This window comes from Enhydra lutris, unplaced genomic scaffold (assembly GCF_002288905.1).
Source record: "Enhydra lutris kenyoni isolate GAN:26980312 unplaced genomic scaffold, ASM228890v2 scaffoldscaffold3, whole genome shotgun sequence".
Lineage (NCBI taxonomy): Eukaryota > Metazoa > Chordata > Mammalia > Carnivora > Mustelidae > Enhydra > Enhydra lutris.
In genome coordinates, this window is record NW_019154087.1 from 22,664,962 (window position 1) to 22,736,708 (window position 71,747).

The window sequence follows — 71,747 nt, forward strand, 5'->3', positions numbered from 1 at the left end:
CTCCGGCCGAGCCCAAGCCTTAACATCTGTACGATGGGCCCTGCTGCGCCGCCTTTGAAGCGGGAGCGTAATTGCCAGCTTTGATGGCACCGACTTCACTGGTGGGTTGGGCTGCGCTGGGGCTCGCCTGGCCCGGCCCAGCCACAGCCCCCCACTGAAGCCTTAGATGTGGGAAGTCTCCAGTCTCCGGAGCCTCATGCCTGTGGTTTCTTGAAAAGAATCTTGATTTGACCCGTTTTATATCTATAGAGCAACTCTGTAAGCCCCGTGTCTCCCCTTCGGAGGTAAGACTTGGTCTGCCCCGATGGTCCTGCATCTTACAGAAGCAGCCACATTTGATCGGTCTTGTTTGACAGCAAAGACAAATTCTTGGCCAATTTTAGTACTAGTTATGCTATCAGGAGGATCAGTAAGAGGACACTGAAATAATGAAATAACAGTGGGAAGTTAGGAGGCTGTAGAAAGAAACGGCTTTATTAGGAGATGTTGAGATTCTTCCCAGGGAAGCACATGGCCACTCTGGACAGCCCAGTTTGTCTTAGTAATCATGTGAGTGTGCTCAGCTCCAGAAAGGGAGAGGGCAAGGCCCTGCGGGTGGGGTGGGCAGGGGAAGGCCAGGACGGCATAGGGGGCTGGAAGTGTGCGGTACTGCCCCAGACGGTGCGGCCTCCTTGAGCGGGGGCGGGGAGGTGGGCATGGTCCTCAGCCTGAGGCTGGGGCCGGGCTGGATCCTGGCAGAGGGACATCCCGTCTCCTTCAGCATGCAGTCCGTTCTTATCACCCCACTTGGCCCCAGCTGCTGGCGGCTCCTAGCCCAGGCCTGTAAGGCCGTTCCTCATCTGGAACAGCAGCGTGAGCCAAACCTTTGAAAATCTGTGCTGCAAAAGCACAAGTGAATAGGGGTCTGCGGGCTGCCTTCCCCGTGGGTCCAGGCTTTGCTCCTTTATCCTTGGAAAGGTAGGGTCCTTTTTGGCTCTTTGGTTCTCCTGTGTGCAGGCTCTGTACCCCGCTGAAATTTCAGACCCCACAGGGCTGTAGCAGGTGCTGGCCTGCTAAACGGGGAAAGGCTAGTTCGACAGGAGAATGGGAACTGGAATGGGCATTGCAGGCCTCCACAGTCACCAATATTCTGTGGCTGATTTGCTCCCGTTTTGTGTTTTTCAGTAGCAGCCTATGTACATAGATCATTTCTTCACGGTTTCCATCCGTCCTCTTGAGGGACGGTGTTGACAGTAGTTGCATTAATGATAAGAGCAGCTTCCAGGTCGCTGGAGTGCTGATGGCCCTAACACTGCTCAGCCCGCCAGGGGTTCCGTGCATTCCATGTCCCCGTGCACACAGGCACACGCATGTGGAACCAAAGCAAAGTCTCTGTTAAGTAAGACTTACCCTCTAACGTAGTCCAAGGACTTAGGGCTACCATAGGGCTAGCCATTTTAGCCATCACCCAGTCAACAAAGTGGACTGACTCTTAAGTGCAGAGATCTTAAGACATGTACTGTATACCACAGAGGCCAAAGGCCTGTGCACATACACACTAACAGCGTCTCATTTGTTCCTTCTTGAGGTGGAAAACGAAGCTCATTCCCAACGTGCAAGGCCAAGGCAGCGACCCCGGGACCTCTGCTGGAGATGGAAGCTTGTTGAAAACCCAGACTGTCTCCAGGGCTTGTCCAGTCGACCCCAGTGGAGAATTGACACCACCTTCACCCTGAGGTCAATGCTAGAGACGCTGTTCCATAAAGACAATCACTGCCAAACCCCCTTTCATCTTCTGCAAGAGCCAAGTTCCAAAATAAAGCGTAAAAGGTTTCCTAAACAAGAAGTACAGAGCCCCCGAGAATGCTAGCCGGGCCGAGCAGCTGCCCTCCCTCCTCTTCGCGTGCACTTCCCAGAGCGTCTTGCGTCCATACCTGTAAACCTTTTGGCAAGGACAGTAACTTGGCTACATCCGCCTGCCAGGAGCGACTGGAGCCGGCAGCCAGCACATCCATCACAGTGTCCCGGTGGGGGACTTTGTGGAAGAATTCCCTCTTTGTTTCCGTCTTCATTTCTTCCCCCCATCCTCCTTTCTCCTAAAGCTTTTATTTAACAGTGCAAAAGGATTCATTTTGTGTTTGCTTTTTTTTTTTAACTTGAATTTTTTTTTTAAATTTTCACTTTTTAGTTTAAACTTTCTTGTTGTATATTTTGCTAGCTATGAGCTTTTGAGTAAAATTCAAAGATCTGGAAAAGTCTGAAGTAAAAAATGAAAAGAAGCCGCCCTTTTCTGAGCGGTATCTTGTCAGACAAGTGGATTCTCTGTGAATTACTTGTAACAGTGGCCTCTCCGTCCTTGTAAGGTGTTTGATAGAGCTAAGTACACGGAACAGCCAAACCCACCCTGTCAGTAGCAGTGGGCAGTCCTAGTTCATTTTCTTTTTCTTCTGATCACCTTTGTTTAATGGTAAACCTTAACCGTTACTTTCAGCAGGCTGGTTTGCAGTGAATTTTCATTTCTTTCCTTTTCACCCCCTTGTTGTAAAAAGCCCAGCACTTGAATTGTTATTACTTTAAATGTTCTGTATTTGTATCTGTTTTTATTAGCCAATTAGTGGGATTTTATGCCAGTTGTTAAAATGAGCATTGATGTACCCATTTTTTTTTTTTTTTTAAATAACAAGGCACAGCCTTTGCCCCAAACTGCCATCTAACGTTTGTCATTCCAGTTTGAGTTAACGTGCTGAGCATTTTTTAAAAGAAGCTTTGTAATAAAACATTTTAAAACAACATGTCCTTTCCTTAAAGAGTGAAGTTCCTTGACACTCCAGAGCTGGTGGTGACGAACCGCATTTGCCGGCCAGGCCCAAGCTGGCTCTTCCACACCCGAGGGGTGCCGCCGCACAGCCTTCTCCCAGGGCAGGCCGGCCCCTGCTATGGGAGGGCACCTTCCCCTTTCCCCAGGACACGCAGTCCTCACAGGTATGGACCTAGAAGGGGGCCAGTGGAAAGATGACGGTCACCAGGATGCAGACAGGAGTGAGTTTCTTCTTCCCTGAACACCACAGACCAGCCTCATGGGCTCTAGCCGTCAGCAAGTGCACAGGTCATTTTCCATCATCAGAGCTCACCTGTTCTCAAAACAGGGCTCCCCCACAGCAAGGGGTCCTGTGCTGAAGGTAGGTTTTAACTCCCACTGATCTCCCAAAAGTCAACATTATCCCAGTTTTCAGTTTCTATTCCATAATTTTCTCTTAAGCTTTTATTAGGCTAGCATATGAATCAGCTGATTTAGCAAAAACTATATTTAAAGTTTAAAACCAGTATCTCATGGGTTGCCGTATCTTGAACTAGTTTGAGAACCACCGATACCCCGGTCTAACTTAAATCTCTTGCTGAAAGTGTCGTCGGTTTCCCTTTCCCAGGCTCTGGTACAGCTGGGGAACAGGTGGCAGCCACACTTGTACTAACCCTCCATGGACTGTACTTGAAGATTGCCATTAAATCACCCCTCCAATTTCTCTTCTCCAAGCTAAGTGATCCCAACTCCTTGAACCTTTCATCATCAGTCCTTTAATCATTTTCATTACTATCCTCTGGAACCTCTCCAATTCCTCATCATTTAGTCCTGAACTTGAACCAGGGGAAACTCCATTACGTTCAGGAGACCTACTTGTTAGAAAGGTTTCAGATTCAGATTTTGAAAATCATCTGACTCTTCTTAATAACACGAACCAAACAGTCTAATGCTGCCATTCAAGCTCTTTCTGGGAGTTAACTAGAAAATCTAAACAAAATGGTGTAGGAGGTGATGCTTAAGGGTTACTTTTGGGGAGGGGGGTGAGTAGAAAAAACTTATACCAACACAGTGATTGCCTCCCCCTGGATCTTAGAAGGAAACTAAATTAGTAATAGTCTCTTAAAAAAAAAAAAAAAAAATTGTTCACCAAGTATGAGCAAGGACGCGAAGCTGAAAACGGAACCCCCCCCACCGCCTCTCTCTCTGCCTACTTGTGATCTCTGTCAAATAAAATCTTAAAAACAAAAAAACAGTATGGGGCGCCTGGGTGGCTCAGTGGGTTAAGCCTCTGCCTACGGCTCAGGTCATGATCTCAGGGTCCTGGGATCGAGTCCCGCATCGGGCTCTCTGCTCAGCAGGGAGGCTGCTTCCCTCTCTCTCTCTGCCTGCCTCTCTGCCTACTTGTGATCTCTGTCAAATAAATAAATAAAATCTTAAAAAACAAAAACAAAAACAGTAAAAAATGCTGAAGAAATGGATCGTTTGGGGCTTTGAGTCATTCCTTCCACCAAGTTGGTTCCCTTCTAGTTTTCTACATTCCTTCTAGAATAACCTGTTTCTCCCAGATATCCTTGATGTCAGAGCTCGGTGCTCATTCCCGGCCCACTCTACCAAAACCCTGCTTTCTGCAGGCGGCTGGGCGGGCAGGGAGAGCTAGGCGTCTCCGAGGGGTACGGTCCAAGGGAAGGCATCCTGGGGGCAGCGGTGGGCAGAGGGACACACCACCGGTTCTGCCTCGTTTGATCTGGGAATGATCTGGCTCCGTTCCCTGCAAGCTCAGAGATGAACTTTGTGCCAAGAGGAGGAGGATGGGTCAGCCTCTCTGGAAACACTGCCTTCCTCTGAGGTCACAGCTGGCATGCTGGTCCTTACTAAGGGGTATTTTCCTCCTGGTTTTAGTGTGTGAAGTTGCTAAGGTTGCTGGCAACTACCTGTTGATCTGTTTGAAGGGGCCTTTGAACTGTTTCAGGACTACAGATGTCCCAAGTACAATAATTTTTTCCTCCACAGTTTGGTCTCAAGCTGCAACAACATGGAAACCTCTAATCAAGGGCCTGTGAGCAGTAACAAGATGCCTGTGTGGCTTTCCTTTTAAAGAAGAAAAATCTGGAGGGAGTAATGCATGGTTCTGACAGAAAAGAGAAACTTAAATGTTCCACATGACATAGTAGTTGTTCTACAAATTACATTTACCACTTTTGCCACAGGATATTATCTTCCATACATAAAAACCTGGGGAATGTCAAGAGCTGCCCTGTGAAACTTAATTTCAGAGTTCTTATAAAGGGTTAATATCCAAACTATATAAAGAACTCCTACAACTCCATGGGGGTGGGGGACCACTCTGATTAAAAAAACAGGCAGAGCATCTGAACAGGCATTTTCCAAAGAAGACAGACAAATGGCCAACAGGTCCATGACAAGATGCTCTCTATCATTAGTCATCAGGGAAATGCAAATCAAACCACAAAGATACCACCTCCCACCTGGTGGAATGGCTGGTAACAAAAAGACAAGAAATCACAGGTGGGAATGATGTGGAGCCCTTATGCACTGGTGATGGGAATGTAAACGGGGGCGGACACTGTGGAAAACCGTGTGGAAGTTCCTCAAAAAACTAAAAGAACTACCATATTGGACCCAGCAGTTCCATTTCTGGGTACTTATCCAAAGACAACCAAAACACTAATTCAAAAAAATACGGGCACCCCCATATTCATTGCAGCACTCTTTACAGTCACCAAGATATGAAAGCAACCAGAATATCCACCGATGGAGAAATGCATAAAGAAAATAGGGTATAACATACACAATGGAATACTATTCAACCCTAAGACAAAATGAAATCCTAACATTTCCAACAACATGGGTAGAACCTGTGAGGGCATTATGCTACCTGACATAAGTCCACCAGAGACAAATACTGCATGATCTCACTTAGATGTGGAATCTCAAAGAAAACCAAGAGCTTACAGATACAGAGGACAGATCAGGGGTTGCCTGAGGATGGGGAGGCGGGTAGATGGGGTGGTGGCAATAATGGGTGAAGAGTGTCAAAGGTACAAACTTCCAGTAATAAAATAAGGCTGGGACGGGGAGGACAGGGAGCCCGGGTGGCTCAGTCAGTAAAGCGTCTGGCTTGGGCTCGGGTCATGATCCCGGGGTCCTGAGATCGAGTCCCGCATTGGGCTCCCTGCTCAGCGGGGAGTCTGCTTCTCTCTCTCCCTCCACCTGCCGCTCTCCCTGCTTGTGCTAATAAATAAAATCTTTAAGTAAGTTCTGGGGATGCAATGTACAGCATGGTGACTGCAGTTAATAATACTGCAGTGCATATTTGAAAGTTGCTAAGAGAATCTTAAAAGTTCCCATGAAAGAAAACTTTTGCAACTATGGGGATGGTGATGTGAACTGGGCTTATGGTGATCACTTCACATTATCTACAAATATCAAATCACTATATTATACACACATCAATAATCTGTTATATGTTAATTATACTTCAAAAAACGCCAGCTAAGTTCTAGGTATACATACGTATGCAAAAATCTAAGCTGTTTTTTAGTAGAAACTGAATAGTTTGACTACAGCTGGGCATCTTTTTTTTTAATTTTATTTGACAGAAACACAGCAAGAGAGGGAACACAAACAGGGAAAGTGTGAGAGGGAGAAGCAGGCTTCCTGTGAGCAGGGAGCCCAACACGGGGCTCGATCCCAGAACCCTAGGATCATGACCCAAGCTGAAGGCAGACGCTTAATGACTGCGCCACCCAGGAGCCCCATACACATGAGCATCTTAATTGAAATAGAAAGATGTGATTCTAAATGTATTGTGGGCAAAAGAAGATCCTTGGCAGGTGGGCCACGGCTTAGCAGGTACCGTTTTTGGAAGCAGCGGTTCCAAACTTGCACAGTGCTCTACTGGGAAGACCTGCATGACCTCGCTCCGCAACCAGGAATTGCTGGAATGGAGAGCAGACAGGTGAGCGTGCAAGAGCTACTACTTGGAATAAACATTGCTGGCACGAATCAACCGAAGTGAACACTTTATGTGGTAGGTAATACAGAATTAATAACTTTTAGTCCGAGTTGAAGAACTCAAGTGAAAACTTGCTGTTGACGCACACTTGAGGAAATAATGCAAATGGTGGGTGTCATCAGTGGACCGTGGGCAGCAGTAATGACCTGGTGTGAAAAACCAATGACCGATGCGCCCATTGAAATACATTCTTTCCGAGCACCTGCCGATGGGCAAGACCCTAGAGAAAAGGTTTTCCACTAAGATTGTTCAGCATCTGCGAGTGTTCTCCTGTTCTCACGTACAAACATCCTCTCCCTGAGTGGTAATCTGGACTTTAAAAAACTTTAAAAGACTTTGAAAAAGTTCTTTTTTGCCCCTTCCGTTTGTTCTCAGATGTGAACACTCACAGATCTATGTGATCATTTACATCAATGTCTGGGTCACTCCTCGTAACCTTCTCCAAGGAGTTAACGAAGGGAAATGGAGGACATGGTGACTGTCAGGGGCCCCCTTAGGCAAAACACGGAGGTGGCAGCTCAAAGGTTGCCCTAAGGAGTGTTTTAACTGGAAAAGTCCCTGTTGACAACTGCCAAGTGTTCCGGTAGCTTGAGGAGGTCAGCTGGGACTGCACCCAAGGCAAGGAAACAGGGTCTTCCACTAGGACAGAGGGGGCCCGGTGGGGAAAGCCTGGGCTTGGAGTCCCACAGAGGGGAACAGCGTCCCCTCCCAGTGCTGCTGGGTACTGCGCACTTGACCCCTGCGAACATGCTTCCTCCTGGGCTGAACAGCGAGGTCACAGACCCCCACGGGCTACAGGGAACGGGAAATGAGCGCGCCACCTGGCCCGCACACAGGAAATGACTCACAAATGCATTTCCCTTTGAATGGGCTTAGAATTTATTAAACATATTTCGTCTGGTATGAAGCATGTTGCTCTCGGATCACCTGTAGCCATAGAGCATATGAGCATTAGGTCTTCTGCTCACGGAAGCAGTTGGTAAGCAGGACTAACCAATCTGTTTTGGACCAAAGATCAACAAAATATTTCTACCCAAAGGGCAGAATCTGGATCGTACTGGGTCATCTGCTCTGATGTGTTCATTCAATCTATCTCAATCTATCATAGCTGGAGATGTTACAGGCTATACTGAGTTTCTGCTCCCCATTAAATGTGCGGAGGAAATCGGTAGGGAATGTATTATTTGCCAGATGGAATGAGAATACTGCATCCAAGTAGCAGACTGACTCTCACAACTGTTTTTCCTTTGTGGTCACAGTGGAATTCGTAGATGAGTCACTTTTCTTTTCTCCATCTTCAGCTTGTCTCCGTATTTGAACTCATGGAATCATTGAATTATGTTCTATACTGTAATGATATTTTCTACCATAGAAGGCATGAAGCAGCCAAAGTAAAATGAAGTCCTACAAATTGAGCTGTTTGTTGTTACAGGTTTTTTTTTTCAGGTTTTATTTATTTGAGAGCAAGCGAGAGCGCGCGTGCGCATGAGCCAGTGGAAGGGCAGAGGGAGAAACAGACACCCCGCTGAGCAGGGAGCCCGATATAGGGCTTGACCCCAGGACCCTGGGATCATGACCTGAGCTGAAGGCAGACGCTTCACTGTCTGAGTCACCCAGGCGCTCCCAGGTCTTTTTTTTAAAGACTATATTTTTAATCTCTACACCCAACGTGGGGCTCAAACAACCCAGAGACCAAGAGTCACACACTCCACCACCAAGCCAGCCAAGCATCCCTGTTGTCACAGGTCTTTCCAGTCAGCTCAATCGGGGAAGGGGTAACCGAGTTTTAAAATAGAGCTTGCCCTTCATGCCCTGCTCTGGAGAGGCCCTCGGTGCTCACCCAAGGGCATACAAAAGCCCCGAAGTGCCTGAACAGCCCCCATCACTTTCCCACACACCAGCGTTGTGGCCTAGGCCTGCGGTAGGCTCCCAGTTCTAAGACTCTAGTGAGCTGGGACTCTTCTCTCCTTGGTGCCCAGTCCAAGGGGACCAAACCCTTCAGGCAGCCTTTGCAGAAGTGGGCCTGTTTCCGGGAGCTTTCCACCTGAATTCCACCCTCATATCACAGCCACTCCAACTTTATTGAGACTTTAGGATGGCGGTCTCTATTCCCTCCTTCAGGCTTTCCACCCTACCCCACTGTCTGTCCCGCAGGCTGGAGGAGTTCAAGGGGTAAATCAGAGACCCAGGAACGCAGAGGCCCAAGGAGGCTGTGGTTCATTTTGGAGGGGGTCGGGGGCCTGCAGACTGGAAGGCTCTGGAGGGAGGTGTGCTGTCCCTTACTGGCCTCCTGGCATTTGGGATTAGCCGTGAATTTAGTAAAAGGGCACTATAAACTCATTCTCCCTCCCAGCAAAAGTCAACCCCTAACATGCGCAAGACTTAACAAGGACAACAGAGAAAATAAAGATACAAGCACAAAGAGACCTACCACGGGCCTAGGACTCGAGAGCCGGGTGCCAGCGCCTGGATTAATCCACCCTGAGACGGGGTGCTGAAAGGGACCAGGTGTCCCCAGAGCCCGTGCACATGCCGTTGGCTCTCGGCCGGGGCCGCGACTGCGGATAGGGTCAGCTGGCGCCGGCCACACGGACTTCACGGGGACGGCCCTCTGCTGTTTCCCTTCCCTGAGCCGCACATCCCCACCTGATGCCAGTTAAGGGAGAGCGTCTCACCTGTTGCCAGGGCGGAGGGCAGACGGCCTGTTCCCCCACGGGGGAAACTGGGGTGGGGGGAGCAGGGGAAGTGGGGAGCAAGTGGGTACTGGGCAGCACTGGGCAGTGGCTTCCTGCCTGCCCGGCCCACCACAGCTCCATGTGGAGGAGGGCTTTCTAGTTTGCACCCTCGCCCTTCTCTAGAGCTTTAACCCGGAGGCCAGAAGGTTCTGGAAATCTACCTTCCCACAAGTATACGCCAAAACCCCCATACAGCTCCAGAAGGAGGTACTAGGGGCTCAGTCCTTCAAACCACCCCAAGCAGATACTTCGTTCACACACGGACTTCCTCCCCCCACTCCTGGTTTTGGAGACTTCTGGGTTTCCTGGCTTCTAAACCTGGGATTTCGGAGTCCAGTGGCTGTTTACAAGGAAGTAGCAGGAAGCACTTCCCATTCTGGGCTTTCCTTCCTAATTAATACCCACCTGCCCAAGAACAGCTGACATTTTCTGGTGGAACATTCCGGTAAGTGCATCTACAGAAATGAGGCTGAGGGGTCACGCTAAGAGACACCCAAAAAACAAATGCCCACCACACTCAGGTGACAGAAGCACCGTGGAGCTGAGCCCCAGAACCGAAGTTTGCTTAACTCCCAAACCCAGGGTAATCATTTATACAGATTCGTCTGCAACAGCTGCGGGTGGGGAGATGCACGGCCTGCCTCGTTCTCTGGCCTGCAAAGGGGCTCTGCCTGGACAAACCACATTAGGATAAAATGGAGTTGAAGTTTTCTCCTGTTCGTACACCACTATTTCTCTACCGTACACGTTAGAACCTTGGACACATCTCTTCTGGGCACTTGCTTTTTTCCTGGGGTCTTCAGTCAGCAGCAGTCTGTCGCTTACTTGATAAAACGGAACTTACCTGAGCGGCAGCCGCCTCCCGCACATCCGCTGGACGCCTCCCCACGCGCTCCCACCTCCCTCACAGCAGGGACCAGCACCTACGGGGCCTGGAAAGGCCCCCCGGGGAGGCTAAGGGTGGAGTATGGGGCTCCGGCCCTCGTCTTTTTACCCAGGCGGTCCAACAGCTTAACCGCCAAGGCTCTTTTATGAGACTGGGGCCTGTTCTCAATCTTCAGCCTTCTTACCCCAGGTGTAAAGGCTTTGGGACTCTGCAAGCCAATAGGTTTTCAGGAACATTCCCTTCCAGATCGGTCAGAGAGGAGGGAGGTGGGGCACAAGTAGCCTAATTGGCTGGCGGGGTGCTCACCATTTGTAATCCATCAACCCAACCTCCTGAGATGGGTTCTGTCACTTTGTCCATCCTACCCGAGACACCCAGGGGGACAAACAGCTCCCCCCACCACCAGGTTACACAGGGAAAGCAGGGTGGAGCACAGCCCTAGAACCCAAGTCTGTTTAACCCCAAAGCCCATGCCACTCATCATTTATGCTGATTAATTCTGCAACAAATACAGCTGGTGAGTCTAAATAAAACGCCAAATAGAATTAGTATGTGTGATGGGACTTTTCTTTCCGGAACTGAAATTTGTTCTGCCACTGACCAATTTTTTTTCATACATACATACATACATACATACACCGAGTGAGCACACACAAGCATGGGGAGGGACAGAGGGAGAGGGAGAAGCAGGCTCCCTGCTAAAATCGAGGTGAGACGAGACAAAAGGTTGTTCACGAATGTGTGGAAAGTGTAGCTCACAAACCGAGAGAGGAAGCACACACCGCACACGGCGTCTGAGCCGGGGCTCAGGGAGCCGTGTGATGTTGTCCCACGGCGAGTGACTGGGCCTCCTCCAGTGAGCTTCAAGCTGACGTGGGACCCAGCCAGAGAAACCACCACACCCTGGCACCCAAGGGGCCCTCATTTTGTACCACCAGGATAACGTACAGAAGTTTCTCAGCTCCCAGATCCGGTCCCACCTTACCCACCCTGCCTCGCCATCGAACAGTCCCAGACGGGACATACACCTTGGGAAGAGCAGTGAGCCAACCACCCTCCCCTCCATGAACAGTGAATCTTACAGACATTAAAGGGCCACGGCTTCGACTTTACAAAGTCTTCTTTGAGAAGCACGTAAGCGGTGCTTCAGAGAACCCCATCCTGCTGGACGGAACGCCGGGCCAGGCGGATGGCTCAGCTCAGAGCTCAGACGCTTTTCCCGGCGAGCCATTTCACCCATGGTGCGTTTTCTTTCTCCTCTCAGATGTTCCTTTCTCTTCTAGGAATAAAAGTATCACTAGGAGGGACGACAGGAGAGAGGGGGAAATAAGTATCCTCTTGACCGAAAGCCTGGTGGTTCCTTTCCAGATTCCAGCAGAGGTGCCGGCTTGCTGCGTGGAGGAAGGGCCAGGGCTGGTGGCTCCAGCCAGACTCGCCCTCTCCCGCACAAGGGCCACCGAGCAGCCCCCAGGGTCCCCGCCGAGGCCCAGTCTTTAAGCATGGGTGCACCCCGGGAAGCAGAGGCTCGAGCAGGTCCGGCTGGGCAGCGACCCAGTCTGCGGGGGACGCAGAGACCAAGGCGCACCCAACTGGGACAGCGGCCCCGCCTGCCAGGGGCGACAGATGTTCACACTCCTGCTGGGCCCCAAGCATGGTGGAGGTGGCGGAGGCCAAGCCTGCGGACTTTTTGGTAGTCTAGAAGTGCACTTAAACAGCTAGGAACAGACATCCCGGCAGGGCAGCAGTCGCATCAGGGAGCTCTTGCTCTCCGGGAATTCCGTGGTCCGGAGCGAGACCTGCGGCTCCTGGGGTGAGCGCCCCAGTGCCCCGGGCCCGGCCCTGCTGTCAGAGCGGGAAGGAAGTGAGGGCTCCTGGCCGAGGTCAAGCAGCAGCCCGAGCGCAGCAGGGCCCTGTGCGACCACAGGGGACTGGGTACTGCAACGGTGGTGGCGTCACAGGTGCTTCCTTTCTTTCGTTAGGAGATGTTTTATAAGAATACCCTAAAAGTTTCCTAAGCCAGGCTCTACGTGGGGTAGAAATGTACCGTATTATTTTTCCATGATGCTATAGAGTCAGGAAAAGGGTTAACCAGACCATGACACAGGGGTGGGGGTGGTGGGAACCTCTCAACCATGAGAACTGTGACCCAGGACACCAAACAAGGACCGCCGTGTTGGGGACAGCCCTGTGTGAAATGTCTGGATTTGAGATTTTCAGACGTGCTATTTTGCTCTGACCCAGTTCCGCAACCTTGGCTGCGTCCCTTAAGCACTTTTACTGGGGCCGCTGGACTTGAGGGCCTCTGATGTCTTTCAAAATTCTATCTTGGAAGACACTTTCTCAACTCCATGATGAAAAGAAGCTTATGTTACACTATTTCTCTTTGTTGGCAAAGAAGAAACAGATGTTCCTTAAAAATCGTTTTCTGTGCCTTTACTACTGCTTTACGGGTAAGAAGTCTACGGAGCGACAGCGGCAGGCCAGCTCCACAGAAACGCCTACTGCCACTGCAGCGGTACGAACACAACAACAACAGGGCATTGGTGAAGCCATTGCCTTAGGCTCAGGTCATGATCCTGGAGTCCTGGCATTGAGTCCCGCACTGGACTCCCTGCTCAGTGAGGTGGGGAAGGGGGGAGTTCTGCTTCTCCCTCTGACCCTCCCCCTACTTGTGCTCTGACAAAATAAAATCTTTTTAAAAAAAATTATAACAGGCCAAAGAAGATGGGGCAAGGCTTTTGACTAAATCACCAACCTTTACTTCCGCAACCATTCAAGCATGTTACAATTTTAAATTGTACACGTTTATTTCAGTTCAGATTTTCACAGATTAAAAGATTGCATTTTATTAGAATCAATTTACAGGCAGTCTGTAGCAATGATTTCTCATGGGGAAAAGAGAGAGAGAGACAGACAGACCATCATCACTGAGATTCTGGATGTGAATGAAACCTGTTCCCGCAAACCAAGCACTTGGAGACAGGCCCACCGACAGCCTGAGTTGGGTAAAGACATGACATCTCAGGTCGTGCCCCAAATATAGGTAAGGCTTGCAGCTGCGGGGAGCAACTGTTCTCGGCGAGGCCAGATGTGGGTGCTGCTCACGGCGGTCCCTCCCAGACACGCCACCGGCAGCTCCTCACGCTCCCACGAGGGAACACCCAACACAACAGCACCCAGAGCAAGTGCCGGCACCTCCACAAGTGAGGGAATCTGGGCACTTCTTGACAAAAATGGTAAGGTTTGCTCCAAGGCACTGAGGGTATAACGCTTTTCAGAAAATACACAGAAATGAATAGACTGAAAAAGGGAAATCAGTTCTCAATGGTGGAATCGGCCATTATGACAAGTAGTGTAAATAATTATGTCAGCTAGATTACAATCAAAATGCACATCGAACAGACTGTGCTGTATGAGGGAACGTCTGACCACAGAACATTCCCGTGGGCACTTGGGGGAGCTGCTAGCACATGCCTCCGGGGCTTCCTCCCGGAGCCAGACAAGCTGAGCCTCACTTGTACTTGTAATAACCTTCGCCAGTCTTCTTGCCCAGCTTGTTCTCCGCTACCAGCTTCTTCAAGGACGGAATAGGCTGAAACAAGGGGTTCTTGGCATCTATTTCATGCCACCCTATTGAGAGGAGGGAAAAGGCTTAGGATGGAGCGCTGGGATTCTTTTGACATCTCAGCATCCCTAGGGCAAGGCAGGGGCTGGAGCTTGGGAGAAGGGGCCCTGCTCCACTGTGGCAGAGGCAGGGGGCCACTGGGAGGACACAGCCGGACAAACCGTGGCTCTCACGGCTGGCTTCACTGTGGCCCGGCCACTCACTCAGTCTCCTCCTGGAAATGGTTGATGCCCACAGTCCAGTCCAAGGACAAACAGAACCAGTGACTCTGCCCCCTGGACTCCTCAGTGGCACAGTGAAACGACTTCTGGAACACGTTAAAAACTGGATTTGCTGCCACTGGGATCTGGCAGGCTCATTAAATCCAAAAGTTCACGCTTCACTTAGAACCCTCCTTGTTCCCCACAAATACTTAGGTGTTCTTCATGAGAGGTGGGAGCAGGAGCTACACTAAACTTTAGGAGCCCAGTTTTCATAATTATGTTTCCGTCTTCAGAGCCACTAAATAGATATATTATTGTCTTTAAAGGAGGTTAGAGCTCCACAGAAGTGGAGGTTATACACAGATGAGCATTTATGATGGAAAGACACAGTGTACCAATGTCCACTTCCAGTGCGATCCTGTCCCGCAGAACCATTAGGGAAAACCAGGGAAGGGGTACACGGGACCGGTCAGTGCCATATGTGAAACTTCCTCTGAATCTATAATTGTTTCAAGATGAAAAGTTTTAAAAATAAGTTACCCTATGAGGAGATGCTGGCAAGCACATTTTTCCTTTTCCTGCCATCTTTTAATTTGAATCTTTAAGTTGGTGGGAAAGAACTCTGGAAGGTCTGAAGTTACGGTTGGAAACAGGCACTGTAATTCATAGTCAAAAGAGACTACCTCAATTGCATTACAGAAAGATAAGAGAGAAGTCCAATTCCTACCATCCAAAATGAACTTCACAGTATCCAGCCCCACGTAATCGAGAAGTTCAAATGGGCCCATGGGGTGACCAGCTCCCAGCTTCATGGAAGCGTCGATGTCCTCCTTGGACGCATCACCTGAGAACAAGAGGGCAGCACTGAGCCATCACTGTATTTCCCACGGTTCTCCTTGTCATACTGTTAACCCCAGAATTCAGTTTTGCAAATTTGCACATTCAAAAAATATCCAGAGTCAGGATTTCTGGCAATGGTAAGATTTCATCACAGAGGTACACGCCAAACACACCACAAGATTTCCAAAGCCATTCCACCACGCTGTTCTCCAAGGTCCATTCGAGAGCACTGCTACAGTGTTCACGCAGGAAGAAGGCCCTGGTGGCCTGGAAACATTAATTATTTTTAATGGTTTGGGATTTCCCAACATCACTTAAAGCTAGAGCATCATTTTTACTGATAAACAGGATTTTAAAACAGGAAAAAACAAACCTTTGTATTTTTATATGTATTATTATGCATATTTTACTTTTCCAGCTTTCTTGGTTTTACAATTAATGAGTATTCCTTTGGAATTCCACTCCCATCAACCCTTTAGTCAAGATGAAGTTTAAAAAGAAGCCCAAATCTGATTTAGAATTGCCACTCAAGTTTGAGTTTGGTAGACTAGGATAAGAGCCAGTGTGCTTTTTCCTTGGAATTTTACCCTTCACTCTTATGGTCCTCAGGCCACAAGAAGTCTCTCAGAGAACCTGGTTCCTTTTCTCCAAAATGAGGAATGGGAATAGTCTATAACAAGTTATTTTTATGTGGAATTTTGTTCCAAAATATAAAGAAATGGTGAATTACACCAGAGCTAATTGAAAGGAGAAAAAAGTTCAAATACTCCAAGAGAATTTTATACCTGAACATGTTTCAGATTTTTAGACATGAAGAATATATGTATATATGTATGTATATATATGTATATACGTGTGTGTGTGTGTGTGTGTGTGTGTGTGTATTTAAAAGATTTATTTATTCACTTTAGAGAGAGCACGAGTGAAACAGAACTCTGGAAGGTCTGAAGTTCTCTGAGAGAGAATCCCAAGCAGACTCTGTGCTGAGCACGGAGCCTAAAGTGGGGTTCAATCTCATTATCCTGAGACCCTGCCCTGAGCTGAAACCAGGAGTCGGACACTTAACCAACCACACCACCCAGGCACCCCCGCACTCTATTTTTTAAAAAGTCTATGAAGTACAGTTGAAGGTGATTAAAATGCCAACTGATTATTTCCTATGGGTCACATTATTAGTGCTTCAGTGATTTGTCAACCAGGGTCTGAGAATCACAATTCTGAGTTTTAGGCTGTAAGAAAGCAAAAAGAGCAAAAATGATCAAATACATCGGCTTCAGGTGGCAACCGTCCTTCCTTCCTTCCACTTTTATTTATGTCTGCTCCATACCAGGCACCAGAGACTTAGGATGAGACAGAGAAAAACCAGACCACCGCTCAAGTACTCATGACATAGCGGGACGACTCAGATGTGTAAATCAAAAACTTCACCAACCCCCTGTTGAAGATTCATGAAGACCGACATGCCTCTGCATGGGCAAAGGTGAGAGATGTAACTGCAGTGCCCACATGTCACCAAAACCCACCCACGGAGGCCCAGGTCCTGGAGGATGAAGAGAATCCCAAGGGACGGCAGGCAGGAAGAGCCTGGGGACCAGGGGGACCAACTCCCAGGCAGAGGGAAAGGCATGCGCCAAGGAGAAACGAGCAAGAACACAGCAGCTGATAAATGGATTCTGCTCAGAGGCCTTCACTGGACCCTGAGAATTCTGTGGTGTTAAGAGTCAGAATGCTAAAAGACCACCCAGCATGCGCCTCTCCTGGCCCAGCACCTGCTGCTCCCTGAGCCTAGGGCCCTCCCTCCTCCAACATTCGACATTTGCTTCCCACATGCTTCTGCTCAAGTGTCCCTTCATCAGAGCACCCCACCCTCTCCCTGCATATAAACTAGCAACTATAAGAACTCCAGGCTAGGACTCCTGCCATCCTCTTCCCTTTATCTCTCTCCAGATTACTGGTCACAACCCAACACAGTATCTACTGCTTCATTCGCTGTGGATGGCTCCCTTCATTAGAATATCCGCTCCCGGGACGCCTGGGTGGCTCAGTTGGTTGGACGACTGCTTTCGGCTCAGGTCATGATCCCGGAGTCCCGGGATCGAGTCCCGCATCGGGCTCCCAGCTCCACGGGGAGTCTGCTTCTCCTTCTGACCTTCTCCTCACTGATGCTCTCTCTCACTGCCTCTCTCTCTCACTCAAATAAATAAATAAAATCTTAAAAAAAAAAAAAAAAAAAAAGAATATCCGCTCCTGGGAACAGAAATCTCGTAGCACAACAGTCCCAACTTACCTAAAGCCATTTCATCAAATCTATATTCAAGGACAAACAATGAACCCTGGAGGCAATTCTGTAATTCCAGATTCAGAGACTCACGTGAAGACTCTCTTATTTCAAAAAACAGTATGAAGATAAAGCATATCAAAGAAAAAGAATCTAAGCAGTGTTACAAAGTCAGCAACTCTAAAAATTCTCAGTAATACAGAGCAAAAGAGGCAAAAAGAGGGAGAAATAAAGGACACAGATTGCTGTTCCACGTGGGAGTCAAATATGGAACTGTGCTTTAAACCAGTAATTCCTAAACTTGTAGAGAATCAAGCACTTCACTGACAAGAGGACACCTGCCCCAAATAAAACGCAAACACAAAACTTCACATCAACTTCAGGAGGTTCATGGGGCCTCCCGCCTCTCCCCAGTTAAAAGCCCCTAACTCAGTGAGCCCCCAGACCTCCTGCTCAGTGGGGAGCTGGGAGCAGCCAGACGCGTTTCCTGTTTCCTAGGCTGGCTCACCAGCGCCACCTACCAACCATTCTCGGCATTAACAACAAACCGGGCAGCACCCCGACTCCCTTCTCCATCAACAGCTCCCTAAGTGCCTGTCCGGGCACTCTGGGCCACGATAAAGAGGAGACACTTCCCAGGCCCCAAAAGAAAAAAAGAGTATCCAGCAACAGAGGGACACGCCCTGCCACAGGGAGGAGTGTGGCAACCACCCTGAGGGAAAGTCAAGCTGTAAAGAGAAGGAAAAGAAAACAGATCAGGACCAGCTTGGAACCCCAGGAACATCAGGCAGGACCTTGTAATAACGGTGGGAGTAAGGTCCATTGGCAGAGGGGGAGGCAGCAGGGGCAGCAAGGGCAGAGGGGAAGCTGAGAGCAGCTTCTCCGGGAAGGGAACTGTATCCAGTAGACTACAACAGAAACACCAAACAGTTCTTCAGCAGAGGAATGACAGGGCGCAGGGTGTCACACCGTGATGGGGGCCCCCACCAGCCCAGCCCTTCCAGAAGAGCTGCCTGGGGCCTGGCAGGAAGGGGCATCCAACAGGTGTGGCAGTCTGCTACAGGGCACCAGCCTGCTCAAAGCTGCCGGGATGAGGGGGACCAACTGCACCCACCAGGCTGCCCGTTACAGCATGAACACATGAGAGCCACGCAGAGTGAGGCCAGAAGCCAAAGGACTGAGAAGGCAGGCCCGAGGAAGAAGCCACGAGGCCAAGAGCATCAGAGAGCAGTGGCGGGGGACGAGACACAGTGCCCCCAGACGCCCCAGGGGGCTGGCCAGCAGCGCTGGTGCAGGGCCCTCAGTCATCCGGGGGGCCCAAGCGGCAGTGACAGAGGTGACTGCTCTAATGCCAACACATCCCCCCAAGGGGCCTCCCCTACTCGGAGCGGCACTTCGCCAAGCTCTGCGCATGGCACACACACCCCGGCTTGACAGGCTGTGAGGGACCAACTGTGCATGTCCCCAGAATGCATGTTAACCCCCTGCCCCCAGGATGAGATGAGATCGTGAGGGTGGAACCCCATGAAAGGATGAGAGCCCTTCCAAGAGTCAGGAGAGCTCATTTCCCCTCTCTGCTCCCTGCCACGTGAAAATACGAGGTGGCAGTGTGTGCGTCCCAGAAGAGGCCCTTGCCAGAATCCCAGCATCTGGCACCCCGGCTTCCAGCCCGTGGAGCCGTGAGAAATATAAATGTCTGTTGTTGATATACCACCCAGTCTGCGGGGCTGGTGTTACCGGGGCCCACACCGACTAAGATGGTGTTGTACGTAGAGGAGCTCCCTGGAGAAGCTGGGAAGAGGCTGGGCAAAGCCAAGTGTCAGAGGGTCTTCGCTGCACAACTCTGCTGCTGGCCCCAAGCTTCCTCGCCATGTGTCGGGAGGTGCGGCAGGCAGGGTCTCCTCGCCCTCCCGGACGACGTGACAAATGAACAGGCAGGGCAGACAGGAGAGGAAGGATCCAAACTAGCTCAGGTTTCAGAGTAGAAATGACGCAGTTCCACCAGCCACTGAGAGTGGGTGCCCCTCTCACCGGGCCGGAACGGGGGGCAGTGAAGACCGGGCAAAGGGGCCTGGTAAGAAGCCCGAGGCAGGATACATGGAGTCCAGACCGCAGTGTGCCTGCCGGGCCACACGCCCACCCCACACATGGCCCCAGCTGCTCCCGAAGCCAACGCTCCAGCTCCTAGGCCCCGAGCAGCCGCGGGGAAAGAGGCAGAGGGGCGAGCAGTGCCGTGCTGTCCTGGGTAGCACCATGGGCAGTCTCTAAGAACACGTCCCTCGGGGCTCAGACCCCCCCTATCCAGCCTCACCTCATAGGGCAGGGTGAGGGGTGCTGATGGAGAAGGTCAAAGGGACCACTGCCAGTGGGAGGGGAGCAAAAGACAAGAAAACGCCTCTCCACTTACGATCAGACACAAGGTGCATCTGAAAATACATCAAAGTGACAGTATGTTTTAGTGAGGAAAAAAAACATTAAGAAGTAGATTACCCGCACGCTACATTCTAAAACATTACACTAAAAAACAAACAAACAAAAACCACCTGCCTTTCAAAGTAGGGTAAAATGCTTCACGCACTCTTTGAAGTGTAATTAGGCCTATTTGTTGATAGATAAACACAGAAGTGTTAGTTTGATCTTGGAGCAAAAGTGTGGCAAATGCTTCCATAAAACAGAGAAAAGTTTTAATATTTAAAGCAGATTTTGAGGAAGCAAATGTGCTTTCATCTCTCTGAAGAGCTGGTATAAATATTTTGTTTCAAAAATGACATTCTCAGGAGCAAGCAATTGTGAATGAAGTAATTGAAAACAATTACACTTGCTTTTTATCCAGTCCTATTAAGGCCTATTTGCCTTTGAAGCTGACATGATAGTTACCTTTCCAGAAATGTGGTAGGGAAGGGAGGCAGGAGAATGCACACCATTTTATAAGCTTGGACCATGTCCCAAGTTCTATAATTTTATAACAGGGGAAATCTTTTTTTTGTAAATCAACAAGTATTGAGAAAAGCATTTGAGACCATTCTTAAGATTAAAAAAAAAATCATCAAATCATCATGGCATCATTTAGTAAGGATTGGGAAGGCTCTTAGAAATAGTCATTGTCCCCTATCAGCCTTGTCACTTACCTCCCATCACCTATCACAGAGTCACAAATTTCAGAACTTTAAGGATGTTAAAGGTCCCTTAGTCCAGTGATTTTTACACTATTATTATTTTAAGCAGGAAACTTTTCATCAAAAGCAGAGATTCAGGCTATAAATCCGAGCTGGCCATGCAGCTGCTCTGGCTGACTGTAATTGGGTGCTTGGGGGGAGAGGAGGCATTCCAGAGCCACATCTCAGCAGCTCAGAGGCCTCACAGGGAACCCAGAGGGGCAGGGGGACACAACAACAAAGGTCCTGGGGTCCAGAGGGAGGCTGATTCACAGAGCTAAAGGAACAGAAGCATCTCCCGAACCCTGCATGGCCTCACCATTCCCACAGGGCTGCTTGAGAACCAGGGAGCGGCGCCGAGAGCTAAGACCCACTGCCCCCCAGCCCGGATCAGGACAGCTACCTCGTTCGTACAGCCTGACCGCTTCCATGAGGTACGGCACCAGCAGACGGTTCACAATAAACCCCGGAGTGTCCTGTTTTAGGAGAGAAAAATCAAAGATAGGTGAATTTTCACTGAACTTGATCTTCTGTGAGTCAGCAGACTGCCCCTTCTCCCTCTGCATCATATGACCTGCACTGACAAAGCTCAGCGTTCTCAAGGTTTCTTTTGAACTCCCAGCACGGCCCTACTTCTATGGTACATGACAATTTATCCAATGGTTCTAATGCTTAAAAAAAAATGAAATAAGATCAAGCCTATATGCCCCCACTGCAGGAATCCTGAAATAAAGGCAGATGAAAGCAGAGAGGTCACTGGAAAGACCAAAGCTCGGAGGGCAGGCCGTCTTGGCTCGAATGCTAATAGTTTCTGACACTGAGACACTCTGAAATCAGGCTCATCACAGGTGAAATGAGAGTCATAATTTCCGCAAGTTGTGAAGACAACTCAGAAAACACACAAGATGCTATGCACACGGCCAACCCTCAAATGGTCGCCCCTCCACCCTTCTCCCTGCCTGGACCCCTTTCGGGGCTCTGGAAAGAGCACGCGCCACCTTGAACCATCTGCACGGAAGCGCCACTGCCTGGACTCCCTGGGGCCATCTTTGGGCTACTTGGGCTGTTCTCACACTCCAGGGCACCGTGCCAGGCAGTGCAACGGGGGACAGGTGCCAGGGCAGAAGGTCCCTGCACCCCAGATAACCCCCCGCCCCGGACTGCACACCCCTTTCAATTTCCTCCTCACTACCATGCTAATCGGCTCTCCTGGAGGCCTTCTGTGGGATGTGGTCTCTCTGGGGGAATCTGTGGGGCAGGCTGGGCTGGTAATTTTTTTGGGTGTTATTTCTATGAAGCTGATTACCACTAAGTAAATGGTATGAATTTTAACAAAAGGCTGCAATGTTCCTGCAGACAGAACTCCTCGCTATTGCCCTGGGCCCTGTGTTCCCTTTCTAGTACACACACTAGGCCCTCAATAAATGTACAAATGAAAGCCAGCCTGCCCCCCTCATTAGTCTAAACTAGCCTGACTGCATGCTGTGTAAACTAGGCAGTAAAGCCACTGGATTTGTCCCTCCTGTAACTCTGCACAAGCAGAAAGCATGCCCCGCTCCCAGCTCCACAGGACCACAGGGATGAGCAAAACGGCTGCATCAGCTTAACCACAACTGTATTAAGGAAATGATGCTGACTTTATAACTAGGGCCAAAGTGCTTTTCAACCTCAGAAAGTTTACTGTAGAAGCTCAGGGCAGGGCAGACGAAGCACACCTCTACAAGGTTAGAAGTCAGAAAGTACCCAGGGGAAAATGTTTGCTCCAATCAGAATACATGGAGTTTTATACAGTTAATATCCACAGAACTCAATACCAAAAAAGTGCTAAAACTCACAAAATATTTAAACTCACTAGTAATCAAAGTTGTTCTCATTAGAATAAAATGGCATTTTGCCAATAAGATTACTGGCAAAAGGGTTTTTCCCCCTCATGCTAATATTCAATGCCACTGATGATTCAGAGAGACATGTACTCTCACGATATTGATATATAAACTGTACTGTAAAGAGACACAGCCCCTTAATAAAGCAATTTAATTTTATGTAACCAGATGCCTTATACTTTTATACTCATTTATTAAATATGCTTTATTTACTATACTATGTGCCAAGCACTATTCTATGTACTTTACAAATATTAATCCATTTTCTCCTTATGATAACCTACCAGGGGGAGAGAACACTGAGGCCCAGAGAGGTTAAGTAACTTGCCCAAGATCACACAGCTAACGAGTGCCAGAGCCAGGATGTGATCCCAGTCATGCTGGCTCCAGAGCCCATGGTCTCATGCTTTCCACACCATGCTCTCAAGTCGTCTCACTATGAAGAAACACATGGTCCGGGCGCATCAGCATCATCTGCTATGGTTGCGTGTTGGTCTGCTGTGATCCTACAGGCCAAATCCGGCCCCCAGCCTGCCTCTGTACTGTTCCACCACCATGGCACAGCCACGGGCCCTGCGTGTACTGTCTAGGCCGCGCCCCGCCGCTCCGCCCACCCCCAACAACAGAGCCGAGTAGTTAGAGCAGAGACCATATACTGGAAAACACTCACTATCTGGCTCTCTGCAGGGAAGTGTGCTGACCCTTGTTCTTCAGGGTTGCCTTACACTGTCTGGACACTTCATCGAGAGCCCGAGTAACTGACCCAGAAAGCTGGAAGGTATCACCCAGAAAGAGTTCTGAACATGATGTAACAAGGCAGTTTTATGAGGTCAGGGAGTTCTCATTCTTGCGTTTGCGGGGGCCACTCCAGTGGAAGAAGGGACCCTCACTCTCTGCGAATGAGTGGTCATGCTGCTCAGGACAATCACTGCTTGCCCCACATCTCCACTTTCTTACCTAGTTTTTCATGCGACACACAGATGCTCTTTCTCACACCGTTACTACTTTCTGCCACGAACAAAGCATAACCCAGTGAGAGAGTGCAACTTCTGGTTATTAATTGGACTTAAAAAAAAAAAAATCCAGACAACGTAAAACCACTAAACAGGGGTGCCTGGGTGACTCAGTCATTAAGCATCTGCCTTCGGCTCAGGTCATGATCCCAGGGTCCTAGGATCGAGCCCCACATCAGGCTCCCTGCTCAGCGGGAGCCTGCTTCCTCCTCTCCCACTCCCCCTGCTTGTGGTTCCCTCTCTTGCTGTGTCTCTCTCTGTCAAATAAATAAAATCTTTAAAAAAACTAAAAACAAAAATTTAAACAACTAAAAAGGAAAACCACTAAACAAAACAAAAACGAGTGCTAAAAAATGAGACTCTCTAATAAGGCTACCCTCCTGGACGCGGGGACAGGCATGTGAGTCTGCTCTCTCAAGCCTACAGGGGCCATGCCGACGGAGGACTCATTCAGAGGATTCAGAAACAGACCTTCCACAGATTACTCCAATACTGTGAGTTTGAGCTGGAGAGGAGTTTAGAAAGCAAAAGCATTCTGTAAGAAGAACCGCAATGACAGAAAAGATTATGGTCAAAAAAAGAGATGCACACTTACAAGACTTTTTAACGGTATGGCACAAGTGCCCATTTAGAAAAACTGCCAAGTCATGCAGAAGTGTAGTCCTGAGCCTTGGGAGGACTAAAGAGGAGCTAGAGGCAACGGAGACGGAAGGAGAATGACCGCAGGTGACAGCAGCTGGGGCCATTTCACTTACACCAACGAAGTGTTGGAGTGTGGCAAGAAGGGAAGAAAGGTGGGAGGCATGCTTCCCACGGAGCCCTGCTTCTTAATGAAAAACAAGACACAAGACCATAATGCCACACTCCCTGAGAAACGCTTCATTAATCCCACCTGGGGAAGTGGGCTCTTCCCCTCTCTCGTTATTTCCCTAGCCACCTGTTGCGTTCTTTCCCAAAGTGAGGCGCTGGTTTTCAGTTCGGGGATACACGTGTCTACCATGCTATCGCTGACACACAGGCTCCATGGCTCCCCCAGGCCCAGCAGAGGTTAAAGCCAATGGGACCACATAAACCATTTATGGAAACATAGCAGCCTATCCACAGACAAAAGCCAAGACCCACGGGGAAGTTTTCTCCTCAACTGAAGCCCTGGCTCTCAGATCTCAAAGGATCTACCAGAGAGCCATGGGCAAGGCTTTGGGTCCAGCTCCCCCGCCAGCAAACTAGAGAAGAGGCCCAGCTTGCTCTTCCCAGCCCCGAGACAGCCCTGTCATGAGAGCGCCCCCAGCCCTCACATCCTTCTACAGATGAATTCTACCTCAAATGAGTCAATTCTGAGGAAAACCACCCCCTTCCCAAAGTACCTATACTCTACCTTGCAAGCAACAGGATGCTTTCCCAGGGCTTTGGTGAAGTCTATCAGAGATTCATAAGTCTTCTGGCTGGTCATTGGTGTTTTAATGACCTGGAAATGCAAAGCAGAGGATTATGACCAGGGAGTCAGCAAACAATTGCCACAGGACAATTCAAGAAAATACTGATGTAAAGTGTCTATACAGAAGGGGGTAAAAATAGTTTTCGTTCCACAATACAAGAATCTAAACCCAGAAACAAAGCATTTACCAAAATGTCCACATTAAGATAGCAAAGAACTAGGGGTGCCTGGTGGCTCAGTCCATTAAGTGTCTGCCTTTGGCTCAGGTCATGATCTCAGGGTCCGGGAATCGAGCCCCACATCAGGCTCCCTGCTTAGCAGGGAATCTACTTCTCCCTTTATTCCCCCCCCCCACCCCACTCGTGTGCACTCTCTCAAATAAATAAAATCTTTAAAAAAAAGGATAATGAAGTAGTACAGAATGTACAAAATCAAGGCTTAAAATATAAATGTGTATGTGTGTAGGAGAGTTTTACAGACTTTCTCCCTGAGACAGAACGGGGTTCAAATGCCCATCACACCACTTACTGGCTCTGTTACCCTGGGCACATTTCTTGAAACTGAGATGACACTAAGTTCACTCTCCCCTCCTCAAGCAGCTGAGGTGAGATGACAATGGATTAGATCAGGAAGGGAAGCATTCAAGGCAGATGCTAGGAGGTAGAAAGTGCTCAGGAAATGTTGACTTTGATATTGTTTTACTCGGTACTGTTACTATACTTCAGGGAGGTAACGGGAGGTCTACTGAGTATGACAAGTGGCCTTATAGTACTCTGCCTGGAGTGCCATCTTCTGGTCCAGATGAGGAGACTGTGACCCCAGAAAACAGAGAACCAATACTCCACTCTCTCTCGCACACATGCCCCAAGAACAGGCTTATCCTAGAGGAAGGTTTCCATTTCCAGCACACGGGTGCCTCAGGCTGGGCCTACCACCTGCCGTGCACCTGGGGAAGGCTCCTGGCAGCCCGCTGGACCCCAGAGTTGCAAGCAAGCAAAGGGCCAGCCGCCCCGCTCGCAGAGGCCGCTGCCACTCTGAGAGGTCTCACCAACCACCTCACCTGCAGCCAGCCCCAGCACACAGCACACCTGTCAGCAACTAGATTTTGGCAAATGGAAAGAGACCCAGGCGAATTTAAACTTAAAAAAAAAAATATATATATATACATATATATATATATGTATATATGCCAGTAAAGGAACTTCAATGGGAGTCAAAGCAAACAGGCTTGGCTTCTACTTTAGACCCTTTATATGAGGTGAGACAACTTAGTCAACCCCCGTGCTTCACCTCTCTACTATGAAACAGGGATAATGATATCTGCCACGTCCTGCGTCTTGCAAGAGGGCTGTGTGGCTTAATAAGCCAGTGTCTGTGCAGGATGAAAGGTGCTATATAAATGGAGAGAATTACCACCACCCGTCTTTTAATGTGATCACAGTTTGGGGTGTGGCTGTATGTTATGACACTGAGGGAAGTGAATGAGAAGCACAGACAAAAGCACCAGGACGATGGGGATGAGGAATGGGAGGAGATGGACCAGAAACTGCTCTGCAAACACCTTCAACCCAACAGCAATCCGAGAGTGATTCAAAAGGAGGTGTGAAAAGGTTTCCAGCAGAATCCTGCAGATTGAACTAGGACGAAGGCTGCTAATTATAGAGTTTCAAATGTAATTTACTGATTTAAAGGAGTCAATAGTAAAGATTTTTTAATAAGAGGAGGCATATTTATTCATCCATTCAACAAGCAGCAATGTGCTACAGATATTCTGTTTATAGCTCCAATACAAAGTCTGGAAAAAAACACATACACACATACGTGTGAGTCCCGTCCCAAGTAGAGCAGAAAGGCTCAACTTAGGACATGATTCACTGTCATGCTCACCACCAGCGACACATATGTGAACACCCAAGAATAAAAACTGAATAAAGAGCACTTCTAGAAAACATTTTCTAGAAAATGGTAACATATGCTAAGCATTAGCCTTTAACAACCAACACCCTACCTTCTCAAAGACACAGACCTATACTATTACATAACTGCAGTAGAAAACAGCATTAGAGTCTGAAGGAAATGTATACAACGTGTCTTTATCTCCAAACACACATACCTGACACAGTGACTAGGAAAGTGATTAGTCCCTAAGCATCGAAAGGTTGAAAATTCCATCCCACTTCTTTGGTCTTCTCTGCTTCTTTTATTACCCCCACCCTTCCCCTTCATTCTTCAACTTCTTCAAAAACATCCTTCGGACGGGAGAGTACACTGGAAGCAGCTGAGGAGCAATGCTAGCAGAACAGATAAATTCCTACCACAGACAGCTCAGAGCTGTCTTTGAGAGAAAACTTAGGACAGACAGTAGTCATTAAAAGTGAATTAGAGGGGCGCCTGGGTGGCTCAGTTGGTTAAGCAACTGCCTTCGGCTCAGGTCATGATCCTGGAGTCCTGGGATCGAGTCCCACATCGGACTCCCTGCTTGGCGGGGAGTCTGCTTCTCCCACTGATCTCTCTCTCCTCTCATGCTCTCTCTCTCTCTCAAATAAATAAATAAAATCATTAAAAAAAAATTTAAAAAAAAGTGAATTAGAATTAGAGGTGAATGCTTAGGCAGGAGGATGCAGGGGTAAGGGCATGCGAGATGAAGGATGGAAAGGGCTGGCAGGAGAAGGCACCAGGGGAGAAAGCAAACCCTAAGACTCTCCCAGGGAGCCCCGGCCCACCCCCGGAGGTCTGCCTTGCTTCACATCCCCCACACTTCGCACGGCAATAACTCTTCAACCCCAGAACAAATGCTACTTTAACAGCGGCTGCTCCTCAGACCCTGTAATTAGCCCCCTGTAAAAGGCAAGTTGCCACATTTCAGGTGCAAATTGTCTATTGTGACTCGTCTCCCTGTACCCAAGTCTCCAAGCAAGCAAGCAAGCAAGCAAGAAAGCAGAAGTGACCCCAACAGGATCACCAGGGGCCCCACTCCCCTCCAAAGGTCTGTGCTCAGGACGTTCAGGCTATGGAGAGCTGCTTGAACAGCTACGATCAAAACACCGGGAGACGGGCCTCATCTGGAGACAACAATAAGGCCCGGTTACCTGGGCCAGAATTCACCCCAGCGACGGTGGACAAGGGGGTGCAGTGGCTCCCGTGTAAAACAGGCTGATAAAATTCCATTCACGGCCTGGAGCACACTGACCTCACTGAGACTGTATGAACACGTGCGGCTCTGGCCTCTGTGGCCTCCAAGAGCCAGTGGTCTGCAGTGCTGTCTTCCCAGTCAGACGCCTCTCCCTGCACTGCCCACCCCATATGGCAGAAAAAGTAAATGACATCCCAAGAGTTAGTAGCCCTCCCGGACATCACTGGTCAGACCACCGGGCTGCGAAGAAACAAAGCACAGAGGCCTCCCTACATATCAGGGGCTCTCTCTTCCTCTGGCTCCGTGCCCCAAGAAACCTTCCAACCACCCAACAAAATCCACCTGGAGGCCCCACCGCCCCGATGGCAGAAGGGGCATGAGTCTGAGAGCAGGACTGGCGGAGCCGGCGAGGGAAGCAAACACACACAAGCACACGCCCACCGACCTCCACCAGCTTCATCATGGGCACTGGGTTGAAGAAGTGGAGCCCGGCGAATCGGTCCTGTCTCATGGTGGCGTTGGCTATGTTTGTGATCTGCAGAGAGGAGGTATTGCTGACAAAGATCGTGTGTCTGCGGAGAGAGAGACCGGGGAGTGTCGCGATGAGTCCCGTCTTTGGCAACAAACAGGAGTGCCCTCGGTACAATGCACAAGGCCACCGCCCACTGCCCAGATCTGCTGTCCTGACCCCTGGAGGAAGTCGGGGAAGAGAGATCTTCACACGAGAAGTTGAAATCAAGTGACCGGTTTCATTTTAATGTTGAATCTTTAAATTAGGTAATTTAAACTTACCTGTTTCAGAGGTGTAGTTAATCTTTACCAATCTTCCATTTATTTTCGGGAACAACATGTCTCCACTTGTATTTGTTAATTTTTATGGTATGTGGGGGAAAACTGAGGTTAATTAAGTAGCAGCCTCAGTCACAAAATGAAACCCCAAGTGAGCACAGACCCTCAAAGTCAACAAAAAACTCGAAAAGAACTAAGATCTTTCCCCCTCGAGTGAAAAGCTTTCATGTTCCATGAATGGGAATTAAAATGAAAACAGAAGAAAAACCAACATGGTCTAAAAATAGTTTTAAGGTTACACAGGTAGATCTGGAGAAGGAAGGATACACTTTCATCTACAAGAAATGTAGCTCAAGGTATTCTGCTTATAAAATCTCCTTAAAAAGCAGGGGCGCCTGGGTGGCTCAGCCAGTTGCGCGTCCAACTCTTGATTTCAGCCCAGGTCATGATCTCAGGGTTGTAAGACTGAGCCCTGCATGGGGGTTAAGAGTCTCTCTCTCCCTCTGTCTCTTACCCCAGCCTTACTCACTCTCAAAGAGGAAGGAAAGAGAGAAAGAAAGAAAAAGAAAAAGAGAGAAAGAAATCTAAAAGAGCAGTACCATCTCTGTGTGTCTGCTAATATAAATTTCTAAAAATCCAAATTGACTTAATCCAAATTCAATTTTTAAAGACCACCATAAAGTGGGGTGCCAAAGGCATTAGGGGCCAATCTTTAAAACAAAGACAAGCAAGACTTCTAGGCTTTCCTATAGCGCCACCTTGTGGGTACCCAAACATAAAACACCTAATGCTAAAGAGAACCAGAACGGCCTGGTGCAGGCAGGCAGAGTGGCCCCTGATTGACCAGATTTGGGGGCTCTAGCTTACCCGAAAGGCAATACTACAATCTGCCTGCAATCAGGGGTGAGTCAGGGAGGAGCGGTCGGGGGGAAGAAACACAAGTGTGGCTGGCAGAGGCACCATGAGGCTGCACACCATGACCCCAAAGACAGCAGCAGGCCGTGGCACCCCAAGGCTGTACGGGCAGGGGCTGCTACTCATACTGGGGTGCCGTCTTAAAGAACAACGGAAGGCAACTTCCCTGCAGAGAGGAGAGATGGAAGCACACTGGACAGCACGTTTCATTAAAGGGTGAAGTTACATCAGAGCCCAGTCCCCAGTGTCTCCAGTTCAAGGTGCTCTCAGTGAACCTTTTACCAGTAGGGGAAAGATGCCTCTTCCTCACAGACCTCTACCTCCCCCTCACCCAATCAGCTGGGCTGGCTCTGCTCCTAATAGCGCTCATACTGCCTTCTTTCCACACAAACACAACGTGCGGACACAGTCAATTCACAGGGGTGCCTTACCTTCCACAAAAAAGCACACCCTCACATTTTCCTTGGGACACTGGACTCTTGGATGGTCTTTGGTTTTTCCCTTTCTGACACTCAGAGACCCAAACACTACTTTCCTCTTACAGGTACTAACAGAAAATCGACAGCACAAACACGATGATCACTGGCAACACCCCAAGGCTTAGTGTGGAGAAGACAAGAGGGCGCAGTGGGGACTCTGGTGGAACAGAGGGGGAGGACAGGACAGCCGGGCTCTCCGTGGGCCGCGGCCCCCCTCTTCATCTGCACTTCCGCAGCCAAGGAAGTTGTGTTCTTTCCTAGGGCGCGTCAGGGGTGCTACTGGGAACCTCACCACTAGAACACGTTCTCTTCTCCCATTACAAGAGTCACTGCAGAAATCAACCGTCAAGGATATCTCAATCAAGCTACCTAAAAAGGCAACCACAAAACTTAGTAGGGGGTTAATAAAGGTGATCTGAAAGGAAAGCAAGAGGGCACATGGGTGGCTCAGTCAGTTAAGCTGCTCCCTTCAGCGTCACGATCCCAGGCTCCTGGGATCAGGTCCCACATCGGGCTCTCTGCTCAGCAGGAAGCCTGCTTCTCCCTCCCTCTCTCCCTCTGCCTGCAGCTCTGCCCTGTGCTCTCTGTCAAATAATAAAATCTTGGGGCGCCTGCGTGGCTCAGTTGGTTAAGCAGCTGCCTTTGGCTCAGGCCATGGTTCCAGGGTCTTGGGATCGAGCCCCACATCGGGCTTCCTGCTCAGCAGAGAGCCTGCTTCTCTCTCTCCCTCTGCCTGCTGCTCTGCTTACTTGTGCTCTCTATCTCTCTGTCAATAAATAAATAAAATCTTTAAAAAAAATCTTTTTAAAAATAAAATAAAATAAAATAAAATAAATGAAATGAAAACAAGAGTGAAGAGATGGCCAGCTGATGGCCAGAAGCAAGGTCACATCTACGGTGTACCTCCTCTGGAGTGCCCTTTCACAAGGCTCATCTGTGTGACAGGAACCTAAGCGGAAGAGCCTAGCACAGTGCCTGACACATAGGAGGTGCTGGGGAAACTGAGCCAAATTGAATGAATACCCTAAAGAAGTCTGCGCAGCAGGACACTGCTATCCCTGTTCTGCAGATCACTAGGGAAACTCGTCTTCAGGGAGTCAGAACGGGGAAGGTCTTAGAAAGGTTTTACTCTTCACCCCTCAGTCAAATTACAGATGATAAACACTGATGGCCAGAAAGACTTCATGACTGTCCGAGGACAGAGAGCAAAGAGGTGGGGACATGGCCCCAGGCCACCTGACTTTCCCCAACAGTCCTTCCATTACTCACGCAGGCACGAGAGGGCAGTCAGACCGGTCATTGTCACCGTGGAATGACCAGTATTTCAATAAAGGCCAAACTGCCTGGGGCCGGTGGGGTTCATGACTTATGAAGGGCATGAGCCCACTCTGCAGCATGGCGACCTACAGGTGACCGGCAGAGCTCTCCTCTGCGTCAGGGCAGGGCTTCTCAGACACCAGGCCATACAGCTATGGGGGCTGACGTTCCAGCAGGCGGGTATGCGAGCGTCCCTCTTCAGCCACTGCTCACTGGCTGAGGATTACTTCTGTCCTATAATCTTACTCTGACTTCAGCTCCATCCAGGAAGGGTGACGTGTGGCTACACAAGCCCCAAGAAGAGCGGGAATAAGTCAGCCAGGTGCCACGACTGCCAAAAGTCAAAAGTCAAACACAAACAAAGGGTCCAGATTCTGAGAAAGAGAGCTGCACCACTGGTCCTGAGCCCCAGGTACCCAGATGCCTCACCTGCGTGGGGCTGCTCCCCCCCGCCAGCCCGGTGAGAATTCAGTGTTCCTGTAATGCTCCCAAGTGTTGTGACTTAAACCAGATAAAGCTCAACACAGGAAAGCCCAGGAACTTTGTGTAGACAGACAGGCACTGCCCTCAACTGCACCACTCTGTATGTTCCACTCAAAAAGGGGGACACACAAACGACCCTGAGGTTCCTCGGCAGACCTCTGAGGACGTGCCCAAGCCTCTTCATCCTCTGGCCTGGGAGGGCCCATGGCCCAGACACTGCAGGAGAAAGAGAACTGTCCCTGACAGGACGCCCCACTTTACTGTGGGGAATTCCACCCTCGTTGGGGGACAAGGATCTGATGAAGGCGGCCCAACCCTGGGGAAGCCAACTGGGGGTGGGAGGATGGAGGACAAGGGAAAGAGTGTCAGGTCTTCTGGAAACAGCTTGGAGAAGTGGGCTTGGTGTCAAAAGACTCCCTCCAGGGAAAAGAGCCCAAGCCCAGGGAGGGAGCCCCCAGACCCAACGAGAATGCCCACGGGTCACGTACTCAGAGGCAAACTTGTCCAGCCTCTTGAAGAGCTCATTCTTCACCTTCAGATTCTCCACGATGGCCTCCACCACCAGGTCCGTGCTGTGGACTACGGATGCGGGGTCCGTGCTGGTTGATATGCTGCTCAGGGTCTTCTCCACAAATTCGTCACCCGCCTGACAGTGGGAGGAAGGAGAAGAGAGCGTTCACTGGACCCACTGCAAAACGCTATGTGCGATCTGCGGGTGAGGACAGGCGAACTTGCAACCTGAATGCACCCAGGGATTCTAAGCAATAAAACTCCCTAAACGTCTGCTCAGGGATGGTGGCATCTCAGGTACTTGCAGACGCTGGGGCAAGGCTCAGCCTGGGAACCTGCCAGCTGCCGGTCGAGATGGCTGTGGTGCACAGGCCGTAACCCTCACGCTGTTCGTCGGCTCTGCCCAGTCACCACGCAGCCCTCTCGCAGCACCTGTCTGGGCCGGCTTTCTCTCTGTGCCCACCGTGAACAGACTGCCACGTGCTGTTGCAGGAAACAGGTGCTGAAATATGACCTTCTGGAAAAGAGGACAAGCTTAGCTTAGCACCCTTCGTTAGTCTGAGACGTGGTGCTGACTGTTCATTACTAACGGGGGCAGAGAAGAGCTGAGTAAGGGCAAGAGAGGGTCAGCGCACCAGACTCAGTGGTCAGTCTGCAAGCAATCGGTGCCCAGCGCGGGCCAGCTACTGGGGTCACAACAACGTGCCAGACACAGCCTCTGCTCATGAAGAGATTGCAGTCCCACCATGGTCTTATCTGTGACTCCACATTTCCACAAACAGACCTTAGTGTGGGCCGAAGACGGCACCTCTATCAACTGCCATTTTATCTAAAGATGGACTCTGTCCCTAGGGCATCAAAATGGGCACCATCAGCAAAGGCATCCGAAACCATCGCGCAACAAAACAACTCTCACAGCTGTTCCACAGAAATAAACCGTGAGAGGGCAGGTGATTTTCAGTTTTCTACTGGCTGCATTATAAAGAGTAAACAAGTAAAGCTAATACTGTTTAACCCAATTCATCTAAGGTACTACCATCTCAACATGTAATCAATGTAAAAAGAACTGAGATGTTTTAGACTCTTTTCTCTTATTAAGTCTTTGAATTCTGGGCTCTGTCTCACACACAGAACGCGCCCCACGTCACACGCTCCCGGCCCCTTGTGGCCGCTGTGCAGGTTGGTGCGGGCCAGGCGCGGACGGGGTGGTAAGCAGACAAGGCGAAGGGCTGCACCCCTCCCCCACGCACATGCTGGCTGGAGATGAGAAAGGCTGAGAGACGAGGCTCCCGAGGACTCACTCTTCTGAAGCTGTGCATCTTGAGTACAAGCACCTTGTTTTTGTTTTTTAACCCTCTCAGTGGGGCCCAGAGCCTGTGCCCAAAGGGGACAAAAAGCAGAAGTTTGCAGAGTAAACACATGAAAAATGCAGATTACCTGGGTTCAGACTCACTCTGTCCTCAACTCCAACCTCTAGCCCAGGGCTCTTAAAATCCCACTTGCCTGGACCCTCGCACAGGCCCAACTCAGGTCCCTCTGTCACGGAGAATATAGGGGACAGGTGACAGAGATGTTAATCGGCCTGTGGTATTTAGTGTTTTGATTTCTTCAGGGGGAGGGTAAAAATTAACTCCACTCCTGCCTCTCTGGTTTCTGAAAGGTGACTACATATTAAGAAAATGCATGGCGAGATACCACTTCACACCTCCTATGACAGCTGTGATGAAAAAATGGAAGACTACGAGTGCTGGCGAGGACGTGAAGAAACTGGAACCTTCATATACTGCTTGTAGGAATGGAAGATGGTTCAGCCACTATGGAAAATAGTCTGGTGGTGCCTCAAAAAGCCAAACACAGGACTGTCTTATAATCCACCAATTCTACATCCAGTACAAATGTGAAAGAACTGAAGAAGGACCTGGACAGACAGTATAGCAACGTTCACTGCAGCATTATTCACACTGACCAAAAGGTGAGAACAATGCAAGTGTCACTGAGAGATGAATGGCTAAACAAAATGTGGTCTACACACACTGGAATACTATTTAGTCAGGAAAAAGAATGAAGTTCTGACACACTTTGCAACCTGTGTGAACCTTGAAGATAGTACACCACACGAAATTAGTCAGTCGTAAAAGGGCAAATATCCTGATTCCAGTTACATGAGGCCCCTAGGAGAGGCAAATTCAGAGAGACAGAAAGCAGACTAGAGGTTACCAGGGGTGGGGAGGAGGAGGGAATGAGGACTTACTGCTTAACGGGTATAGTTTCTCTTAGGAAAGATGAAAAAGTTTTTGTAAGGAGTGGTGATACCTGCACAATAGCATGAATTAATTAAAGTCACCCAACTGTACCCTTAAAAACAGTTAAAATAGCAAATTTTGTAACATATTATTTCACAACACAAAATTTCAAAAGGGAATAGCCACACTCCTGTGATACCCGAGGTGACAAACACAACAAAAGCCCCCCTTACCCCCCTCTCTGCACATATATGAAGTGAAATTCCATCCAAGCCCCAAGGAGAGCAATCTCAAGCAACTTTAAGAAGGTAGCAAAGGTAAGGAAAAATTCACTTGGGTGGGTGCCTGGGTGGTTCAGTGGATTACGCCTCTGCCTTCAGCTCAGGTCATGATACCAGGGTCCTGGGATTGAGCCCCGCATGGGAAAAAAAATCTCTGCTCAGCAGGGAGCCTGCTTCTCCCTCTTTCTGCCTGCTGCTCTGCCTACTTGTGATCTCTCTATCAAACAAGTAAATAAAACATTTTTTTTTAAAGATTTTGTTTTATTTATTTGGCAGAGAGAGAGGCAGAGAGAGAGAGAGGGAAGCAGGCTCCCGGCCTTGCAGAGAGCCCGATGTGGGGCTCGATCCCAGGACCCTGGGATCATGACCTGAGCTGAAGGCAGAGGCTTTAACCCACTGAGCCACCCAGGCGCCCCGTAAATAAAACATTTTTAAAAAAAAATTTCACTTGGGTGATTTCTGCAGTATTTCCAACTAAACGTGAAGGTCCAATGAGAAAGAGTCAGTAAACCAGAGTTCCCGACCTTCTGAGTTCCTCAAGCTCTCATACCCCCTCTGCTGCTGGGAAGTGGGAACAACACTCTCTGTATTTCCCTCTCCAGTAACTACATTATAAATGTGCAGAAGACACCACCCCAGCAGTCCAGATTTTCTATCTAAATGCAATGTTTATTAGATCATTCTCTTTTTAACTTGCAAGTACCAAAATTCTCTTCCTGTTTTGCTCTCTTCCATCCGTATGACAAAACAGGTGTTCTTCCATCCCAAATTCCCAGAAGAATGAGTTCACTACCTGCAGAAATCTTCTCCCTTACCTCAAAACCTCCCCAGCAATACAGTTGTTTACTTCTGTTTTGTAGTCAGTCCTCACAGAATGTTCAGTGATCATATGTCATTTATATTGGTCTAAAGTTATGGGAAAATGAGCTTTACTTGACAAATCGAAAAAGCAAGCAAAGGCCACCAAACATGTTATGTTCAGAGGACAGGTCTTGAGGTCACATAAAACAAACTACCTTGGGGTTTTCTGCAAACTTCTTCTTGGCCAGTTTCCTAAGGCTTTCCTCGATGCCCTTTTTAGATTTCACCAGTATGTCCTCTGTCTGGTCCACCAACACTACTGTGTGGCCAGTTGCGGCAGCAACCTAGGGCAAAAAAAGAAAGAAAGGAAACACAAAAGTTAGAAAAAACAGTAGAGTTTCACATTCCAGATGAACTCTGCCACCATTCTCTTCCAAATACTGAGGAAACATCATAAGGCAACCTCAACTAAACACACACTTCTCGCCAGGCACCGCTCTGAAGGCTTTAAAGGGTCGACGAATTCTCAGAAACACCTCATAAGGTTACTAAAGACAAGCAGGCAGCGGAGCTGGGATGTGACTCAAGGCTCTGAAGGCCACACCAGAACTACTTCCCAGCTGTCCCACAAGGGAGCCACTAGCCACATGTGGCTATTGAAATAAACAGAAATTGAATAAAATGAAAAATTCAGTTCCTCAGTTACACTAGCCATATTCCAGGTGCTCAACAGCCCATTCACAGAGCACTTAATTCCCCACCCATCATCTTTTTTCCTTAAAACTAGAGCATTCTATGCAGCTTGACTGTTAGCCCATCTCTTCTGTAGTCCTTAAATCAGCAATAGGCCAGACTTCCATAATGGTGGCAAAAAGATTCCAAGGGCCGTGATGCCTGGGGGGGTTCAGTCGGTTAGGTGTCAGACTCTTGGTTTTAGGTCAGGTCATGATCTAAGGGTCGTGAGATCGAGCCCCGTGTAGGCTTCACATGGAGTCTGCCTGAGAGGCTCTCTCTCTCTCTCCTCCTCTCCCCCTCCCCCATTCACACACATGCTCACTCTCGCTCAAATAAATTTAAAAAAAAAAAAAAAAAAGACGCCAAGGGCTATTTAGTGACATGGCTCCCATGAAAGTAGGTCTCTGGTGAGCAGCCAATGTAGGAAGGCAACCCCCCCATCCCACCCTGGCTGAAGGTCAGAGGGTATACTTAGTGCAGCGGCCCCGAAGTTCTCCTGGAGCCAGCTTAGTTCAGCCACATTCAGTGACAGGTCAATCCCTTTTTTGTCACGATTTGCCAATAGCTTTTTAAAAAAGATTTTATTTATTTATTTGACAAAGAGACAGTGAGAGCAGGAATACAAGCAGAGGGAGTCAGAGAGGGTGAAGCAGGCCTCCCGCTGAGCACAGAGCCCAATGCAGGGCTCAATCCCAGAACCCTGGGATCACGGCCTGAGCCGAAGGCAGAGGCTTAACCCACTGAGCCACCCAGGTGCCCCAACAACGGCGTTATCTTGATAAAAGGACAGAGGCAAGCAGTGAACTTGCCCTGTTGGCAGAAACGCAGGCCTACAGGCGGGCAGCGAGTGCCCGCCTATCCGAAGCAAGCCTTCTCCCTGAGGAACAGCCGACCGCGGCTCAGCTTGCCAACACTTAAATCATGTGACGTGAACTGGCCCCTCTCACACATGCAGAGTGAAGAAAGCTAGAGCGCATTTAGAAACCGTGAGGAAAAGCGAGCCAGCAGGCCTGAGACTGTTGTCTTCAGAAAGGCCCTTGGCTGGTCCCCGGAAACTCAGACTTGGAGATAGCGCCCATCCTTCCCGGAGGAGAGGGGCTCGCTGTGCCTAATCTGCTGACGCACTGTGGCCCCTGCTGCACACCTGCCTGCCTTCCAGGGGTCAGGGACTTGGGTGTGTGCCAGGCAGAGGTACCTGTGTGCCCAGCCCCAGTGAAAGCCCAGGGCCCTGGGTCTCTGACGGGCATTCCCGGCAGGCGCTTCGCATGTGCCATCACACTCTGTTGCCAGAGGAACTGCATGTGTCCCGTGCAACTGCACGGGGAAAGGACTGTGGAAGCGGACCCTGCTCTCCTTGGACTTTGCCCCTTGCCCCTTTCCTTCTGCTGCTTTCGTTCTGTATCCTTTTGCTGAAATAAACTGTAGCCATGACCATCATTATGTGCTGGGTCTGTGACTCAATCTGCAAACTCAGAGAAGGGGGTGGATTTGGTGGAGAATCCGGACACAGAAACTAAGGAAATAAATCTCCAATTCCAGATGCAGTTAGTGATGAAATTAAATTACTCTGAGGCAGGCACCCGGGGTGGGGGGGGGGCAACAGTTGAATGGGGGCAGGATGATCACTGATGGGACGCCTTGCCTGCAAGGCAGGGCAGGCAGGGACACTAGCTTTAGGTACCTTCCGTTTTTGTTCTGGCTCCTCTGAGTGTCCCTGGGGAATGACACAACTGATTTTCACTTTGTCCCTCTTAACCTCTGACCTAGATCATTCTCTGAATAGGCCAGGAAGGACCCCCCACCCCCCAGATTTCTACCTGACTGGGTCCCGATCCTCTTTCCCCCTCTTTACCTCCAGTAGGAATCACTCAGATTTTTTTGCTCCTCAAGGAGTTGGAGAAGAAAATTCAAGTACATTTGGCACAAGTTAATACCAAAGCTGAAGGGGACAGAGATAAAGAAAATGAGGGCAGTGTCCTTTTGCTTAGGGACTTTATAATCACTCTGAGAATACAAAGGGGGAAAACTAAGTATGTAAGACTCCATACAGGGAAGTCAAATAAAATAAAAATGGTCATCGTGAAGAATCCTGTCAGGAAGCTGAACTCAGAAGGCTGGATAAAAGGAGATCTAGAATGCGCCAACTTCCCAAGGAATAAAAGAACTAACCATAAAGAAGTGAGGGGTGATTTCACATCTTTTCTCTAGAAACCCACTTTCAAAGGTATTATAGTCATGTTTGATTGTGATAATCATGGGGCATTTTTGGTTATGTAACAGATAAGCCACAATGCTTCCCTTAGACAGCTAACCCTTGAATAACTTGGGGTGAGGGGTGCTGACCCCTGCCGCTGCACTGCTGAAAATCCACATACAATTTTGACTCCCCCCAAAAGTTAACTATTAATAGCCTACTGTTGACCATAGGCCTTACAGATAACAGTCAATTCACACATATTTTGTACGCTTCATGTATTATATACTGTATTCTTACTATAAAGAAAATGTTAAGAAACTAATAAGGAAAATATATTTACAATACTATAAAAAAAAATATGGGCGCCTGGCTGGCTCAGTCAGTTAAGCGCCCGACTCTTGATTTCGGCTCAGGACATGATCTAAGAGTTGTGGGGTTGAGCCTCACATCAGACTCCAAACTCAGCATGGAGTCCCAGAGTCTCTCCTTCCCTCTGCCCCTCCCCTGCTTACTCTCTCTCAGAATAAAATCTTAAAAAAAAAAATAATAATAATGCAGGGGTACCTGGGTGGCTTAGTTGGTTAAGTGACTGCCTTTGGCTGTCCCTGGAGTCCTGGGATCAAACCCCACATCAGGCTCCCTGCTCTACAGGGGAGTCTGCTTCTCCCTCTCCCTCCACCTACTGCTCCTGCTGCTTGTGCTGTCAAATAAATAAAATCTTAAAAAAAAAAAAAAAAACAAAAAACAAAAATTGGGGGCACCTGGGTGGCTCAGTGGGTTAAGCCTCTGCCCTCGGCTCAGGTCATGGTCTCAGGGTCCTGGGATCGAGCCCTGCATCGGGCTCTCTGCTCAGTGGGGAGCCTGCTTCTCCCTCCCTCTCTGCCTACCTGTAATCGCTCTCTCTCTGTCAAATGGATAAATAAAATCTTTAAAAGAAAAAAAAACTGTAAAAAAATCACCCCAGTTTAAACCCATGTTGTTCAAGGATCAACTGTAATTGTTTTAAACTGCAAGCAGATCCAAACCTAGATGAGAAGGACCCCAAATATTCAAGTAAACCAGAGATAAGTGCGTTACAAAAACACTAAAATGCAACCAGGAAAAACCATAGCCAGAAGAGCATTTTCGGCCTTCATGCTGACCTTCTTCTCTTATCCAAAGTCCTGTGACAAACTCCCCCAGCCACTCCCTGCTCCCACTGTAAGAAGACACTAGCCAATCCGATCCCTGCCTTGCTTCATCGGAGTTTCTGACCAAGCACACTGGAGACAACACGTGTGTAGACCCTGACCAAACACAGCTATTACAACACGGCTCTCCAGGCAATGTCTCAGGAGAGCCAAGTGCACATGTCAAATGGCTGTGTCAAAGGGACTGAGTGTGTAACCTTTAGTTTCCTTCTCACCCAGGAGATGCAAGAGGTGCAAGGAGGGGCCAGACCTGAGAGAGAAAGACAGATCCTTCCCAGTGTGCTGTTACTAATCACATTCTCGCTCTGCAAAATTGCACTCAGCTCCACCCGGCCTCATTGGTCTCAAAAAGCTCAATGTTATCTCTCTTTCTCAAGTGACTGGAGCGTTTTCTATGCTCCCAAATGCCTCTACTGTATTTCTGGTCCAGGGAGAAGGCCACAATTGTCTACTCTGAACAGTTATCCCCAGGAATCTTATTTTGTTTGTTCTTGTAAATACTTCCTACTTCAGCTTTTCTTTCTTTAATTAATTCATAAAACTTCAGGAAAATATGAAGGAAATCTTACGGTAGATAGAAAGGACATTCCTAGGGCACCTGGGTGGCTCAGTGGGTTAAAGCCTCTGCCTTCGGCTCAGGTCATGATCTCAGGGTCCTGGGATCGAGCCCCACATCAGTCTCTCTGCTCAACGAGGAGCCTGCTTCCCCCTCTCTCTCTGCCTACCTCTCTGCCTACTTGTGATCTCTGTCAAATAAACAACAACAACAACAACACAAAACACACACACACACACACACACACACACACACACACACACACAGAAAGGACATTCCTATTTAAACCCAAAGTGGATATGGTTAGGTCTGAATAAAGAAAATACAGGCAAAAAAGAGAAAATTAAATTCTCCTGAAATATTTTCCATTTTATGAAGATGTTCTTTAGTGCAGGTCACAATTTATTTGTGTAGAAATAAATGAATGTCAAGTTACAAATTTAAACGTTAAAATACAATTACAACGTTAAATTACAAGTCCAGTGATTTCAAGTTATAACAATATTTACATTCTACCCACCTGCAGAGAGCAACCCATCCCAATGTTCTAGTTTCTTGCAATCATCTCTTGCAGAAATACCCTATGAACAGATACCAGGTCAGCAATATCTTGAGGACAACTTCAAGCCCTATTTGTCTTTGCAACCCTAAGTGCCTGGCCCAGACTCAGCACTCAAATGTTTACTTGTTAAATAAATGGGCAAACAAAACACAATGTGAGATACTTAATACAATTTCCACAGGATAATCCTGGTGCTTTTTGACTGTATTTATCTACTCCTGCTGTGTGTCTCAACTGTCCAACACTGAAATGACCCAGGATGCAAGCAGTCTGTCACTTGCCCCCATGCATTCGATGTCAGACTCTCATCCCAGCGGCACGACTCCCATCCCAGACGGGCTCAATAAGCTGAGGCAGTATTAAGCATGGCTAGACAGCCACAGGCCACTTCATAAAGGCCAGCTTGTTTCTTTTTCAATTATTAATGCATTTGTCTGATTTCCCCTATGAGATCCCTGAGAGCTGAGCGAGCTTACAGAAATAACAGTCTCTACCCACAGTTATCAGAAAGAACACAAGCCCTTAAAACGAACAAACAAACAAACAAAAAAACCCAATGCAGCAAAATTAAGAGATGTAATGTACTGAGCATTTACCATGTGCCAGGCACATACTTTGCATTTTCCAAGACTATTTCTGATCAATCCGATAACCGTGCTGAAGTAGACACCATCCTGTTTTGCAAAAAAAGGAATGAAAGAGGTTGAGTCACTTGGCCCAGTATCACTCAGCGGCTAAGCTGTGAAGCCAGAGTTCAAATTCCAAGGCTGTCTGGCTCCAGAAGTTTTCTTGTAATCTAGTTCGAGGAGGACAAGGAATGCAGTCTTATTTGTTGAGACAACCACCTTTCAAGATACAGTTAATAATAAAGTATCTTTTCACAAAAATTTCACCCTATTGACTTTTTTGTATTCTCTTTCCCCCATGCCTTCCTTAGTAACTATTACAGATGTGGTGACATTTATAAAAATTCCTCTAACATGTCAGTTCTTTCCCAAACTGGAGTCCTAATACACATTCACACTCCTTACGAAATTGGCAGCACCATTCCATTTTGTAGATGAGGTAAACTGGGGCTCAAAGAGGTTCCATACCTTGTACACCGTCCCATGGTGAGGGTTAGCAAGAGGTGTGATAACATCCTGAAGCAGCCTTTGGTTCCATCAAACCACAGTCATGTTCACAGCAAATATGACTTGAAAACCAAGAACATCTCTCCAGACAGATGACTTCGCCACGTGAGCATGAAAGCCTCAAAAGACACCTGAAATACCCTGTGGTTCTAGGACAGCAGTTCTCCAAGTGTGGGGCCCATGCCAGCAGCATCAACCACACCTGGGGGCTTGTTAGAAATGCAAATTCTCAGACTCCACTCCCAACACAATGAATCAGAAACTATGGGGTGAGGTCAGAATTATAACAAACCCTTCCTGGTGATTCTGGTGCTCTAAGATCTGTGCTCCAATCTGGCTGCGGATAAGAATCAGGTGGGGAACATTTAAACTGACCAACGTCCAAACCTCATCTATAGATACTCTGATTTATGTAGTCTAAAGGCACTGGCATTTTAAAAACAACCCAAGACAATTTTTTTTGAAGATTTATTTATTTGAGAGAGAGAGAGCCGAGTGGGAGGGAAGGGGCAGAAGGAGAGGGAGAGTATTAAACAGACCCTGCTGAGTGCAGAGCCTAACAAGGGGCTTGCTCTCAGGGCCCTAATATCATGACCTGAGCTGAAACCTAGAGTCGGACACTAAACTGACTGAGCCACCCAAGAAGCTCCTTTTTTAAGATTTACTTTAGAGACAGAAAGTGCAAGCCTGAGAAAACCTCCAGGTGATTCTAATGTGCAGCCCAAATACTAAAGCATCACTTGAAAAGAACCCATCTGCCCTGATTCCTATCCCCACTCACCCCAGTCCTTCTGGGTTGCCAATTATCTCTTCAAACCACTGAGAAGCCAGCAAATCTCTGTCCCTAAATCCGTGGGGTTCCTATGTCTTCCTGCTGCCCTGTGGCCATGAGAAAGTTTTAGACGTGATCTAGAAGATACTATCTGGAAGGAAGACTCCTCTCCTCTAACTTCTCCCCAGATCCGTGAAGGAAAAGTCAGGCCTCACCAAGCTGCTACTTCTGTCTAGGCCTCTTGAACATCAGGGACTCGCTACATCTCCCCTAAAGAGAACTTGCTTCTTAATTCCTTTCTTCAGTCCCCTCCCTTGAAATGGCAGTCTGCCGGCCTTGATCTCTAGCCATATTCGAATCTGTACTGATCTTTGATTCTTAACTGATGGCTCCTGGCTAACCCCTAACAGCCTTAAGCCAGCCACTCCCTCTTTCTTCTCCACAAGCCGCAATGCCAAGAAAAATCCTCCGCTCCCTAGAGAACAAATCCCTTGAAAAACTCCACAACCAACGGAAACCCGAGTCCACGGAGGTTTGCCATCCCTAGTAACAACTACAGTTAGAGTCCTTCCTATATGCCAGACATCAGGCCTATCCTATCTCATTTAATTTTATTTAACCAAGTCTCAAGTATTATCAAGTGCCAATTTTAATGAGATGTCACTTTACAGTTTTGTAGTATTCTCTTGAAGACAATGAAGAGACTAAAACCTGCAATAAAAGAGCACATAATATTATTTTTGACATTTGGAATGGGATAATTCCTTATGCAGGTACCATTACTCCCACAGCTCATTGCTGACCCTGAGACAAGACGCACAGAATACAAGTATCTGCATCACAAGCATTCCGCTAACTGCTGGGAGGCTCGCGCTCCTCCGCACTCAGAGCTCCTACATTTTTACCAAGTGCCAGGAACTGTTCTTCTCTCCCACTTCTCTTCAATTTACAGCAGAGTTCTTGGAGGAGGTACTGTATCTTCCCTTGCCACAAATAATACCGCGAACGTTAAGTGTACGTACTGGCACTGATGCCTCAGATCTCATCGGTGATAACAATAAAAACACTCACATCACCCAGAAGAGGCTTAAAATTTCAGGATCATCAGTGAAAGGAAAACACATAATTTTTAAAATTTCTTACAGAATTTTCAGGGCCCCCAAATCCTCTTTTCATAAAGACCTTAGCCCAAAAAACAATGACCTCAATCTAACCTTTCTGGCAATCAAAAGATCAAATGGTAAGAAGGTTTGTACAGCTGAGTTACAAAGATACGTATCAAGAAAACAACAAAAAAAAAAGGTCACACACTTAAACTGAAATACAGGGCCTACGCTCAGTTCAACAGCACTCCTCTTTGAGTCCCACATAATAATAACACACTAGTGCAGGGGCACTACGTCAACAGCAAAAGCCTCCCAGCTGAGTTTCCCCACTCTAAGCTCATCTCTCCCAACCTTACAGATGTTTGTTTCATTTTCTTAAAGTGCAAGTGAGAAGTCTCCATGGGTTCACATCCCTTCCTCCACTAACTACCCAGGTCTAAATGTGTCAAACTCCTAACTCCTAAGGCCATCCTACACAGTTCCTTCAAGCCTCTTCTTTTAACCTTAAACCCTCCTTCCCATCTAATTTCTCTCTTTCCTCACTCCTTCTTGTAAGAACCATACCTATCCACTGCTGAGGCCCTCTTCTCTCCCATGACAGAGATGGTGGTTCATGTTTATGGCTTCCCGGGGACCCCTCCCCAGTGAAATCCAGAGTCCTTCAAGTGCTTAGGGCTTCATTCATGGCTTTCAGTTACACTCTGGTTTGAAGGCTAAGAGCAGAACAAGACTGCTGTGTTGTTCTTGGAAGCCAAATAATGGTACTGGGGTACACAGTGGGGAAGCCTTTGAGAACAGTCTGGGTAAAAAACGCAGGATTAGAAAATGCTTTCAACAAATGATCCAAAGTCACAGATAAGAAGCTTGGCTTCTTCGAAGTGAGCATTCTTGATCCCCTCCCCAACACCTGTGCTCCCCTATGAATGCAGGGGGGCTACCATTTAGAGTACCATGCTGGCCACATCTCCATATTCATTCCTTCCACTACCGCCTACCACCTACGACATACTCAATACCTATGTCGCTCGTGCCTCTTCCAGGCTCTGGGATGAGGTAGTGAACAAAACAAGACCCCTGCTCTCAGATAGCTTTCACTCCTCATAAATTACCCAATTTCATCTTTATAATAGTCTTTGGGGTGGCGTTGTAACAATAAGCAATGTGAAGGTCTGCAGATGACTGGGATTTGAAGGTAGGGCTGTCTGCATTTGGAGCTCACGTGCTGGCTATTCTAGACCCAAAAGGCACGGCTGGGTCTAAGGGGAACAGTCAAGATCATTAGGAGCTGGGCAAGAGCTAGCCCATTTGGAGCTCAATTACCAGCTGTGAGATGGGAAACTTTCCATGACCTTTGTGGGCCATGTGGAGCAACAGGGTTGCTGAGAGGATTAAACGAGTTAACACATGTTGAACACCCAAAATGGTGCCTGGCATGTCGCAAGAGCTCATTATTTTTATTCTAAGCAGCTCCCTCCCTCCTTGTTCGAGGGTCTGAGGCCCAATACTGGATCCAGGGACAGCCTCCTAAGGTAAATAATTTTATTTTGCTTTTGTTCTTAGACCTTCCGATCCCAAGACTTGTTCCCTTTCTGGTTTTCATTTTCAGGTTTACCTTTCTTTGTTCTTCCATCTTTACAGACTGGGATCTCTCTTCATTTAAAAAGAAAGTAATGGGCATCTGGGAGGCTCAGTGAGTTAAGCCAACAGACTCTTGATCTCAGCTCAGGTCATGATCTCAGGGTCCTGGGACTGTGCCCCACATCGGGATCAATGCTTAGGAGAGTCTACTGAAGATTTTCTCAGTCTCTCTCTCAAATAAATCTTAAAGAAGAAGGAGAAAAAAAAAAGGTGGAGAGGGGCCCCCACAAACTCCCTTAACATCTTAAGCTGGCCTTTGCTTCACCACTAAAGTCCTCTGACTACTGTGCGGCAGAGTGGTATGAAGAATACAAGTTCTAGAACTGGACTTTCTAGGTTTAAATCCTGGGTTAGCCACTTACTACATGACTTCGGGCAAGTTACACAGCCTCTCTGTGGTTTCCTGATGTGTACCCTGCTCACTGGATTGCCACAAATGCATTTAAAGTGCTTAGACCAATGCCAGGCACATAGATGGGCAATGATGCTTGTTAGCTGCCACTCTGGTCACCCTGCCTGGTCCTTCCACTCTCTCCCCAGCCATGCAGTTCCTAAACCCTACCAATATGGTTTCCTCCAACACCACTGCTGTAGGAAATTACACATAACTTATCTGTGGTCTTCTAAGTGCTAAAGCCAATGCCTGTTCTCTGACTACATCTTCCACTTTTCCACAGCCGGGGCACTCTGTCAACTAGACCTTACTTTTTGAAACTCTCTCTTCAATTTCTTATCTCTGCTCCTCTTAGCCATATTGACTTTTTTTTTTTTTTTTTTTTGGAAGATTTTGTATTTATCTGTCAGAGAGAGAGCACAACCAGGGGGGAGCAGCAGGCAGAGGGAGAAGCAGACTCCTCGCCAAGCAATGAGTCTGACACAGGACTTGATCCCAGGGCCCTGGGATCATGACCCAAACCGAAGGCAGATGCTTAACCAACTGAGCCACCCAGGCACCCCATATTAACTTCTCTGAATCTTCTCAACCACTGAACAAAGGGTATCCCATTCAAGTTTCTGCTTTCAATATTCTTTTCTTCTGCCTCTGTATCTTTTTCCTTCTGGAATCTCAATCATTCTCATAATTCCAACTATGCCTACAACTAACATATTCTGTTCTCAGTCATCATCTTGATGTCTTACAGTCATCATCTTGACACCCTAAAACCATTCTCTTTGAACTTCATTAATGGTACCACTATTCTGACAGTCACAATCTGCTACATAACACTTTTTTCTTAATCTAAATCCCTAATTACTGTCCAGAAAAACCTACTCCTTATCCAAGACCCACTTCAAACGTTACCCTCTCCATGAAGCCTTTTTCCAAATGAATGTGCTCTTTTCTCTGTTTTGAAACCTCAGAGCTAGATTTTTACTGGTCTTATGCTACTGCTTTATACTGAAGTAAACTGTGTCATTTGGATCTTTGTCTAGCAATCTCTGCTCCCAGGTGAAATTCCTTATGGCATAAACTGATTTGGTCTTTATACCTTCTAGTAATTACCACATGCCTTGCACATGGTGGCTGTCCCAAAAGTTTAACTGGTAAATACTAAATGCTTTGGAGCATGGTAACCTGAGCCTGTACTCTTCTCCAGCCACACCCCACTTCTTCCTCCCCCATACTATTTTATGGCCTCATGCCCCAGCCCAGGTGGCTCCCTCCACCGGGAAGCCCCATTTCCCTCACTGCTGCTTGGGGGATTCCAGTCATCTTTTAGAATTCAACACAGAGGCTATTTCTCCTTTAGTGACATGTCTCCCAAACTTTAACAGAGGTGGTCACTTCTTGGAACATCTACTGACTTACAGATGCAAGAAAATCTTTCATATAGGACTCCAAATACTGAAAGAAAAAGCACAGAGCTGGTATGAGCCACCAGCTATCAATGGCTGCTCCATTATGTAGGCATGCAGTCACCAGGATATGGACACAACAGATAAATCAAAACCAAACTGGTCACAGGCTATTTTATGTTGTAAAATCTCACAAATTTCAGAATAACAGTCACTAACCCATCAGTATGTAGGAGAAAGTCCAGGTATGAAAGATAAAAGACAAATTGGACATGGGAAAGTTGACCAACACCAACTTTTAATGGTGAACTCAGGATAACACCTAGAGACCTTTTCAAAAGAGCTGTTGCATCATCCACTTCAGAGTATGAATTTGCTGTTACCCCAAATACCAACACAGGGTGGGTCTGGCACACTCCTATTTGTAGTCCAAGCAGAATTTCCAGTAGAGGCACCTGGGTGGCTCAGCTGGTTAAGTGCGTGACTCCTGACTTCAGCTCAGCTCGTGATCTCAGGGTTTTGAGCATGCCCCACATCAGGCTCCATGCTCAGCATGGAGTAGGCTTGATATTCTTCCTCTCCCTCCTCCTCTGCCCCTCCACCAGCTTGCTCTCTGAAGAAATAAAGTCTTTGAAAAAAATTCCCATTAATATAAATTTCATATACATATATATAGTACAATATATGCATATGCCTTTTTTTGAGAGAGAGAGAGTGCAAGCTGAGGGCAGGAAGGAGCAGAGGGTGTGACTCTTAAGCAGGCTCCACACCCAGCATGGGGTGCAACTCAGGGCTCAGTCTCACCACCCTAAGATCATGACCTGAGCCAAAATCAAGAGTTGGACCCTTAACTGACTGAGCCACCCAGGTGCCCGTATACATATGCCTTTTTTACATATACTTTTTTAAATGTCCCTTTTTCCTTATCATAAAAAAGGTATCATATAGATCAAATCAGATCTTATGTATTTAAAAGTCTTACCTTAAGGTATCTTTTTAAAGATTTACTTATTTCAGAGAGAGAGAGAGAGAGAGAGCTCGCGCATGAGAAAGCATGAGCGGAGATAGAGGCAGAGGCAGAGGGAGAAGCGGACTCCCAGAGCGGGAACCTCCCCCAAGTGCAGCCTGATTCCAGGACCCCAAGATCATGACCTGAGTCAAAACCAAGAATCAGATGCTTAACTAAATGAGCCAGCCAGGTGCCACTGACCTTAGGATATTTAAACCACCAAAACTTTCATCTGTATCAGGTCACATCCCAGATGTGACAGACAGGAATTCTATCTGCCTCCATTAGTTAGTCGTTCATGCTTGTATTTCCTTCTCTGGACAGTGAACTCCTCAAGAGCAGCAACCACGTATTATGTTTTACCCACCCTAAAACCCAGCCCATGCAAGACACTTAATATTGGTGAAAAGAACACATGAATAATAGATTTCTAAAAAGCCTTAGTTCATAAATTATTTTTGGACAGAGTTCTCAATAAGTCATGACTATACAGAATGGCTAAAATTAACAACACAGGAAACAACAGATGTTGGCAAGGATGCAGAGGAATGGGAACCCTCTTACACTGCTGGTGGGAATGCAAACTGGTGCAGCCGCTCTGGAGAACAGTATGGAGGTTCCTCAAAAAGTTAAAAATAGAGCTACCCCACGACCCAGCAATTGCACTCCTGAGTGTTTACCCAAAGGACACAAAAAATATAGATTCAAAGGGATATATGCACACCAATGTTTACAGCAGCATTAACAACAACAGCCAAACTATGGAAAGATCCCAATGCCCGTTGACTGAGGAACGGACAAAGAAGACATGGTGTGTGTGTGTGTGTGTGTGTATATATATATATATATGAATGAAATCTTGCCATTTGCAATGATATGGATGGAGCTAGAGGGTATTATCCTAAGCAAAGTAAGTCAGAGAAGGACAAATACCACATGATTTCACTCATATATGGAATTTAAGAAACAAAACACATGAACAAGGCAGTGGGGGAAAGAGAGGCAAACCAGGAAACCGACTCTTAATTATAGAGGACAAACTGAGGGCTGCTGGAGGGGAGGTGGATGGGGGTTTGGGCTGGACGGGTGATGCGTATTAAGAAGGGCACTTGTGATGAGTATGTAAGTGACTAATCACTAAATTCTACATCTGAAAGTTGACACTGTATGTTAACTGGAATTAAAAAAAAAAAAAAAAACCTTGAAAAAAAACTTGAAACTATAACTTTTCCATAACTTTCAAGTTACTTATGAAAAATCACATTACTTTGAAAAGTATAGTAACAACAACAGAAAGAGCTAATAGACACAGTCCTTTAGTCAATTACCCGGGGAGGGGGGGAAATGCTACAAAAGTCTCTGTTATGTTGGCAAGCACATTAACTGTTTTCTGGCACTGGTGGTTAAGATGGCAGGCAAAAGCAGAACTGAAAGACAACTGCTGTGCAGTATGAGTGATTTAAAAAATGAACTTATGCTTAATTTCCTCCAGCATGTGAACGGGTCTTGTACCCTTTTATCAAAGGGGTTGTGGGCAAGGCTAGAGGCATGCAAACCCTGTATTTGTGACTATCTGAGGGGCACATGTGTGAGCCACATCAAGGATGGGCACAGACACACAGGTTGTTTCTCTATCACACCAGGGAAATGAAGGCACCTTAGCTTCTCACAACTGCTGCACGGTCAGAGATGAGCAAAAGCATTTATTGTTCATGCTTATTAGCTACAGATAATTAGCTACAGATTTTTAGATCAGAAAGACACCCTAACGATCATTCAGTGTGGTGGCTTTCAAACTTTTTTAACCATAAAATCCTTCTACAGGAATGCATACGGAAGAGTGATACGTAAAACAGAGGTCAGGGGAGGGAGGTCTGGGAACCACTGAGGAGACTCAGAGAACCCTTACAGTCCATCAGAGCTTTAGTGTAAAAATCTCTAACTTAGTCACATCCCTTAGGATGGCTATGATAAAAAAACAAACGAACCAACAAAAACCAGAAAATAAGTCCCGGCAAAGATATGGAGAAATAGGCACCTTTGCCCACTGCTGATGAAAATGTAAGATGTTGCAGCTGCTTTGGAATACGTTACAGTAATTCCTAAAAAATTGAAAATAATTACATATTATCCAGCAATTCTACTTCTAGTTATATACCCAAAAGAACTGAAACCAAGGACTCTCAACAGCCCTTGTTAGTTCTATGTATACCATATTCACAGCAGCATCAGTCACAGTAAGTGGAAGCAACCTGAGCGTCCCAAGACAGGTAACTGGAGAGACAGAATGTGGTATATACATCACTCCATTAAAAATATTCCAGTGAACTATTATTCCTTAGACAGGAAGGTAACTTGGACACATGGTACAACACAGATGAACCTTGAAGATACAATATTAAGTGAAATAAGCTAGTCACAAAAAGAAGACTACTGTATGATTCCACTTAGGTCCCTAGAACAGTCAGAGACAGAAAGTGGAATGGTGGCTTCTAAAGCCTGGGGAGGGGTGGGGGAAGTTATAGTTCAATGGGTACAAAACTTCAGTTTTGCAAGATTCAGAGTTCTGGAGATAGATGATGGTGATGGTTTTGCAACAATGTGTATATGCTCAAATATCACTGCACTGCATACAGGTCTCCCCCACTATCTGGAAGCAGAGCATTCCCATAACACGCTTCGTAAGCCAAAATGGTATAAAATGAAAAAGCACTTATCATTAATTTATAAGGAAAAATTTTGAACCTCCTCAGACCCCAAAAATAACCTTTTAGGCTCTTTTGATATGTTAGAGGACACATCTTGCCGATGCATACACAAAATGGAGATAAAGCACCTGGAGATAAAGCACAGGTGCTCCCAGACACAATTCAAAGCCCTGGTAGCTCATGCTGAGCCCGGTTCCCAGGAAGAAGCCCCTCCGGCTGTACACCTCCTCTCTCACCACAGCCCCTCCTCTCTCACCACAGCCCCGCCTCTCTCACCGCTGGCAGCCAAACAAGTGCTGAATGCTTTTTCACCTATTTTCGCAACAGCAAAAGTCCTCCATGGCTTTCCCTCAGTTACCAAAAAGAGACTGATGTAGATCTTTCAGAAAAGCAGTATGGCATAATGCAAGCTCTTGGAAGGTGGGGGAAACCCACATGTAAAAATGGCTAAAATGATTGATTTTATGTTATGCCTATTTTACCACAATTAAAAAAAACAAAAAAAAAACACAAAAAAACCTTTGTTCGATCCCAACACAACACTTTCATTTTCCTGAGGAAAGAAACAGAACTAAAGCAGAAAAACCATTCACGTAAGATCACACTACGGGCAGTAGCGTTCTACCCAAAATGTAATTGCATAAAAGGCACTTCCATCTATAGCACTTATTCCACCAAACTCTTCAATGGCCCCTGGGAACCAAAAAATAGAACTTCAGTTCCCACATACGGCTTGCGAAGCCCTCCACAGTGGAGACTGACCTCTGCTCCAGACGCACGGCTCCCTGATGCCGAATACTTCACCACCACCGTGAGGCCCACGGCCTCCACGCCTACTACTGTCTCTTCTCCTGGCCTCTGCACGGTCCATGCCATCTCCGCAGCTTCCCCTCACAACTAAGCCTCAGTATTGCACAGACAACGTCTGAGTTTCACACATACTAAGTGCTGAGTACACAGATAATAAGTAAGATCACTTCCAGACCTCCCACCCCAAGATCTTCTTAGCTCTGGGCTAGCTGTCCCTCCTGTGCTCCGGTAATGGCTCTGCACCCACCTCACTGCTCTGACCATCTGTTTCAGCCTTGTCTTCCCTACTTTCCCACCGTAGGTTCCCACCAAAATATCATTTGTCTCTGTGTACTAGGCACCAAGACCCAGGAAATACCCCCGGGAAATACCGACCAAACAGAGCTGGTAGGAAAGCTAAGATAAGATCAGATCTCCTGAAGGTCCAGGGTTCTTTTCATCAGTGTAGCTGAAGGCCCCCCACCAATGTGAAAATAATTATATTACCGGAGGTTCTTACTTAGAAAAGAATTTTACGTGTTGCAGATGCAAAGAAACCACACTCATTCTTCTTGAATTATGCAGCAGTGCTCCCCAAGTTATTCCCAACTTTTGAGGAGGAGATAGCAGTGGAGAAATGGAACAGAAAAATAAAGGTCTTTTGTTCGTTCTCTCATAGACAGCTGTTGTTCTTACAATAAGGAGGGCTCTGCCTGCCATTTTTGACTTGAGCAACCATAATTTAAGTGAGCCCATTAGGAACTCCTGTTTTATATTACAGTACCTACCCACTGTAAGACCTTGAGGACAAGCAATCTGTAATGGAAAAAAATTTATTTGAAGGCTATGTCCTCATAGTTCCATGACTTCCTAGCCTTGGTGGAAGGCAGGCTTAGCCAGAGAGAAATATTTTTAGACCAGGGTGCTTCAGAGCTGTAAAAATAGGCCAGGTAAAAAGCACACTTGTCAAAGCCCCAGAGTACTCCAGCCACTGGGCCAAGGAAGCAGGCCAAGCAGAAGCATGCTGGCTTTATGTATTTTTGCAAACAGATCACCAGATTTGAAGCAGCTTCTCCAAAGCATAACCTGAATGGTAAATGTGTGAGAATTCCGTCACCTGGGACAGAGAGCTGTCTCATGCGCCCCTACGCGACAGGAGGTTCGTGGAACATCAGCATTACGTTGCCTCAGAAAACTATTCTGACTTCCTTCCAATTCCCAGAATAAGGGCACCGAGTAAGCACTCATGATGCTGACTGTAGGCCCGCCCTTGAGCACATGGTTGGATTCAGGAAGGAAAAAAGTCATAAATCAGATGTGTCTCGCAGAGCTGACAAATCTGGGTTTATGGTTACCTCCGATTGTGCAATCCCTTCAACTCTGCCATCCGCATAGGTTGTCTTCGCTTACTTCGACGATCCAAAACAAGGCATTCCACTGAGGCTTTCAATCACCACTGCCACCATAACCAGCTGGTTGATTCTTAGAACAGTGTAATTCATTAGCTGGCTTTTTTTTTTTTTACTTGATTTTTAATATTTCAAAAAGTATTTCTAAAAAGCCAAAGAAATGTGCCTTCATTTTCAGATGAGAAGAACACATTTTTTTGAAAATTCAGTAAGCATCTGGATTTGTAACATAGCGGAAAATAATTTCTCTCCCAGGACTGTCTCCTCCCATCTCCCACCAATTCCAGGAAGGAGAAGGGGCAACTGGACATGTCACTAGCCATCAAACAAACCCTTGGTTTGACCCAGCTCTCCAAGATGTTGCCATGATGAATGCTTTCCGAGTAGAAGACAGTTACAAATCCAAACTGCTCTCCAGTAAGATGAGTATGGCAGTGTCTGCTAGAATCAATGGGGTTTTGCTGAAAAGGACCAATTAAGAGGCTCCCACAACGATTCGAGGATCAATGCCCGGTCCAGGAATTACAAAGGGGAGCACAGGGGAAAGAACACTCCTCACAGAGAAAAGCCGCAGAGCCTTTTGCAGAATAGAGGGGACTCCGACTGTGACCTCAGCCTCAGAGTGCATGTGGCTGGAGGAACAACAGTGGTAATAACAGAGGGAGGAAAGTTGCAGGGAAAGCTGGAGGGGGCAAAGGAAGGCAAAGGAAGGGAACTGGCTGAATAATTAAGTCTTGCCTGCAGTTTAAGTCTATTCTTGGCAGAAAGGTGGCATCAGGGCAGCCAAACAGAGATCACCAGGGAGTGATTCCTACTTCGAGTCTAGAGCTAAGGAGAGGTCAAGCTGTTATCTACTGATTCCAGATACCCACGAAAGATCCCCCCACCCACGGAGACCACACTTCTCTCTACAACACAGCAGAGGCCAGAGGTCCAGGCAGAATTGTGCTTACCTCGGCTTCGGGGATCAGACACCTTCAAAGACAGTGAAGAGAACTGAGAATTAGAGACGTCATCCCTGGATGGGTCTCACAAATCCACACGAAAGCCACATTTACCGGACAGTTATCACTGAACATGCTAGAGAAGTCGCCGCAGCTCTTGGCGCGGTTGGCTCTCCCAACTCTGTGGGGCAATCCTTGCTTGCAGGTAAGGCAAAAGGCAGAGAGGGGTTAAGAGATTTGCCTAAGGTTCCTACGGCAGGGGCCAGGTAGGGCTGGGGGCCAGGCTCTGGGAGGCACCTCCTCCTCTGCTCACTTTCAAGGGTTGGACCACCCCTCACCAGAAACGACTGCACTGTTCGTATACCCTAGACAGACACAGGATAGACAGCAGCAGTACAATCTCCCTGTGGGCCCTCGAGAGCTAGGCAGTGAGGGGTGTGCCTAAGGCAGACGGGGAGAAGACAGAAGTGGAGGAAAAGAAATCAGAAACTCAAGCAAGGGGTAGGAAACAGTGAGGCTCTATCTAGGACATGGTAGAGAAAACCCCAAACCTGACTGAGGTGCCATTTCGGCTCTACAATGGCCAAATGTATTCTTCGGCATTATTTTTTTTACCTGTTAGCCCCACGTTTTCTACAGTATCTCCAGGCCCACCCAAGTCCAACGACTAACAGGCTGACAGAGGCTGGTTTTGCTGTCCCTCGTGTATCATGAAGATCAGAGAAGAGCCCAGTAAAGAAGTGAACAACGCCACAAGAAAGGAGGGAACAGCTTCATGACAAATGCATCCCACACCCTTGAGGGGGGATTAACACCGGAGTAAAAACATTCCCCTCCATAAAGAACACCAAAAGGACAGCTGAGAGCCAGGTAACCATGCCAGTCCCCTGTGATCTTAAAACTTATCCCGGGCCACTGCACTGTTTCCAAGCACAGTTCAACGGAGACATATCCACTGCAGCAAAAAAGAAAGAAAGAAACAAAAAAGTAAACAGTACAGAGCAGTTGTGATCCTATTCAGCATCAGAAAATTCAGAGTTTGGGGCATGAACAAATTCAGTGGCTGGGAGGAAAAAAGCTCTCAAGTCCACTTTAGTCTTCAGGAGCACCACAAAGTAACAAGGCTTAGAATGCTCTCCCCCGCCATACTCCAACTTTGTTTTAATAGTCTAAGGAGCCCCCCCCCCCCCCCGAAGAAATGTGTACTTTTTGTTTCTTAACGGGGTAGGGGGGAGCTTTGGATGAGAAGAATCAGGCCTCCAAACTCTTCCACGCTTTCTTATTTCTTCAAAGAAGTAGAGTGCATTAAAAGGAAGGTTGTACCAGGAGCCCTGAGGAATCCACTTTCTGAAACGGCCATTTCCAGGGAGCCCGATGACTCCCCTGCCCCTGCCAAGTAACTTAAGGAAAGCTATGGTCTCTCTGGATGCCTCAAATGAAAAAAAGGCAACAAAGCAAAGTACAGAAAGGACTCATTCAATAAGAGGAAGAAATGAAGAGCTAGTAGCTTTCTTCCTTTTCTCCCCTCCTTCACAGAACAAAAAACAACCTGCCTCTCACTCAAGGGTCATTTAATTCTATAAGCTTCTTTGCTGGCCTAAGTATTCGGCTATAGCTGACTTGGTAATCAGAACCAAGTCAGAAGTCTATAATGGGCAATAACACAGGTTAACCTTACTAAATATTAACCTGCAGCCTAAGGGATTTTTTTAATTTAAAACAAACAAAAATGACAGGCAAAGTAGATGCTCTAGTAGAATACACATGTACAAATGGTCTGTGCTCTGATCAAATGTAATGAAGCACAAACCTCACTTATCTGAAACTGTTAAATTGCTTGAGAAATGTGTCAGGCTCCCACAAAATCTAGTTAAAAAAAAATTTTTTTTTTATCCTACTCAGCATGAAATGGGACACTTGGCAAAAGGATACATTTTACAAAAAATTAAAATTGTAAATGGAACTACACCCTGAATAAAATTCAAAACTACTTCAGAAAGAGTTCAGGGAAGTGAAGATAAATGCAGAGCTGAGATGCTAGTTTGTGCTTGTGTTTCTAAGGCTTCAGTGAGGATTTACCATGGGTGAGAGGGCAGTAAAAAGCGCCTTCCCTCTTTTCAGAGGTCCATTAGCAAACCAACCACAGTATCAACCAGCATTTGTGTTCAAGATTAAGCAAGTTGGGGGGTGCCTGGGTGGTTCAGTGGGTTAAGCCTTCGGCTCAGGTCATAATCTCAGGGTCCTGGGATTGAGCCCTGCATCAGGCTCCCTGCTCAGCAGAGAGCCTGCTTCCCCCTCTCTCTCTGCCTTGTGATCTCTCTGTGTCCAATTAAAAAAAAAAAATAAAAAAAAAAAAGATTAAGCAAGTTGGAACCAAATCATGACCAATATTCTCCATCTAAATAATACAGTCCTACCTCTGCAGCAACAATCAGAGTTGGGAGTGGATATGAGGAGAGAAGGTCAAATGGACAAGGATGACCACAATGAAGAGAAGTAATTGCAAAGGCAGCTAACATTTTGTGAGCTCTTATTAAGTGACAAGTGACACTGTGCTAAATGCTTGAATTTTGCTAATTCACTTGATCCTCCCCATACTCCTACCAGGCTAGTACTAGTATTAGTCCTACTTTTAGAAATAAGTAAACTAAAAAAAAAAAAAAAAAAAAAAAAGTAAACTGAGGCCAGAGGCTAAGTAACTTTCCCATGTTAACACAGCTGGCATGAGAAGCTGAGCCAGCATAAAAATCATCCAATTCCTCATACTGAAGTGGACCCATTCTCTATTCAAAACACATCAACAAATTCTTCAGTGGCACTCAATCAGCAAAACAGACTTACCGGGTGCCAAAAAACCATAGGTCAAGGAGCATAAAGAATGAGTGATACTGCCTGGGACTGCATGCCGCAGGGCAGAATGCAAATGCAGATCCACTAAACCACCCAAAACATCAGCGAAACCAACCAGCGGCACCCAGAAAGGTTCTACAAGAAAGCATGGTTTCCCTCCACAGGATTAAAGCTGTCACCTGAAGTGGGTGAGGTTCTTTTGAACCTTGTTATGTAAGATTGGAACTATGTTCCTTATGAATGTCCACTACTTGGACTTCTGGTCTTTTTTTTTCCCCCTGAGCCCCACACCCAACGTGGGGCCCAAACTCATGACACTGAGATCAAGAGTCACGCTCCATTGACTGAGCCAGCCAGGCACCCCTAGACTTCCGGTGTTTATCAGCTTTCAGAATGACAATTCCATTATGTTTCCAACTAGTGGGGTAAAAAAACATTTTCCCCTTAATGAAAAGGCACTCCCTGTTCCAACTACTCAAGGATTTGACATACAAGTATGTGTTCCCATCAATGTCAGTCATTTCTCCCCACTCCTTTCTCAAGTGAATGCTCCAATACCATACCCATAATTTTAGGAGCTACCTTTGTGCCTTTTCATGCAACGTAACACCCTTTTTCATGGTATCCAATAATGGATGCAGCATTGCAAGAACTGAGCAATCCCATTTTGCACAAAAGTTGAGGTGATGCTTTCTACAGTTTCTGATCTTCTTCCACTGATGTCTTCAAGGTACTGTCCATTTCCTATACTGTTCTTGGAGGCTAACGCCCTAATAACTTGTCACCAAGACACTGTTTAAGTGTTTTTAAGCCAATACATTATTTTACACCTGCCTGCAATAAATCTCACTCTCACAACCTTGGGAGATTTTGGTGGAGCAGGAGGAATACAAGTGTGCTCAAGGCTAAGCTCTCTTCAAGTATGTTATATATAGTATAACACGTGGAACTTTTAGGTTAGTTCCTCCTCACAAAAAACAGATTACTGGAACAACCAGGGTATCCATACAACAAAAATGGCAATGTATGTCCAAAAACACGATCTCAGAAGAAAAAAAAGGAGAAACTATAAGAAGTCAGATGGATAAAAACATTTTAAACATTCTGTTTTTAAGAGAAAATGTGAATATGCTGCAAAAAAAAAATCTGCAGGGAGAATTAAAATATATAGTAATAATAAAAGATTTTTTTAGAGAGAGAAAAAGGGAGACAGGGAGGGGGAGGAGAGGCAGAGGGAGAAAGAGAATCCTAAGCAGGTTCCACTCGGCACAAGGTGGGGCTTGATCCCACAACCCTGAGATCAAGACCTGAGCCAAATCAAGAATCTGACTTAACTGCCTGAACCACCCAGGCACCCCAGAAGATTTTTTTAAAAAGCAAGCACGGAAGTGTGGGCTTGGTTGCAAATAGACACTGAAAAAATTAAACATTCTCGACTGTAGCCACTGCACTCCAGCACTCCCTTAAGAGAAACTTGGTAACTGCCCGCCCCACCCCCTTCACAATACAAGTTGCAAAGGGCTGGAAAGCTAAGAACAAAGTCAGCTAAGAAAATCACAGTTCTCCAATATGAGCTGGAATGTAAGCGCTAAAAATAAATAAATAAACAAATAACAAGTATCACAGTAACCAGGTAATCAGTTGCACAACTGACCCCGTACTATACAGCTCAGGCGAACAGGGCAGAGTCCTGAAGATGAACAATGAGATTAGACACTCTTCCTGGGCCCTCAGCCGCTCTACTCCCACTCTCCCCAGAACCTAAACCGCGCTGTTCTTTGCAAAAAGGGTAATAGGTCAAAATTGCCTAGCCAACACGCTTGCAATTGGGGGAGTCCCAGGGCCTCGCAAGCTTCGGTTAGGTAACTTTACAAAGTGCTACCAAAAGGATGACTATTAACCTTTCATTGTAACCCATAAGCAAAGGAAACACAAGGCGGGGGCGGGGAAGAGAGACCATTCAGAAGAGCAGAAAACGGCTCTAACAAAGACTGGAGAATTAGAAAACACGGAATAAAAACAAAACTAACTGATCGCAGTCCGGGTCTCCGGAAGCAAATTCGGTCTAAGCCGAGCCGCGAGCGCACATGTTATTCCTCAATATTGTGCACATAGAATACTATCTTCTCTGCACAGCCCGATTCCGAAGTGCATTCATAAACACTTTCCACAGAGCCTCCGTCGGACCCTGGGGGCGGCTGGAATTTAGAGACTAGGAACCTGAGGCTCAGTCCAAGGACATTCGTTCTTTGGGGGACTGCAGGAGTAGGGCCCAGACTCGAGACTTTTCAACCGCACGGGTGAGGGGCGGGGTGGCATCTCCTCCGGTTTCCCGCGGACGCTGGCTTCCCGGCGGAGCAGCCACGCGGGGTCTCCGCTGGCCAGGACCAGCACCAAGCGTGCGCAGCAAACCGAGCGGGGTACGCCGCCCACCCCGCCGCTCACCTGGGCGATGCCGGCGCCCATCAGCCCGCCACCGATAACCGTCACGTGCTTGACGATGATTTTCTTCGCCGAGGCCGAGGCAGTGGACGAGGAGGACACAGAGCGCACGAGCTGCCGCGTTACAAAAGCCATGCTGCAGAGACAAAGGCGGCGACACCGATAAGACCTCGCGAAGTTATCCGCGGCACGGGCGCTAACAATTAGGTGACCTCTGGGGGCGGAAACCGAGGCCGCCCCTCCGTCCCGCCCGCCCCCGCGTTCAGTGACATCATCGACGGCGGGGGTGGAGCCCCGAGGTGCGCCCCGCCCACTAGCCCGGGCGGGCGGGGAACCGCGTTCTAACTGCGGAGCGCGGCTTCCGGCCCAGCGCGGGCGGGCGCGGCTACGGCCTTCAGGCGGGGAAAGGGGCGTGGTCGTGGGGGCGAGGAGGGAGCGCGCGAGGGCGAGGAGCTGTGGGCTCCCTGCGGCCGCGGGGCGGGGCTTCGGTCCCCTCGCTGCGCCGGCGTCTCCTCGGAAAAGGCGCCAGCCGCTCGGTGAGATGAAGTGCGGGCTGTTAGGTTTTTAAATCCTCGCCCTTGATGCTTGTGCGTATATCGGCGCCGAAAACATACTTGCAGATTCGCAGTAGTGATCATTTTAATGCGGTGGGTATTGACCGTTTCTGCTGAAACGGAAGGAAACAAACTGCTCACACCCCAAACAAACGCCTAAGGACCCCTGAGTCTCAACACAGAGACACAGAGAACAGGCCCGCGGGAGGGAAAGGGAGTTGACCTGTAGTTCCCCATTTCAACGTCAACGTTTTACCAGTGCAGTGAAAGTGGACGGTTGAAGGTCAAAAAGCAGCCATTGTGATGTAACGTACGTAGGAAGCAGAGGAAAAGCATGCCTCTCCAAGTAACGGAAGATGTGGATACCCGTTAGGTCAGTCTTGTCATTCATGTGAGTAATTTCTGGTTACTGTACTTTAGTAATACACAATCTTTATTATTTTTAAATACATAATAAGACTCCACAAACACACCATCCAAACAAAAATCGGCCTCCCCTGTCAGAAGTAATTCACATAGTGAACCCAGTGTTCGCCATTCCTTTGCTTTGGTCTCATTTTTTATCTAATTCTGTAAGATTATGGGAGAAGTTCTGTTGTTCAGAGCTCTGTTAGGATTGGAGCAATACTAGGATCACTACTGCTTAAGGAGACAGCGTTACATCCAAGTAACTAAAGTCCATTGAGTGCTAGAATGTAGCAAATGCAGAAGCCAGTGGGATTGGAAATGGAGAAGAAAGATTACACAGAGAAAACTAGCAACTTGAAAAACAATGAAGAAGAGAAAATTCTAGGCAGAAGAAGCAGCCCATTAAAAAGTAGAAACAGAAGAAAATATTGCGGGGGTGGTGGGACAGAGGAATTAGGTGTGGTTAGAAGTGAGGCTAGGATGCTGGATTAGGAGGATGTGTGGATGTTTCTTGAGGTGGATTTTAGCTTTCAGTTCTCATTTACAAGTTGTGTCTCACGCAAGGCCAGACATCCAAACATACTCTAGCACTGCCACAATAAACACTTTCTATTTAAAATGTGTGTAATGTAAAACAGTGCCCAAGGATGCTACATTTTCAGATCTGTGATCTGTTTTCCCCTGGGAAGAATAACTGTTGCCATGTTTTTAGTGGCTCTCAAATCTGAGGCTGTCTATTAGCTAAAGGTGTGATGGAAAGAATAGAGCACATACCTGGGCGTCAGGAGTCCTGGCTCTGTCACCTGTGTGCACTAGGACTCTTGCAACACTTGCTCTACCTGGGCTCCAGTATCCTTGTCTATCAAAGGAAATGGGGGGATTCCACACTAAGACTCAGCCCCCAGTTTACAGTCTTCTTGATGTGGGAAACAAAGGCAGAAGAGAAATGAATTTTCTTACTACCCACAGGCCATGGACAAGTCCTTGAAACAGGCAGAATGACATTCCTCTAAGGACTCAACTGCCTCGACGTTAATGTTTTTGCTAAGGGCAAAAGGCAACTTTAGCCCGACCCCCAGGATCTTGTAAGTCTATTTTTTAAAAGATTTTATTTATTTCTTTTTGCGAGAGAGAAACTACTTTAACATATAAAAATTCCTTTAGAAATTTCCATTATCTCTAAACCCCCCAAGATACATGTTGGCAATCACCTCCCAAGTCCATGGCCCACTGATATGGATCTTATTAGAAAATAGTAGGGGGCGCCTGGGTGGCTCAGTGGGTTAAAGCCTCTGCCTTCAGCTCAGGTCGTGATCCCAGGGTCCTGGGATCGAGCCCCACATCGGGCTCTCTGCTTGGCGGGGAGCCTGCTTCCTCCTTTGTCTATCTCTCTCTGCCTGCCTCTCTGTCTACTTGTGATCTCTGTCAAATAAATAAATAAAATCTTTAAAAAAAAATAGTAAATGACCTTTTCTAACAATAGCTAGCCCGCTCAAGTTCCTGGAAACCTTGCTTCCGAAATGCCTTAGAAACTTAACTATCCCTAATCCCCTCCCAACTTGAAAATATATAATGGACCACTCCCCATGACCCCACTGCAGCTCTTTCTTTCCACAGGTCCTGTCCCCGTGTTTTAATAAAACCAGCTTTTTGCACCAAAAACATCTCAAGAGTTCTTTCTTGGCCGTGGTCTTTGAACCCTAACATCTTTCCTCCATCATTCCATTCTCATCATTTCCATCATTTCCACTCCAGCCCAGTCCTGATCAAATGACAGTTACAATAGAATCACTTTCTTTTACCAAGACTGCGAGACTTTTCCCAAGTGTGGCCTTGGCCTTTCAGGGATCCAGTAATAGTTTCTGTGGTCCCTAACTGGCACCTTCACCCTGTTCTTGGGGGTTCTGTCATTTCTCTCTACAGAAAGGGGTACTAGGAAACATGACCCTGCTCACTGAACCAGTTTGGAGATTGCAAAGGGAAGGACTGGCACAGAGAATGGAGTAAGTGATGACTGCTTTTATTTTTGTCTCATAAATGGATCATTGTAATACTTTAAAAATACGTATCAAAGAAGCATTATTTGCAAATATACATCATGGAGGCCCTGGAGAGTGGCAGAAACAGGGAGGACAGTAGGTCCTTCAGATGTGTTGCAACTGCTCTCCACAGGGGAATGCGAGGGACTGTGGAGGAGGTTAGATTGGGGTGAGTAGCAGGGTGTCTGTGGGGTGTCACAGGGGTAGCAGCTAACATACTTAGTGAATGCTCAATTTGTTGACTCTTCACTGATCACGTTTCTGCTCTTCACCAGTATGCTAAACTACTTCCTCAGAGTAGTGAGGATGAGTAGAACATTATCAAGTGGAAAAAGAGTTACAATGATGTTCCAGACAGAGGATTGTGTCTGTAGATTGTGAAGGAATACAGAAGAGAAAATGGTCTGGAAATACAATTAATATAGAATAACCATAAATATGAGATTAGAAGGTGGCATGGGCCAGATCAGGGTGGGCCTTTTTATGACCATTTCATGGTCATAGTTACATTTAAATTTTTATTTAGAAATAATCACAAACTCATAGAAAAATTATAAGAATAAGAATAATGCAAAGAAACCCATATACCCATATTTATCTATTGTTGATATTTTATACATTTGTTTCATCTTTTTTTTTTTTTTTTAAGAGAGAGAGAGAGAGAGCGAGCAAGGGACAGTGGGAGAGGGAGAGAGAATCCCAAGCAGGCTCCATGCTCCCCATGGAGCCCAAAGTGGGGCTCAATCCCATGACTCCAAGATCATAATCCAAGCCAAAATCAAGAGACCCACACCCAACTGACTGAGCCACCCAGGTGCCCCTGCTTTGTCATCTTTTTTCTTATCATTTATCTGTGTCTACCTCTCTACATATCTTTATCTATCCATAATATTTAAGATATGTATAACATGTAGAGAGAAAGATATACTTCCTGAGCCATTTGTGGGTAAGTTACACATATCATGGTTCTTCATCCAGTATTTTATCGTGTATTTCCTAAGAATTGGGTGGTTCTCTTATATAACACAGCACAGTTGTCAACATTGGTAAATTCAATATTGTTACAACATTTCTATCTAATTGAGCACCAGTATTTCAATTTAGTTAATTGATCCAGTAATATCATTCATAGATTTTTTTTTTTCTTCTAGGACTGAATCCACTCTAGGGTCAGATACGGCATTTAGTTTCATTTCTCTCTCTCTCTCTCTCTTTAAATAACAGATTTATTGAGGGTTTAGTTAATTTGTTTTTATTTTTATGTTTAGGTACTGGCTTTACCATGAACATTGTGTTTGTGAACAAGGAAACTATATAAAGGACTTAAATATCCTTTGGAGAGATCTTTTAAAAGCTATAATTGACAACTCACTGCTCAGCCTTTGCATATGAGGTGGGAAGAGAGTCGCTACACAAATTCAGACCGGAAAAAATACAATGAGGACAAATGCTCCCAAACAACATGATGGGAGAACAACAGAATTTAGTGTCATCTTTTAGAATTAGAAATGCCAAATTGGTATATTCCCTATGGAAAACTTTCTTTTAAATGAAGCACACATCATACATAAAGGAAATCTGAGTAGTAAGACTGAATAAGAAGAACTATAGGATATACAACCTTCAATAACATTGTTACAGTTGTAATTTAATCATAAAACATTTGAGAATTACAAACCATGTTCTTCTAGTCTGTTTGATTTGACATTCTGAAATTCCTTAGACTATTTCGTAAATATACTTATACACCTTGTCATTTTTTTCTTTGAAATAAAACTGCAACTAGATTCGAGCCATCCTTGCAAGATGTATTTTGCATTATAAATATGTTCACATGATGTGTCTGAGACTAGCTTCACAATAAATCAGTGCGGAATGGGGATGACAGAAAGTGGGTTTGGTGTAGATGAAACAAGGTTTGTTTAACTTCTGTAGGTATTGTCCGTAATAAAATAATAAAAAGAGGAAAACTGCATATGGTATTAAAATGTGTTCAATTTTGGTCATTACTTTTATTTGCTTGCATTGTGAAATATGGTTTTAAAATTTTCATCTTGGCTCATGGATAAAATCATTTCATTATCCTTTATCTCAAACACAATGTTTGGCCTAAATGTTAAAAATGTTTTATTGGAGAGATTATTTATTATTAAAAAAATACATGGTTTACATCCTTGTTTGTAGACTCCTCTTCAATGAAATACCATTGAGTCAATTTGTTACATTCCTATTATATTTCAGATTATCATGTTAGTCGTTGCAAAAGAGATTTATTTCACATATCACACAGCTCAAGTGTGCAGTTGAGTAGCTTTTACTAAAATGGTGTAACCTTCACCATAAATCGGTTTTAAAATTTTCATCCCCCCAGTAAGATCCTTAATGCCCTTTTAAAGTTAATCCTCATTCCTACTTCCAGACCCAGGCAATCACACATCTACTTTCTGTTTCTGTATACTTACCTTTTATAAAACACTTCATATAAATGGAATCATTTAAATACTTTGTCTCAGCAAAATGTTTTTTAACTGTGGCTTCTCTGTGGTATACTATGTGTCAGTGGTTCGTTCCATTTCATTACTGAATAGTATTTCACTGTATGCATCTACTCTATTTTGTCTATTCATTCACCAGTTGATAGACATTTAGGTTGCTTCTTGTTTGGGACTATAATGAATCATGCTGATAGGAACATTCTCTTGCAAGTGTTTGTTTCCCCAGATACCTGGGGATGTAATTGCTGAGAAGTAGGGTAGTTTTATGTTTAACTTTTTGAAAAGCCATAAAACTGTTTCCTTTTTTTTTTTTTTTAAGATTTTATTTATTTATTTGACAGAGAGCGAGAATGGGAGAATGGATAGAAGGAGAAGCAGGCTCCCCACTGAGCAGGGAGCCTGACATGGGGCTCGATCACAGAACCCTGAGATCAGGACCTGAGCCAAAGGCAGATGCTTAACTGACTGAGCCACCCAGGTGCCTCACACAGAACTGTTTCAAAAGTGATGGTACCATTTCATATAATCACCATCGACAGACAGTGGTTTCCATCTCTCCACATCTTCACCAATACATGTTATTTTCTGTCAATTTATTATGGTCATTTATTATAATCTCTATTTTCTGTCTTCTCATTCTAGTATGAAATGGTATCTCCATGGTTTTATTTTGGATTTCCCTAATGTTGAATATCTTTTCATGAGCTTATTAGCCATTTACGTATCTTCTCTTTTAAAATATCTGTTCATATCTTATACACTTTTTCATTGGTTTTATTATTGGTTTAGACTCACAAGTTTCTAATTTTTCCAAAGGTATATAATTCATTACTGGATTTAATTATTTTGAGATTCAAATTATTCTAGATTGGGCCAGTGGGAACCTCTTCAGATGGTTTCTTGTGACATTCCCCATTCTTTTCTCAACACTTCCTCACTTTCTGGCATAATGAAGCTTATTTTATACCTACACTGCCTTAGTTCCAGAAAGAGTCATTTTGTGATGTGCTCCAGTTCCTTTTAATGGGAATGATATTGGAGACCAAGGTCTGGGGACAACTATACTTTAAAGAGATTAGTCTGGAAGCTGTCTGAAGGATATATTTGTTCTCTATTGTTATGCGATAAATTATCCTAAAACTTAGTGGCTAAGGGTGCCTGGGTGGCTCTGTCAGTTGAGTGTCTGCCTTCGGCTCAGGTCATAATCCCAGGGTCCTGGGAAGGAGTCCCATCGGGCTCCCTGCTCAGCGGGGAGCTTGCTTCTCCCTCTGCTTTTCTCTCTCTCTCTCTCTCTCTCTCATGAATAAATTAAGAAAATCTTAAAAAAAAAAAAAAGACAACTTAGGGGGTCCTTGGGTAGCTTAGTTGGTTAAGCAACTGCCTTCAGTTAAGGTCATGATCCTGGAGTCCCAGGATCAAGTCCCACATCGGGCTCCCTGCTCCGAGGGGAGTCTGCTCTCCCTCTGACCTCTCCACTCTCACGCTCTCTCTCTCTCTCAAATAAATAAAATTTAAAAAAAAAATTAAAAAAAATAAAACTTAATGGCTAAAGTAAATGATTTCATGGTTTTTGTGTGTCAGAGAATCAGGAGCAGCACAGCTAAGTGGTTCTAGCTAATGATTCTTCAGGAGGTTATAGTCAAGATGTCATGAAAGGCCATAGTCAATCAAAGGCTTCACTAGGGCAGGGATGTCTGATTCCAAGATGGTTCACTTACATAGCTCTGGGCAGGATGTGCCAGATTCTTGCTGACTATTAGTAGGAGGCCTCAGCTCCTTGCCATATGGGCATCTCCAGAGGGTCACTCGTGTGTCCTGACAACGTGGCAGCTGGCTTTTCCTGGAACAAGTGATCCAAAAGAGAACAAAGCAGAAGCCACATATTTTTCATGACTTATCTTCCAAAGCTGCACCCCAGTAACCTAGTGGTCACATGAGTCAGCCATATTCGATGTGGAAGGGAACTACAGAAAGAATAGGTAAGGGCGACCATACAACCTCAAGGTCATAAAGACACTTTCCTACCTTATTTTAGATTTCTTGCTTTACTTTTCACATCTAGGCCTGTCACTCTCTAGATTGCTTTTTGTATGTGGTGTGAGATAAGGGGTCAGGGTTCATTTATTCCCATATGTTGATATTTACCGGATGCAATGCCAGTCATGGAAAATTCCACCCATTCCCCCACCGTATGACAGTGGTGTCTTTCATCACAAATCAGGTGCCCTTATGTGTGTGAGTCTGCCTCACTGGTCTGTTTGACTTCGTGCTGATCCCACACTGTCTTGCTTACTGTAGCTTTAGAAGGAGACTCGACATCTTGGTATCATGATCATTTTGGCTATTCTGGCTCTGGCTCTTTGCTTTTACAAATACTTTTTTTTTTTTTTTTTTTTAGCTTTTGCCACTTTTGCAGCTACTGATGCTCAGGCCCAACCCTGGTAAGACTCTGGTTTAACTGGTCTGGGAAGGAGTCTACTTATCAGCATTTTTACCAAACTCCCCAGGTGAGCCTCAAATACTGCCAGAGTTGAGAGTCACTGATGTAGTTGAACTCTCTTCTATGACAGCAGGAAAAATTGAGGCCCAAGGAAGTTAAATGCTTCCCAACAGTTACACGGAGAAGGTAACTGCAGAATTGGGGCTCCAACCCAGGCGCTATCTTCCAGTCCAGTCCTCTTTCCACCGCCTGTAGTTATTCCTGGATATGCCCACTGTAGATGCATAGCAGAAAAGCAGGGAGGAGAAAGATGCCCAGAAACTTCACAACTCCTTACTTGGGGGTGGGGAAATATTACTAGTTCATGGACACAGCCAAGATGCTCAACATGAGAGGCTATAAGGGCGGGACAAGAAACCTGTTCAAGGTCCTGAGCGATCCTCTCTCCAAATCTTTGACAAATGAGGAAACTGAGGCCCAGAGAGGTCATACGGTCAGTTCCTGGCAGAGACACTGGTGTCTGAAGCATGCCATGCCCCTAGTCCCGTCCTCACTTTCCTGCTATGTTTGGCTTTCTTCCCAGGTATGCCAGCTTGAGCTCTGCTCCCTTAGAAGTTTTTGCCTACAACTTACCTCTACACACATCGTGGGATGATTCCTGAAAGAAGCAAAGCCTCATTGTTTTCTATGCAATTACATGTCTTATTAACAGAACAAAGAACTTACCACTCACATGGCTAAATGGTATTAAGCTAATCTCAGGCCCCCAGAGAAATTATCTCTAATTTCCAATATAACTCTTGCCTTTAAGATTTGTAATGTGAAGATCTTTATTTCCCCACAATGGGGCAGCAAAGAGCTTTTCAATACACAGTTACTAGCATGTTGAAAATCTGATAGTGGCAGTACTTTTTATTCTTTAAAGTAACTTCCTTAAGCTCTTTTTTCCCCCTTAAGTGCACAGGCAAGGAACTACAATCATAGCTTTTCATTTAGACTAAATTCTGAAAGTTTTTACCAGAGCTGGGCACATAGTAGCCATTGAAGATCTTCCTTAAATAAGAGAATAGCTTAAAATAGATGAATATTTTAAAAAATACCATTTAGGGGCACCTGGGTGGCTCAATCAGTTAAGTGTCTGTCTTTGGCTCAGGTCCTGGGCCCAGAGTCCTGGGATCGAGCCTGGCATCAGGGTCCCTGTTCAGTGGGGAGCTTGCTCCTCCCCACTCCTCCTCCCCCTGCTCATGCTCAGTCTCTCTCTCTCTCTCTCTCAAATAAATACAATCTTTAAAAAATACCATTTAATTTAGGTGCTTGAAATGAAATAAGAATCCCACCTTTGATGTTTTAGGTAAACCCTTAAAATTTGGCATCTTGCTCTCAATTTTCCTTGACCATACGGTAGAGGCAGACCAGGTATCGGAACGTGTGGGTTCTGATTCTGGATCCAAGAGTCCTTGGTTTGGTCATTTCACTACTGATTCTTCCATCTCCTGAAACTAAATGAAATTATCTCTAAACCTTTCAGCTCTAAAGTTCTGTTGTGTAAAAACCTTAGCCTAAAGAAGATGTGTTATAGATAGATAGATAGATGTGGTATACAGATTATATATATATATATATATCTCCATACATACATATACACAATGGGATATTATGCAGCCATCAAAAGAAATGAAATCCTGGCCATTTGGATGGAACTAGAGGATATTATGCTAAGCGGAGTAAGTCAATCAGACAATCAGAGGAAGACAATTATCATATGATCTCTCTGATATGAGGAATTTGAGAGGCAGGGCAGGGGTCGTGGGGGGTAGGGAGGGAAAAAAATGAAACAAGATGGGACCGGGAAGGGAGACAAACCACAAGAGACTCTTAATCTCAGGAAGCAAACTGAGGGTTGCTGGAGTGGAGGGGGAAGGGGTAGGGATAGGGTGGCTGGGTGGTGAGCATTGGGGAGGGTATGTGCTATGGTGAGTGCTGTGAAATGTGTAAGACTGATGATTCACAGACCTGTACCCCTGGGACAAATAATATATTACATGTGAATTAACTAATTAATTACTTAAAAATAAAAATAAAAAACCTTAGCCTATTGTCATTTTAGACTAAAGAAGTTTCAGTTAAAAATGCTCAGTATGCTTTCAGAGCTACAAAAGCTTTCATTTTACAGATGAATATTAAAATATCTTGAACCAAACAGGCTCAATGCTGTAAGAAATCACACTCAGGGGGCGCCTGGGTGGCTCAGTGGGTTAAGCCTCTGCCTTTGGCTCAGCCGTGATCTCAGGATCCTGGGATTGAGCCCTGCATTGGGCTCTCTGCTCAGCAGGGAGCCTGCTTCCCCCCTCTCTCTGCCTGCCTCTCTGCCTACTTGTGATCTCTCTCTCTCTGTCAAATTAATAAAATCTTTAAAAAAAAAAGAATTAAAAAGAAAATTCCCATTAGTAAAAAAAAAAAAAAGTAAAAGAAATCACACTCAGACCTCAACTGATTAGAGGCGAGCAATTCATAATCAGGTAGACATTTTCATTCACTTACTTTTAAAGGAAAAGATGTTCATTACAGAAAAAGTTGAGAAACATAGAAGAGTTGAGAGCAAAACAAAACTTAACCGTAATTTTACTATCCAAAATTCGGTCAGTTTGTTTTTTTAGAAGAAGGGATCATAGTGTATTTAGATTTGTGTCCTCCTTTTAAACTTATAGTGCAATATTTTGAGCACTTTGATGCCTTCAAGTTATTAAGAATAATGTTTGTTAGGTAACACTCCATGATTCCACCCTTGCCCCTATTCTGATTATTCTGAACCCAGGACCAGAGAGAATCCATTCAGTTGAAAGTTGTATCATGTTCCTTCTCTATTCAAAACCCTCCATGGCTCCCATCTCACTCAGACTGAGCCATTGTCCCTATCATCTGTGCTCTCTTCCAACTTTATCATTTCCTCTCCTACTACCATCCTTCCTTGTTCACTCTGCTTCAGATGTCCCATTCATGGCCCCTGCACTGAGGCCTGTGGACTTGCTGTCCTTCTGCCTCGAGGTCCTTAGTGTTTGCACTCTGCTTCCCCTGGGTCTTCACTCAAATTTCCGCTTCCCAGTGAGGCTTTCTCTGTCCTCTCTACCTAAAAGCGCAACCTCCCCCTGGTTTTTTTCATCCCTTCAGTGATTTTATTTTGGGCTTTAATATTGATGACTAATATCTACACGTATTATTTATCTTATTCACTGTCTGTTTTTCCTCTTTTGGAAATTAAGCTCTTTCATGTCAGAGATCTTCATTTTGGTTGCTTCTATGCCCCAATATCCAGAGCGGGTCTCATAATTCTTTTATGTGTGAATGAGTCTGTCTATGACATTGCCCATAGTGTTGAGCATTTGGACTGCTTGTCTTTTCCTTCCTTTCTCTTTTGCTATCAAGTATACGACTGCAACGAATAATGAATAACTAATCCAAAACTATTTTTTCTCTCATTGTTACCCATAGTTATATCTTAGAAGTAGAACTGAGTGAGCCAAGTGGGATGGATATTTACTCAAGAAAACTTCTGGGAGGAATGAGTTTTGATTTACAGAGGAGTTGTAAAGGTAGTGCAGAGAGTTCATGCGTTCCCTTTCCCTAATTTTGACATCTTCCATGACCATGGTATACTTCTCAAAAATGAAGACATTAACACTGAAGACAATGCTATTAACCAAACTCCAGACTTCCCTGGGATTCTCAGGTTTATCCATTAATGTGGTATTCTGGCCCAGAATCCAATGTAGACTACCAGTCTGCAGCTAGGAACAAATACTTTAAAAACCTTCATGTGTAGTCTTAAATTTTCTCCAGAAATATAGTTTCAGTGTAATTGCGAACAGCAATATATGAACACTTCTCTCTAATCAATATTTGATATTTTCCTTTTAAGATGTATCTTTAAAATTTCATGGGTAAAAAATGGTATCTTACTGTTTTAGTTGCATTTTCAATGAATTTAAACATTCTTTCATACATTGGTCATTGGTATTTCCAAAATTTTGTGTGTCTTTCACCTATTTTTGTTTACTTTTTTAGTAGGCTCCATGCCCAATGTGGGGCTTGGACTCCCGATCCTGAGATCAAGAGTTGCATGTTCTATCCACCAACACAATCAGGAAGCCCCTCCCT

The 71,747-nt window shown here is 46.3% G+C and overlaps 2 protein-coding genes across 5 annotated transcripts in view; one reads left to right on the plus strand and one right to left on the minus strand.

Moving 5' to 3' along the window:
• LOC111154120 (lymphoid enhancer binding factor 1) overlaps positions 1–2,768 on the plus strand; it is a 142,658-nt gene extending 139,890 nt beyond the window's left edge. For 2 of the 4 annotated variants that reach the window (XM_022513527.1, XM_022513543.1), the window contains one exon: positions 1,568–2,727. In XM_022513527.1, coding sequence (XP_022369235.1) covers positions 1,568–1,647 — 80 coding nt within the window. In that variant the 3' untranslated portion in view covers positions 1,648–2,727. Of the gene's footprint in view, positions 1–1,567 lie in introns of all 4 variants that reach the window. The other 2 variants (XM_022513536.1, XM_022513551.1) reach the window with 2 other exon arrangements.
• A 10,450-nt stretch (positions 2,769–13,218) lies between these two features.
• Positions 13,219–59,883, minus strand: LOC111154677 (hydroxyacyl-CoA dehydrogenase). The gene is made up of 8 exons (XM_022514495.1): positions 59,660–59,883; positions 36,035–36,163; positions 32,473–32,630; positions 28,447–28,573; positions 24,809–24,898; positions 20,941–21,013; positions 14,992–15,108; positions 13,219–14,066 (listed from the first exon to the last, which is right to left on the minus strand). Exons 1-8 carry the CDS (start codon positions 59,789–59,791, stop codon positions 13,948–13,950), a joined length of 945 nt encoding a protein of 314 aa, XP_022370203.1. The 5' UTR covers positions 59,792–59,883; the 3' UTR covers positions 13,219–13,947.
• Positions 59,884–71,747: the final 11,864 nt, after the last annotated feature.

What these genes read in the sequence shown, in the direction of transcription:
- LOC111154677 (XM_022514495.1), bottom strand. Translation starts at nt 59,791, where the DNA reads ATGGCTTTTGTAACGCGGCAGCTCGTGCGCTCTGTGTCCTCCTCGTCC. An exon ending in TGGGCGCCGGCATCGCCCAG is followed by an intron (nt 36,164 to 59,659) that starts GTGAGCGGCGGG and finishes TTTTTGCCCTAG; the next exon opens with GTTGCTGCCGCAACTGGCCA. An exon ending in CCATGATGAAGCTGGTGGAG is followed by an intron (nt 24,899 to 28,446) that starts GTCGGTGGGCGT and finishes TTGCATTTCCAG; the next exon opens with GTCATTAAAACACCAATGAC.